The sequence below is a fragment of the Cololabis saira genome, chromosome 5 (assembly GCF_033807715.1).
Source record: "Cololabis saira isolate AMF1-May2022 chromosome 5, fColSai1.1, whole genome shotgun sequence".
Classification (NCBI taxonomy): Eukaryota; Metazoa; Chordata; class Actinopteri; order Beloniformes; family Belonidae; genus Cololabis; species Cololabis saira.
In genome coordinates, this window is record NC_084591.1 from 333,330 (window position 1) to 405,418 (window position 72,089).

Genomic DNA, 72,089 nt, shown 5'->3' on the forward strand with positions numbered 1-72,089 from the left:
CCCAAGTCTGGAATGATCCGGTACGGGTTCTTATGATTCGTTTGTTTAGTTTGGTCTTGATTTATCCAAGCTGGAGCCCGACTCTAACACACCCCGACTGATGACCTCGTGACTTTAAAGAAAGTGATAAAAATACTTTAAGAAATTGTCTCACTCATTATTCTGGCATTTAGCAAATAGAAATAATTCTGGGGATCCTTACTGATGCAACACAGGAAGATTTAATAAGATTTAAAGTCAGAAAAAGTGAGAAATGAAGCTTATGTTTCTTTATAGTGTGTGTAAACTGTGTTTAACATGTCACCTGACTCAGGATTGGAGTGTAACCTGGTGCCCAGGATGTTGGAGTGACCCTTTAAAGAGACTCTTGGATACTAAATGTAGTCCAGACAAACAGAAATGGGTTTGACAAAGAAAATGACTGATACATAGAGTAAAAGCACAACCGAATTCATCAACTAGAGTAGGGACACCTGTTTATTGTTTGTTTATTGGATGGATCCCATTAGCTGCCGCCTTGGCGACCACCAATCTTCATGGGGTCCATAAAGTACATAAAATATTACATAAATGATAACATCTAAGACATAAATACATACACGGGCCCCTGGCGGGCCCGTTCTGTCACAGAGGGATTGGAGTAGAACTCAAATGCAGGGAAGACAGAGGCAGGGTTCCTAAAAATGTGATTTATTAACTAAAAAGAAACCAAAAGCGCAGGGAACAAAGGAAAGATATACACAGGAGGCTTGACAGATGGGAACAAGCTAAGTCAAGACAGAACTGAAACACAAAGACAAGGGGTTTCTACGTAAAACAGGAACCTAAATACCAGAACTGTGACAGGTGGGAACAAATTCTCACACACACATTAATAATCTTCATTTCTGTTAATTTTTTTTGAACATCCGTCCAAAAATACAATCGGTCAGGACTTTATTACTTTATAACAATCCTTTACCACTCTAAAAAAGACACTAAAGTTTGGTTTTAAAGGTGGAGGTGGTGTCAGCCTCCTTAACCCAAAGTGGTACCAGTACAAGCCCCCTGCTGGTACCAGTTCTGTTAGTGGTACCAGTACCGGCCCCCTGCTGGTACCAGTTCTGTTAGTGGTAGTGTACCGGCCCCCTGCTGGTACCAGTTCTGTTAGTGGTAGTGTACCGGCCCCCTGCTGGTACCAGTTCTGTTAGTGGTAGTGTACCGGCCCCCTGCTGGTACCAGTTCTGTTAGTGGTAGTGTACCGGCCCCCTGCTGGTACCAGTTCTGTTAGTGATAGTGTACCGGCCCCCTGCTGGTACCAGTTCTGTTAGTGGTACCAGTACCTGCTGGTACCAGTTCTGTTAGTGGTACCAGTACCGGCCCCCTGCTGGTACCAGTTCTGTTAGTGGTACCATTACCTGCTGGTACCAGTTCTATTAGTGGTACCAGTACCGGCCTCCTGCTGGTACCAGTTCTATTAGTGGTACCAGTACCAGCCACCTGCTGGTACCAGTTCTGTTAGTGGTAGTGTACCGGCCCCCTGCTGGTACCAGTTCTGTTAGTGGTACCAGTACCGGCCCCTGCTGGTACCAGTTCTGTTAGTGGTACCAGTACCGGCCCCCTGCTGGTACCAGTTCTGTTAGTGGTAGTGTACCAGCCCCCTGCTGGTACCAGTTCTGTTAGTGGTAGTGTACCGGCCCCCTGCTGGTACCAGTTCTGTTAGTGGTAGTATACCGGCCCCTGCTGGTACCAGTTCTGTTAGTGGGAGTGTACCGGCCCCCTGCTGGTACCAGTTCTGTTAGTGGTACCAGTACCGGCCCCCTGCTGGTACCAGTTCTGTTAGTGGAAGTGTACCGGCCCCCTGCTGGTACCAGTTCTGTTAGTGGGAGTGTACCGGCCCCTGCTGGTACCAGTTCTGTTAGTGGTAGTGTACCGGCCCCCTGCTGGTACCAGTTCTGTTAGTGGGAGTGTACCGGCCCCCTGCTGGTACCAGTTCTGTTAGTGGGAGTGTACCGGCCCCCTGCTGGTACCAGTTCTGTTAGTGGGAGTGTACCGGCCCCCTGCTGGTACCAGTTCTGTTAGTGGGAGTGTACCGGCCCCCTGCTGGTGCTGAGTTTTTGTCTGAATTTTTATATTTCCTATCTGGTTTATTAATAAGTACACATAAATGAATCACAGTGGATGACTTTAACATTCATATGGTCGTTGAAATCAATAATCTTAAATTAGCTTTTAATTCTCTTCTAGAATGAATGGGTATCTCACAAAAAGTGAACGAACAAATGCAATGTTTTAATCAGACCCTGGATCTCGTCCTCACCTACGGTGTTGAACCTGATAATCTTTTGGTGTCGCCTGTAAACTTCCTCGTATCTGACCACTATTTAATAACGTTTGAATGTAACATTTTCCACGTTCAAGTGCAAAATTGGAGGTATTATTTTAGCAGATGTTTCTCAGTCATTGTTAACCCAAGTCTGGAATGATCCGGTACGGGTTCTTATGATTCGTTTGTTTAGTTTGGTCTTGATTTATCCAAGCTGGAGCCCGACTCTAACACACCCCGACTGATGACCTCGTGACTTTAAAGAAAGTGATAAAAATACTTTAAGAAATTGTCTCACTCATTATTCTGGCATTTAGCAAATAGAAATAATTCTGGGGATCCTTACTGATGCAACACAGGAAGATTTAATAAGATTTAAAGTCAGAAAAAGTGAGAAATGAAGCTTATGTTTCTTTATAGTGTGTGTAAACTGTGTTTAACATGTCACCTGACTCAGGATTGGAGTGTAACCTGGTGCCCAGGATGTTGGAGTGACCCTTTAAAGAGACTCTTGGATACTAAATGTAGTCCAGACAAACAGAAATGGGTTTGACAAAGAAAATGACTGATACATAGAGTAAAAGCACAACCGAATTCATCAACTAGAACAGGAAGTAGGGACACCTGTTTATTGTTTATTTATTGGATGGATCCCATTAGCTGCCGCCTTGGCGACCACTAATCTTCCTGGGGTCCATAAAGTACATAAAATATTACATAAATGATAACATCTAAGACATAAATACATACACGGGCCCCTGGCGGGCCCGTTCTGTCACAGAGGGATTGGAGTAGAACTCAAATGCAGGGAAGACAGAGGCAGGGTTCCTAAAAATGTGATTTATTAACTAAAAAGAAACCAAAAGCGCAGGGAACAAAGGAAAGATATACACAGGAGGCTTGACAGATGGGAACAAGGGAAGTCAAGACAGAACTGAAACACAAAGACAAGGGGTTTCTACGTAAAACAGGAACCTAAATACCAGAACTGTGACAGGTGGGAACAAATTCTCACACACACATTAATAATCTTCATTTCTGTTAATTTTTTTTGAACATCCGTCCAAAAATACAATCGGTCAGGACTGTATAACTTTATAACAATCCTTTACCACTCTAAAAAAGACACTAAAGTTTGGTTTTAAAGGTGGAGGTGGTGTCAGCCTCCTTAACCCAAAGTGGTACCAGTACAAGCCCCCTGCTGGTACCAGTTCTGTTAGTGGTACCAGTACCGGCCCCCTGCTGGTACCAGTTCTGTTAGTGGTAGTGTACCGGCCACCTGCTGGTACCAGTTCTGTTAGTGGTAGTGTACCGGCCCCCTGCTTGTACCAGTTCTGTTAGTGGTAGTGTACCGGCCCCCTGCTGGTACCAGTTCTGTTAGTGGTACCAGTACCGGCCCCCTGCTGGTACCAGTTCTGTTAGTGGTAGTGTACCGGCCCCCTGCTGGTACCAGTTCTGTTAGTGGTACCAGTACCGGCCCCCTGCTGGTACCAGTTCTGTTAGTGGTACCAGTACCAGCCCCCTGCTGGTACCAGTTCTGTTAGTGGTACCAGTACCGGCCCCCTGCTGGTACCAGTTCTGTTAGTGGTAGTGTACCGGCCCCCTGCTGGTACCAGTTCTGTTAGTGGTAGTGTACCGGCCCCCTGCTGGTACCAGTTCTGTTAGTGGTACCAGTACCGGCCCCCTGCTGGTACCAGTTCTGTTAGTGGTACCGGTACCGGCCCCCTGCTGGTACCAGTTCTGTTAGTGGTACCAGTACCGGCCCCCTACTGGTACCAGTTCTGTTAGTGGTACCAGTACCGGCCCCCTGCTGGTACCAGTTCTGTTATCAGTAGTGTACCGGCCCCCTGCTGGTACCAGTTCTGTTAGAGGTACCAGTACCGGCCCCCTGCTGGTACCAGTTCTGTTAGTGGTAGTGTACCGGCCCCCTGCTGGTACCAGTTCTGTTAGTGGTAGTGTACCGGCCCCCTGCTGGTACCAGTTCTGTTAGTGGTACCAGTACCGGCCCCCTGCTGGTACCAGTTCTGTTAGAGGTACCAGTACCGGCCCCCTGCTGGTACCAGTTTTGTTAGTGGTAGTGTACCGGCCCCCTGCTGGTACCAGTTCTGTTAGTGGGAGTGTACCGGCCCCCTGCTGGTACCAGTTCTGTTAGTGGTACCAGTACCGGCCCCCTGCTGGTACCAGTTCTGTTAGTGGTAGTGTACCGGCCCCCTGCTGGTACCAGTTCTGTTAGTGGTACCAGTACCGGCCCCCTGCTGGTACCAGTTCTGTTAGTGGTACCAGTACCGGCCCCCTGCTGGTACCAGTTCTGTTAGTGGTACCAGTACCAGCCCCCTGCTGGTACCAGTTCTGTTAGTGGTACCAGTACCGGCCCCCTGCTGGTACCAGTTCTGTTAGTGGTAGTGTACCGGCCCCCTGCTGGTACCAGTTCTGTTAGTGGTAGTGTACCGGCCCCCTGCTGGTACCAGTTCTGTTAGTGGTACCAGTACCGGCCCCCTGCTGGTACCAGTTCTGTTAGTGGTAGTGTACCGGCCCCCTGCTGGTACCAGTTCTGTTAGTGGTACCAGTACCGGCCCCCCTGCTGGTACCAGTTCTGTTAGTGGTACCAGTACCGGCCCCCTACTGGTACCAGTTCTGTTAGTGGTACCAGTACCGGCCCCCTGCTGGTACCAGTTCTGTTATCAGTAGTGTACCGGCCCCCTGCTGGTACCAGTTCTGTTATCAGTAGTGTACCGGCCCCCTGCTGGTACCAGTTCTGTTAGTGGTACCAGTACCGGCCCCCTGCTGGTACCAGTTCTGTTATCAGTAGTGTACCGGCCCCCTGCTGGTACCAGTTCTGTTAGTGGTACCAGTACCGGCCCCCTGCTGGTACCAGTTCTGTTAGTGGTAGTGTACCGGCCCCCTGCTGGTACCAGTTCTGTTAGTGGTAGTGTACCGGCCCCCTGCTGGTACCAGTTCTGTTAGTGGTAGTGTACCGGCCCCCTGCTGGTACCAGTTCTGTTAGTGGTACCAGTACCGGCCCCCTGCTGGTACCAGTTCTGTTAAGGCCCTTTCGCACTAGTCCCGCCTCAGCTCGGTTCTACCCGCCACGGCCCCGTCTTGTGCTTTTGCACTAGGGGCTGAGACGGGTAGAGCCGCTCCAAGCCGATACATTTTCTGTAACCATTCTGTCGAGGTTCTATCCGGGCTGAGCCGGGACCATTTCTGACGTCACCACCCTCCGCGCCACTGATTGGTCGGGGGGCAGGGCCGTCACCACCCTCCACGCCTCTGATTGGTCGAGAGGCCGGCAGACGTTTGAATCAGGAAGCGGGAGTCAGCACGAGGGCGACTGGCGGCTCGTGGCGAGTACGTCACAGCCGCTTCACCCAAACCCCCCCACTTCTCACCTGGCTCTTGAAAAACTAATGGGGACAAAACGGGTGGAGCCGCGACGAGCCGCGACGAGCCGCGCCGAGCTAAGGCGGTACTAGTGCGAAAGGGCCATTAGTGGTAGTGTAACAGCCCCCTGCTGGTACCAGTTCTGTTAGTGGTACCAGTACCAGCCCCCTGCTGGTACCAGTTCTGTTAGTGGTACCAGTACCGGCCCCCTGCTGGTACCAGTTCTGTTAGTGGTAGTGTACCGGCCCCCTGCTGGTACCAGTTCTGTTAGTGGTAGTGTACCGGCCCCCAGCCAGTGCTGAGTTTTTTCTGGTACCAGCAGACTAACAAAACTGGCTTCTCTGATTTCCAGCTCCAGAGTTTAAGCAAAAGGAACCGTTACCATGGAACCAACTTCCAGTTTGGGTTAAGGAGGCTGACACCAGCCCCACCTTTAAAACCAAACTTTAGTGTCTTTTTAAATGTAAATGTACTTTATTTATATAGCAGTTACATCAACCTACAGGTGAACCAAAGTGCTTTACATAACAGAATCATCAAAATAAAACAAGAATAAAACATATGAACATATAAAACATCAAGTATAAAAAGTGTCACCACACTACTGGGTATTAAACACGGACCCCAAACCTAGTGCTAAAGGATTGTTATAAAGTAATAAAGTGCTGATGGATGTATTTTCGGACGGATGTTCAAAAAAATTTAACAGAAATGATGATTATTAATGTATGTGTGAGAATGTGTTCCCACCTGTCACAGTTCTGGTATTTAGGTTCCTGTTTTACGTAGAAACCCCTTGTCTTGTGTTTCAGTTCTGTCTTGGCTTCCCTTGTTCCCATCTGTCAAGCCTCCTGTGTATATCTTTCCCTTGTTCCCTGCGCTTTTGGTTTCTTTTTAGTTAATAAATCACATTTTTGGAACCCTGCCTCTGTCTTCCCTGCATTTCAGACAGAACGGGCCCGCCAGGGGCAAATGGCATTGGACACTTTTAAAAAGAGTTTATAGGGAAGAGCATCAGATGGACAAAAAGAAGACTTAATTCTGGTTACCGAAGCTCAGATATCAGCTAGTGTTACTAGATTAAAAGAAGACCAATTATGGGCACACAATCAGAGAATGATTCACTTCAGATGTGCTTAGTTATGAAACCCAGCTCCAGTCAGATAAACTCAGCCACGTGGAGGAACGCCATGGACAGTCGCTGAACCTGAACACTAAACATGAACAGTCGCTAGACCAGTACTCCCCTTTGTTGCACAACACACATCATGGGATACCTGAGCATGTGCGTTCGGATAACGGACCACAGTTTGCATCGGAGCAATTCTGAAGGTTTGCCCGATTGGAGTTTCAGTCACGTTACCTCCGGGTTTCCCAACCTAGTCAGGGCACCTTCACCGTACCTGAAAGACTTTGATTGCTCGTAAGAGTTGGGTTCTGAGTGAGCAATAAGGCAGAATAATAATAATAATAATAATAATAATAATAATAATAATAATAATAATAATAATAATAATACATTATATTTATTGGCGCCTTTCAGGACACTCAAGGTCACCTTACAAAAGGACATTAAAAACAATCAATCAATTAAAAATGATAGCAATGTACAATACATAAAACAACAGTAAAGTGCAATAGTGGGGTCATTCCAGTCCCAAGATTATTTCGAGTATGCATGTCTGGTGGACAGGTAGAGCTGGGTGTCATCCGCATAGCAAATGGATGTTATATTTACAGAAAAATACTGCCAAGGGGGAGGAGGTAGATGATGAAAAGGAGGGGCTGCTTTTACTTACTGAAGTCTGTGATGTCATCTGACTTCCACATAAAAACACACACACATCCACGCTGCAGCGAGTTGTAGGACTTCCCTCCGATCTGCACCTCCAACCGTCAGCTGAGCTGAGCACTCACTGGGGAACTACAGACCTCCACGCAGCTGCACTGGTGAGTCCACCTCTGATCCACATCACACTGCTTTCAAACGGGCCCAGCCTCCTCCTGCTTCCTTTTTTTATATAAACTTCATTCAACATTTCAAAAGTACAAAATTCCTTCGAGGAAACATTAGTTTGCAACTGAAACATAACAAGTTCACAACACACAAGCGAATATATATACCCATACATTCTTTCCAAGATAATCTTCTAAGATTAAATAAAAAAATAAAAAATAAAATAAAATAAAATAATCACAAAATAAAATAATCACAGGGGTTGACATTTCAACAAAGGTGTTTAAGCGTAGCAAGATTGTAACTTAAAGAGCAAGAGACTTTAACATGGTTTCAAATAAATCATTTATAGACTTATTTTCTTTTGATAGTACCTTTATAGATGTTATATCATTTTTTATTTAATTTTTAAAACAGACTATGGAGGGTTTGCTTTTTTTTCCATTTATTTTTATGTATATGATATTTACCCAAAATGAGAATTATGTTCACCCACTTGGATTCCTTCTTTGGCAGACCATCCATATAAATTATGACCTGAAACTTGCTAAACAGTTGTTGATCCCAATATTTAACCAGCGATAAACGTCTTTAAAAAAGCTTTTTGACCGAACAAGAAAGGAATAAGTGTTCAATTATTTCGTGTTTTGTTTTACAAAATAGGCAAGGATCTACATCAAAACTGAACCTTCTCCTTAGGGTTTCAGCAGCAGGATAAATATTGTTTATTATTTTAAACTGAATTTCTTTTGCTTTGGGTGAAATTGGCCATTTAAGGGATCTGCTGTATGTCTTTGTTCCTCCTCCTGCTTCCTACACCCTGAAACCTAATTTCTGGTTACAAATCTTCAAAATCACGTATTGATATTATCACAGGCAGATGGACTAATGTGTTGGCTGATTATTAGCAGTTCTCTAACAATCCGGATGTCATTATATAATTCCATTCAGATCAGTTTTATTTATACAGCATCTACTGTATTACAACACAAGTTGTCTCCAGGATCTTTTCAATGACCAAAAACTGACCCCCGATCAATTATTACTGCTTTTGCTTTCAGGAAATGTTCAACCTAACCCTGGTCCAGATTTTAGGTGTCTGAGTACCCCTTGTGATTTCAAAGCCAGATCTGGGCTTGGCATTATTCACCTAAATGTTAGAAGTCTACTTCCTAAACTAGATCTAGTGAAAATCTGGTGTAAATCTACTGATACTGACATTCTTGTCCTGTCTGAAACATGGCTTAAAAAATCCATCACAGATAAAGATATTGCAATTAAGGGCTACAATGTTTTTCGTTGTGATCGTCCTAGAAAAGGTTGGTGGAATAGCAATATATGCAAAAACTAAATTTCATGCTGCCATCCTATCCTCTGTATCTTGCAGCAAACAATTTGAATTCCTTGTCCTAAAATTGGAGCTTCTTAAGGACCACTTTATCACAGTTGTAGGTTGTTACAGACCCCCCTCAGCGAGCAGTGAGGCTTTATTGTCACTGAACAACCAGCTTTCAACCTTAAAGTTCAATGAGATTATTCTTATTGGAGATTTGAACTGGGACTGGTTGTCCTCTGCCTCTGACAATTTTAAATCAACCTGTGATTCTTTTAATCTCACACAGCTTATTAGTAGCCCAACCCGTCCGAATCTTAAGTGTCCAGAGAAATCTTCTCTTCTTGATCTGCTTTTAACAAACACTCCTCATAAATACTCTGATATTGGTATTTTTGCAAATGATTTGAGTGACCATTGTGTTATAGCCACTGTCAGACAAGCTAAGCTACCAAAAGCAAGACCACACATTGTCCTTAAACGTGATTTTAAGCATTTCTGTGAGCAAGCTTTTCATCATGATTTATGGCTCTTTGAGTGGTCCAGGATCACTCATTTAAATTACGTCGAGCTGGCTTGGAAATATTTTCATGATGCTTTCTATTAATATTATAAATAAACATGCCCCTTTCCGTAAATTCAGAGTGAAAGGTAGAAACAATCCATGGTTTTCTCCTGAGCTGTCCAGTCTACTAAAAGAGAGGGATGCTGCTTGGGCTAAGGCCAGAAATACCAAATCCCAGGCTGACTGGCTGCTTTTTAGACAACTTAGAAATCGTTTTACCTCTTTGGTCAAGAAGGCCAAGTCTGAGTTTTATCTTGCTAAAACCACTAGTAACTTAAATGATCCTAAGAAGTTCTGGAAAGTAATGAAAACGTCTTATGGGAGTGAAGCTCCAAATGAGCTACCAACATGTATTGTAAAAGACTTGAGTAGTCTAACTGATAAATCAGCCATTCTTAATTGTTTTAATGAACATTTTATTTCTTCAGGCTCGTTATTTGACTCCTTAGCTCCACATCCAAACACGCTGAAAGTGCAGAAGGCTTGCACCTCACCACCCCTTAACAACTCTGTGGCTCAAACATTCAGTTTTACTCCACTTGATGTAGTGGAGGTTCACAGGGCCTTAAAACAAGTGGATCCTGGTAAATCTGCAGGTCCTGACAAACTTGACCCCTTCTTTTTGAGGTCAGCTGTTGATTTTATTGCAGAACCTCTCACCTATATTTTTAATCTTTCCTTGTCCAGCAATGCGATTCCTAACATATGGAAATCTGCCTATGTTCTACCTATGTTGAAAGGAGGTGATCCTACAGCTGTTGATAATTATAGGCCCATTTCTAAATTATGTGTTATAGCTAAAGTTCTTGAAAAGTTTGTAAGCGAACAACTTAAAGAATTTTTAGACACAAATGGTCTTCTTTCTCAACATCAATCTGGTTTTAGAAAACAACATAGCACAATAACTGCTGCTATTAAAGTTGTGAACGATATTGTTGAGGCACTGGATTGCAAGAAATACTGTGCAGCTCTATTTATTGACCTGTCAAAGGCGTTTGATACAGTCGACCATACCATTTTGGCGGATAGACTACACAGGATTGGTTTATCTCGGCATGTCATTCATTGGTTCTCTAACTATCTGTCTGACAGATCCCAATGCGTCCAGTTTGCTGGCTCCTCTTCTTCGTTCCTCCCTGTATTAAAGGGGGTGCCTCAGGGTTCCATATTAGGACCGCTGCTGTTCACCATTTATGTAAACAATATATGTGACAATGTATCAGATGCTGCTTTCCATTTTTATGCAGATGAAACGGTATTATACTGTTCATCCCCTTCTGTAGTGCAAAGTCTTGAACTCTTGCAGTCTGCTTTTGATGTTGTTCAGTCCCATCTGACTCAGCTTAAACTAGTCCTAAATGCAAGTAATTCGAAGGTGATGTTATTTTCAAATGGCAAACGGCTACCATTAAGTATTCCAAAAATATTAACTGCTCATGGAGTTGAACTTGAAACAGTCAAAACATATAAGTATTTGGGAATTATCATTGACGAGAACTTGTCTTTTAAACCACACATAGAAAAGCTGGTCTGTAATCTTAAGATGAAATTGGGTTTCTTCTTTAGAAACAAATCTTATTTTTCCCTACACGTTAGGAAATATTTAATTTCAACCACGTTTGTTCCTTTACTGGATTATGGAGACTTGCTGTTCATGAACGCACCTGTCACTTATTTGAGAAAGCTGGACACTGTATATCATTTATATCACTGTGCCCTACGTTTTATTACAGGATGTGGAAATCTTGTCCACCACTGCACTTTGTATGCAACTGCAAATTGTCCGTCTCTATCTGCCCGCAGACTTTCTCCATGGTTAGCGTTCATTTATAAATCTCTTCTTGGGCTGGTTCCCTCCTATTTATGTTCTTACATGTGTAGAGTCTCTAATCCTTACAGCTTACGCTCACAGGACGTTCTGCGCATGTTGGTTCCTAGAGCCAACACTGAACTTGGGAAAAAAGCCTTCAGTTACGCTGCTCCCCGGTCATGGAATGACATACAGAACGATCTGAGATTACCTGAACTGATCACTCTGGGGGAATTTCGATCAATTTTAAAGGATCGAGAAACTAGTTCTCTCGGGCAACGTGCTTGTTTTTAATTAAAATGGTGCCAAAAAGTTTTCAAATTATATGGACCCGTTTATGTTATGTTATATGTAATTTGTGTTCCTCACTACAGTGTGTGATTGCTGTTTGTTGTTTTTTGTTGTGTTTTCTGTTGTAACTTATGCTGCCCTCTTGGCCAGGTCCCTCTTGGAAAAGAGATTTTTAATCTCAATGAGTCTTACCTGGTTAAATAAAGGTTATTATTATTATTATTATTATTATTATTATTATTATTATTATTATTATTATTATTATTATTATTATTATTATTATTATTATTATTATTATTATATTACATGAACAATAACAGCTGAAAACTCCACTTTAAGAGGGAGGTTTACTAGAGGTTTACTAACACTAACTAGAGGTTTACTAACACTAACTAGAGGTTTACTAACACTAACTAGAGGTTTACTAACACTAACCAGAGGTTTACTAAACACTAACTAGAGGTTTACTAACACTAACTACAGGTTTACTAACACTAACCAGAGGTTTACTAAACACTAACTAGAGGTTTACTAACACTAACTACAGGTTTACTAACACTAACCAGAGGTTTACTAAACACTAACTAGAGGTTTACTAACACTAACTACAGGTTTACTAACACTAACTAGAGGTTTACTAACACTAACCAGAGGTTTACTAAACACTAACTAGAGGTTTACTAACACTAACTACAGGTTTACTAACACTAAACAGAGGTTTACTAACACTAACCAGAGGTTTACTAAACAGGAACAGTTGAAGTGTGGTTCAATACGGAACACAACTTTTAATTCCCAATTACGTAACACTTCTGTATTTAAGGGATGGGTCACCCTAACCCTAACCCTAACCCCTAACCCTAACCCTAACCCTAACCCTAACCCTAACCCCGCCCCCCTTCTTCTCCCCTTCCAAAACTCACAACTGTCCTCTCATAGTGCATCCACTAGCCACATACGAAGACACCGGATCCTCCATAATCCGACTGCACGCATAAGGGGTACCCAGTGACCTTGATACACCATACAGCACATCTCACATCAAAACTCTGAAACTATTCAGAGGTCTCGCACCATACGCCACTGCCAAAGTACTTTAGTGCATACGGATCTCAACTGGATGTACGATGTGAGAGTGCAACATTACCTTCAGCAATCTCTGGAACCGCTTACGAGCGTAGGAGGCAGAAGCGTATTGGTTCCCCGCAGGGGGCCGTATCCACAAACCTAACCCTAAACCCTAACCCTAAGCCTAAGCCTAACCCTAACCCTAACCCTAACCCCTAACCCTAACCCTAACATAACCCTAACCCTACGCCGGCCACATAAAATGACATGGCGGGCCAAATCTGGCCCGCGGGCCTTGAGTTTGAAACGTGTTGTAGGGCCTAAAATATGATAGGTGACGTCTCAGCCCATAAAAAAATGAATGTCGTCTCTTTCAATTTCTCTTGGCCCTCTCTCAACCTGATGGCTCATCAAAATCACCTTTTTTATCACAATAAATATGCCAAAAAAGGATGGGGAGATATTTATTTTCGTTTACTATAAAGTTGTTTACTATAATGTTGTAAACTCTGTAGACATTTGAGTTTGATGGATCAAAATGGATCATATTTAACCCCCATTCATGCTTCTCCAAGTGAAATCTAACTTGTCTTATTCATTTCATCAGATATATGCAATGAAAAAGCTGGATAAACATCAGCGTTAACCACGGTATTTATGATGTTATTCATTCCATTAAACAAGCTGAGATAAACTCCATTTTAGTGGGAAGAATACATCCAAATATAGATAAATCTCTGAAGCTAGCTGTTGAAAACAACTTTACTTTTTGGGATTTTACTTTATGTACATATATAAAAACTCACACATTCCTATGTTTTTTCTTTACACTGAGCTCCTCATTTGATGTTTTTATAGCAGTATTGATTTTTCAAATAAAACAATGATATAATCAGTATATGTTTCTGTCACCTATGACCTTATTGATGTCAAATTAACTCTTAAAATTGTTGAACTTAAACCTACTTTAATTTTTTTCTTCAAATGATTGATATTGTAAATGTATTTGCCAAATATCAGTTTTTGTGATCCTAAACCCAAGCAAGCAACGAGAACCTTAATATAAGACACCAGTTGGGATTTCCTGGGTTTTCTCATCACACAAAATGTATGGTCACATTTTATGTAATTTTGTTCAATGTTTTATTTTTGGAGTGTCTTTTCTCTGAAAGGGATGTTTTAATATCAGCTATATTTAACTCGTTGCTGCTCTGACGGCTCGCTCGCGTCCAGTCCATAATTTACAAAACTAGGTCATTTAGACAGCTCATATGTTACATGAGGTACTCATGCAACATATGTTTGGAAAGCTAAGATTCTTGTGATTCCACCGATATAAACCATTTCAGGATATAATCATAGCAGCTGGTATATATCAACACCACAAACAAACAATATGCGCAAATGACGCAACTTACCGAAGAAGCCTCATAGAACACATCCGGTCAAAAATATTCCCAGAAAAATCATCTGGTTACATTCAGAAAGGTCCAGTCGATCCAATACAGTAAAGTATTTAGTCCAAAATACATTATTATACCAGGTCCTGGTCCTGGTCTGGTACCAGCTGGTATCAGACCAGGACCAGCTGGTCCTGGTCCTGGTCTGATACCGGCTGGTACCAGGACCAGCTGGTATCAGACCGGGACCAGCGCCATTCGCGGCCAGAGCCAGAACTGCAGGTCGCTACGCGTTCAGTGTCTTTTTGAAAACATGCCTGTCGAGTATTTCTGGGCTCTTACGCCTGCAATAGCAGCATGATGCTAAAGAAAAGACTGTTTAGTCTATTGCTCAATTTTTAGTTTAACATGTTGTGAAATCAAAGTAATATTTAGTTAAAAAAGTCAAACATTTTAGGCATAAACATCTCCCCTAGGCTGTCAGAGTTAATAAAATTAAATCATGTTCAGCTTATAAAGAAAATAGAAGATGATCTTTCCAGATGGAGCTCTCTCCCCATTTCGCTCATGGGTAGAATAGCCACCATTAAAATGATGGTTTTACCAAAAGTACATTATTTTTTCTCAATGATACCATGCAAACCCCCTCTTTCCTGGTTTAAATCGTTGGACTCATATGTATCAAAATTTCTGTGGAAAAATAAAACTCCACGTATTAGTTTAAAGACATTGCAAAAATCCAAAGAATATGGAGGTTTAGAGTTACCTAATTTTCAGTATTACTTCATAGCCAATAAATTACAATATATTGTAAAATGGTCAAAAGATCATCCTTTAGATAGTCAATGGCTGCACTCAGAGCAAGTGTTTTGTAATGAACTAGAAATCTCAGAGTTACCATTCATTAGTCAAAGTATCAAACATCATCAATGTTTCAAAAGCATTAATATTAGCACAACTTTATCAGCTTGGTGGGAATTTCTTAAAATAGCTAAAATTTCACTTTTTCCATGTGACCGTACACCCATATGGAACAACCCAGACATCGTGAAAAATGATAAAAAGATGGTTAACTTCGTTCAATGGAGAGATCAAGGAATACGGTACTTACAGCACGTAATTGTAGGAGGACAGTTTGTACCTTTCAATACACTTATTGTTCAATACGGAGTTAGCAGGAATACATTTTTAGAGGATCAACAACTTAAGGCCATAATAAATAAAACATACAAAATTAGCCAATTAGATTTACAACTTCCCGCTAAGATAATAGATTTATTGAATCTAAGCACTTTAAAGTTGTTATCAAAACTCTACAGGTTAGTGTCTAAACTGGACGATTCAGTCTCTCTCCCGATCTCCAAGTGGGAGGCGGATCTCTCTCTGAATACTGACCAGTTTTCTTGGTCACAAATATGCTTAAATACTTTTACTATGACTAAAAACCCAAACCTACAACTTATACAGTACAAAGTTCTTCATAGAATACATTATACTGGACAAAGGATGTTCCAGATGGGCTTTGTCACCTCTAATATCTGTTCACAGTGCACAGAGAACACCCCAGATAATTATATTATATTACATTATATTATATTATATATATTACCCTTTGGAAAACAGGCGCATAATTCCATCATTGCCGCCGCCGGTGTATCCGAAGTCAATAACAGTTTTCTAAACTGACTCAATAAAGCTGATTCTGATTCTGATTCTGATTCTGATATGCATGCTTTATGGTTCTGTACACCGGTACAGAGGTTCTGGAAGGAGATTTGTGAGGATTTATCCACATGGATCAACCACAGAATCCCAGTGTGCCCCACGGTATGTATATTAGGTCACCTGGGAGACACTCAAATAGATCCTAATTGGACACACCGGGTTCTCACTGCCTTATGTATCGCAAAGAAAACCATTCTAGTAAATTGGAAACAAAAATCCAGTTTATGTATCAACCATTTTAGGAATCTTTTATCAGATCATATTAGTAGTGAGATAATGTCTGCCTCCACTGAACAACATTCGGCTGAATTGCACTCTCTGTGGTCCCCGATTATTGGCTTCGTTACCTAGTGGAGGCGGGGGGGTGGTGATCTCGTAGCCCTTGGGGTTGGGGGTCGGCTTGGGGGGTCTGGGGCGCGGGCCTCTGGTGGCCCCTGGGGGGCGGTGGGGGGGGCCGCGGGGCCCTGTCCCTAGCCGGTGGGGGCCTTGGGGGCCTATGGGGGGGGTTGCCTCATGGCGGTGGGGGGGGGGTGGCTGGGGAGGGCTCGGGCGGGGGGCTGTGGCTTGGGCGTCTCCGGGCCTCCCGGGGGGGGCTGGGCCATGGACGTGGGGGTCCCACCCGGAGGGCCCGACCCTGCCTGGGTGGGGGGTGGCTGTCTGCGCTGGGGGGGCATTGCTGCCTTGGTCCTCTGTCGCTGGGCGGGGGCCAAGTGCCCCTGCGGATGTGGGGACTCCGTGACCCTTGGGGTGTCCGCCGGGGTGGCCTCGGGGGGGGGGGTGGGGCCGGGTCCGGGGATCGGGCCTCCCCTGACCGGGGGGTGCACGGGCGGGCGCGACGGCGGGGTGGCACCATTCCCAGGTATCTGTGTCTTATGTTGTCAGTATGAATGGGAGGATGTTGGACCGTTTCCCTCTCCGTCTGGGGTCTCCGGCGGCGCCGGGGGCGCCTTTGGAGGTACGGTGGGGCCCTTGCCCGGCTCGGGGGGCCGGCCCCCGTCTACTGGATGGCCGGTGGGGGGACGCGGGTGTCTTATCAGGGCCGGCTTTGCTGGTCCTGCTTCCTGGCTTCGGCCTCCGCTCCCCCTCTTTCCCCCCCCTACACGATTCATACGTACATAGGCGAAGGGCGGGGGGTCCGGGTCGTGGGGGGCACCGTCCCGCTTGGCCCGGCACTCCCCGCCTCACGGTTTTAACAGCAAAATAGACACTGCACATTCAACACTTAATAAATACATTTGACAAGGACACGTAGTTCGGGAGGGGGGGGGTCGGTGTCAATCGATACTTGGTCCTCCCCCCTCCCTGTTTTTATGGCATTAATCACACGCACTCAACACCAGGGGCGGGAGGGGGTCCCACATCACCCGCGTTCCCTCACCGGCCTGGGACGGGTGGGTCGGGTTACCCGGGCCTGGCGGGGCTCGCCGTGCAGCCTGGGGTGCCTTCTGGCGGTGCTGGACCCCCCCGGGGAGGGGGAAACGGTGCGTGATTGTGTGTCTGTGTCGGTGAGAATGCGGTATGGAAGGGTCCTGCCATGGAGGATCTGAGCCTCCATTGGCAGGACATCAAAACTTAATAATTTATGAATATTATATTATACAAAGATGGTTATTATTATTATTATTATTATTATTATTATTATTAGTATTATTATTATTATTATTATTATTATTATTAGTATTATTATTATGTATAGTATATTATATTATTATTAGTATAGGTATCGGATAGGTGAATGGATGAATGAATGGGATGCCTGGGTCTGGGGCCCTCCGTTGTCGGGCCTGCACGGGTGTCGCCTTGTTGGGGGGTTCCCTCTCTCCGGGCCCGTCTCCGGTCCCCCCCGCTGCCTCTGCGGCGGGGCGCCCCTCTGGTCTTGGAGGGCCACTTTCGTGGGGGACGGGTGCGCCTGCCTGCGTCGGCGGCCGGGGCGGCTCTGTCTCTCCGGGCGGGCTGGCCCCCTGCCGGGTGGGGGTCGTTGGCCTGAAGGGTGAGGGCCTCCTGGCCGCGTGTCCGGCCCGGACCGGGTGGCCGGGGATTGCCTGGGTCGCGGTCCGCCGCCGCGGGATCCCTGGCTGCTTCTTCCCGCGCCGTGGGGGCCCCGCCCGCGGGCCCCCTCGGCCGCCGCCGGGGGGGGGGGGGGGCCTCGCAGGCGGTGGGTTGCCTCCCTCCTACTTCTCCCCTCTGTGGGGTTCCGGGCTCTTCCGTGTCGGCCTCTGGTCTCGCGGGTGGCGGGGTTGCTCCCCCCCCTCCCCCACTATAGATACACTTCAGGTGGAGCTTTGTTTGGTTTATTACACACACACACACACACACACACACACACACACACACACACACACACACACACACACACACACACACACACACACACATATAGTCACTTAGTCACATGCATATACACACACACACACACACACGCATGATCATATACATACACACACACACACATAGACATACACACTGTCTTGTTCACCTGCATGCTGGCTCTCTAGTTTTTGGGTTTAGGTAGCGGTAGCGATAGCTTAGCTCAGACTGCGATCAGATCTCAAGATTTAGGTCGATTGCTGTTATTGTTTTGGTTGGCTCCGTGCCGGTTTCGTGCTTTGTTTGTGGTTTTTTTGTTGTTGCAGATTTCCAGTGCTTGACGTGTGTCTCCGTGTGTTCCTGCTTCCTGGATTGGCAGTGGATGTCGTCACCCCCCCCAACCCCCCCCCAAAAAAAAAAAAAAAAAAAAAAGGGGTTTGTATGTGTATATTTATGTATGTGTACGCATATGTGTGCGTATATATATGTATATATATATTAAATATAGTAATAATGCACATATATACACTTTTGGTTTCTACCGTCATGGTATCAATCAATAATATGTGTGCAGACAAGGTTAAAAAAAAAAAAAAAGTCAAACATTTTAGTTGCTTAGAAATTCTTAACTTACATTCAAACACAGGACATTTTTATTTTATTTAAAAAAAGATATATTTTTTTGTTTTTCTTTCATTTGTTTGATATGAACATAAAGCTGTACAGTGACCTTGAGTGTCAGAAAGGCACCTATAAATAAAAATCATTTTGGTCACAACCAGAGGTGATTTTTTTTACTTTTTAATACATTTTTTTAAATGTTTTCACGTGAAGCACTTTGAATTGTCTTGTACATGAAAGTTGCTATACAAATACAGTACATTTGCCTTGCCTTTAGTATGTAACTATATTGAGTTATATATTCAATTATCAATTAATTAATTGTTTTTATAAGGATTTATAAAAACCCAGTGCAAAAATGTAGATCATGTAGATACTGTACATACATTATGTGTAGTTCTGTGGTTATTGTTTGCCCATTTTTTTTTATCTTCATGGGTTTTCTTTTTTTTACTATTTAGGGCCCGAGCACTTAAAGTGCTAGGGCCCTATTGTATCTGTAGGAATTTTTATTCTTCTGACGAAAGGAGGGTCTTTTTCCCCCTAAACGTGCCCCAAGAGTCACAGAATTTTGCACCAAGCCAGTCCTGGTGATAAATTTGATATTTCATGGTTTGCATTAATGGGCGTGGCCTAATGGCTCAACAGCGCCCCCTAGAAAACTTTTCTCTGCCATAACTTATGAACGGGTTGTGATAAAGACATGTGGGTGGTGTCATCGGACTCGGTATTGAGTCCTTGACCTTCACTGGTGCAAATTAGCCCCGCCCATTCTTCTGATTGGTCGATATTTCATAGTTCCTATTTTCTGCCATAACTTTTGAATGGTTTGACATAAAGACTCGTGAGTGGTGTCATTGGACTTAGTTTTGAGTCTTTGACCTTCATTGGTGCAAATTGCACCCGCGAGGGCCTGTTCATCGCTGCTTGCAGCTTTAATTATGCTTTTTATTGCTACTGAAAGGTTTACACTAAAAATGTCATTGTACAAAGTAAAATGAAACTAAAGCTCTTTTCTATTCTATTCTAAATTTTAGAATTCCTGCTTTGAAGGATATCCAGACGGATGTGATGATTGTGTCTCCATTCACTCAGAGAAACAGTTTCCTTCCTACACCACAACTGAGGTAAACACTGCATTTATCTTCGTTTCAATAATTTTAGAATGAAAGCTTTTCTAAATTCTCTCCAAAGCAATCAGGAGATATGAAAGAAATATGTATAGCATTTTAGTTATATCAGTGTAGGATTAATGGGATACTATCAGCTAAAATTGAAATTGGTTAGGGATCAATGTCCTTGATACAGTTTTTGTCAAAGTTGGTCAGTCAGAATATCTAAATAATTTCATAATCAAAAACTAAATCAAAAGTTTATCTCTTATCTTATCTTTAAAGCACACTGTCATTTGTCACATGTGAGTCGCAGCATACTTAATATCTTGGAATACTTTGGTGATTCTTTACCGAGACTCCCATATTCTGTCTGCTCGTCTCATTTTACTCACTTCCACGGTATATTATATTTACTGGTTAAATTAAAATATGCAAGACTTAAAACAAAGATGCCGGGTCTTTGTAAAAAAATGTTCCACTAAATGTATATAATTTAGTTTGAGTATTAAAATCATCCATTCAATTTTATTGAAAGAAAACAATTGCAGATGAAATCGCAATATTAGGAAAAAGAAATCGTAATTAGATTATTTTCCAATGTCATTCAGCCCTAACACAAACACACTAAATATTGATACACATATATAAATATTGATAGCATATTTTTCTGTTATGTCAAGGAAATGTAATGAAAGTGTGAAAGTTGATGTAGTGACCGGAGTCAAGTACCTAGGCATTATTCTGGACAAGAATTTAAAATTCCAGGTTAAGCAAATTTCCAAGAAGGTCAAACCAAATCTAAATTTATTTTGTTATATTCGAAGGAATTTGTCATGTCAAACTGCTCGATTAAACATGCATGCAATGATCTTTTCACATTTGTCATGTTGCATCTCATAATGGCAATTTGCCTCTCCAACAACTCTAAAACCTATAATATCATTATACAAGCAGGCAATAAAAATTACGGATCAGAAACCTATGAGATGGCACCACTGTGAAATTTGAATAAAACACAACCACTTTTGAAAACTAAATGTTTACATAATCATGATTCCCCCCTGTTCTCTGGAGCTGCTATTAGTTAATAGTTAGTAGTTATTAGTTATTATTAGTAAGTTATTATTAGTTAGTAGTTATTAGGTAGAGTAACCACACGGGCCTGCACCAATGGTGATTGTCTTATCCCAATGTAGAAGACTCTTTTGGTGAGTCTGTTTTTTTCTGTGAAGGTGCAAAACTCACAAAAAAAGAGGACTCAAACTATGGCTCAAGTCTGAACAACAGTGCCTACATGAACAGGTTAGGTCTGGTGCTGGGCCAGGTCTGGACCAGGTCTGGTTCTGCTCTTGAATGTTGTCTTTGCTTGATATCTTATGTCATCCTCTAATTTTATTGTATTTTTTATTGTCTGTACCTTTTTAAAAGCCTCCTGTGGACATGTGTTGCAAATTAGCATGTATGCTAAAACACTCAAACAGTGAATTTGGTTTGTCCTATGTAATTGTGATGTCCATACCAAATAAAGAAATAATAATAATAATGTAGATTTTGATATATTCATCTTTCAGGAAGAAACGGCCTCGATTTGAAAAACTTCCCCTTACTGAGGAATAAATCAGCCAAAATGGGGAACGCACCATCAGAAAGCAACATGGGTGACAGCCTGAGATGTTGCATTTGTTCTAGAGTTCTAGCTCCATGCCACAGCTTCAATAATTATTACCAAACGACTGTTCATGATCAGGACGTTTACGTGTTCAATGGAGGTGAATACTACAGACAAGTTGGCCACCATAACATGCACAAGTGTGAATACTGCTTTCACAAGGAAGCCAGGGATCGACAGGAAATGAGAAGAGAAGAGGAGAGGAGAAGAGAAGAGGAGCGAAGGAGGAGAGAAGAGGAAATGAGAAGAGAAGAGGAGAGGAGAAGAGAAGAGGAGAGGAGAAGAGAAGAGGAGAGAAGGAGGAGAGAAGAGGAAATGAGAAGAGAAGAAGAGAGGAGAAGAGAAGAGGAGCGAAGGAGGAGAGAAGAGGAAATGAGAAGAGAAGAGGAGAGGAGAAGAGAAGAGCTTAATCAAAGATTACAAAAATCAAAGAACCAAGCTGAAAAGCAGCACGAAAAACAAATTACGGACACCATTTTACAGAAGTCGAAGAAAAAAGTTCTGAAAGGACATTTGGATGAATTTGAGGCTGAGTCAGACAAGAGCAGTGATGGTTTTCTAGCAATCCTCTCTTTGAAATGTGACATTGAGGTTTCAGATCTGAGTCTCACTGAACTGACAGCTGATCAGCTGGGGAAGATCCTCCCAGCTCTGGACAAACTGCTCTTCACTGAATGGATTATTGATCCACCGTCTCTCAGCACTCTGCAGCACACCCAGGTCTACGTCACCGAGCTGAGCGCTCTGTCTCTGAAAACTTCTCAGGGAGTTTTCCTACAAGCCATCTCTGACCACATGCACTTCCTGGTGGGGTCTATTGACAAATCAGCATTTAATTATTTCGAAAGTTTGACACTGACTCAAGCCCTATATCTCACCTTGATACACTTCTTGGATGAGACTGGGGAGTGTAATGCTGATGCCGTCCTCATCGCTAAACAATGGATGGGAGATGAGCTCTCCACTGAGAAGATCTTTGTTGTTGAGTTCCTGAGCGTCCTCACATCGTCACTGCAGACGGCAGTTGAACGGAGCTCTGTGTTTATAACAAAGATGGAAGTAGAATGCTTGAAACTTCTTTTATCAGAGCTCACAGATTCAATCCAAACCCACTCTGAAACCACAAAAATGATCCTAACACTTGTAGAAAAAAACCAATGGTCTCCAACTGAAGCACTTAATCTGCTCAAAGAACTGTCACAGAAATGTGCACAAGACGATTCAGTGGTTAAAGTCTTGACCTTGATACAAGTGAATGACGTATCTCCAGACTGGACAGATGAACGCGGGCAGTCTCTCACACAGGTCCTTGGTAATATGGACATCCAGGATTTCCAAAAGATTCTCAGAAGGAAAGATGAGCACAGTCTACTTTCAGCTGTGGCAGAGTTAAAAATGTCACAGAATTTGGATGATAATGAAATTAGTTTCATTAAGAACATCACCACTGGTGTCATGCAAAGCTTAGAAAATGTACCAACAAATTCTCCATCTTCAAGATATTCCTTACAAGATGGAGCCTTGAATGAAGATAACATACAGAACTGTCTCTCTCTTCTCTGTAAAGCAGTTTTTGACACAAAAGGCTGGTGGCCTACAGTGAAGCAGATGGTGCACTGGTGCGTATTGGTGATAAAAAAGAAGACTGGAGCACCACAACTGGTTGGAATAGAAGAAGACCCATGTGTCATAGCAATGTTTGCAGCCACATGTGTCTACATGGGAAACAAACTGGACATTGTTCTGAGCTCTGTTGATCACTCAAAAGAGCAATCTGAAGAGTGGTCTGCCTTCTACAACAACCTTGGAATTTCTCTAAACACAAACATGAAGACAGACGCATCACTCAGAGATGTCTATGGAGCAGACATTGTGTATGGTATACTGGATGACTTTGTTTCTGATTACTTTCAGCATGGCAAAGACGTGATGGAAAATAGAAAACCTCAGTTGTTTCAAGGTTTCATCATCGATGCAAAAAGCCTAAGTTCTTTGGAAAAACTGGATCTGTCAAAGCTCAAACAGAATGAATCTCTGGTGTTTGCTGCAGAAGTAATGGAGACTCTCATACACAAGTTCCAAAGTGAAGAAATGGGATTGAAATGCAGATTTATCAAGGGTCTCTTTCAGGGTCTCCACACAAGTCTAATTGACACAAACACCAAGAGTGAATTCCTCCAAGTCTTTAATAAAATTACTGGAAAGCCATTGCTTTCCAATCAGATCTTTGTTTTGACCATTGTTGAAAATCTCCTCAAAGTGCTTACAAATGAATCAGTAGATGGGAAAATCATGACATCTGCTGCAAATCGATGGTGTTTGGATGTCTTGTTCACCTGTGCAGAGCAATTCCAAGGCTCAAAGGAAGAAGCAAAAGAAGTCTTTCAAATGGCTTCCACTCTTGGTGTTCCATCCCTTTGGCCACCAACAGAGATCTTGAGCCTCCTCGGAGCATTAACTCACCACCATCATGATGAAGACTGCATTTCCATCATGAAAGTTTTACATCTGATGACAACATACCAGGTTTCATCCGAGTGGAAAGATGAGAGAAACCGATCTCTCCTTGAGCTCATAGATTCACATACAACTGAGGATCTCATTCAACATTTAGAAAAGAGCTTTGCAGATGAAAAATGCAAAAGTGTTGACATGCTCTTTAATGAAATACGTCAGATGAAAGACATAGATGAACAGACCCTGAGTAAATCTTACACTGTAGTAACTTATGTAACAAACCTCATCAAAAGTGGTGATATGGACAAACACAAAGATGTACAGCAAGCAAAGAATCTGGGTCACAGTTTGGAAACAGAAGCCCTTCAAGAAGTCCTGGCAGTTTTATGCAATGCTGTTCACCTACACATAGCTAAAGGGAAGTGGTTTCCTAGGGCTACCCAGATGATGAGCTGGTGCCTCTTGGCCTTATCTGATAATGGGAAACTCTTGGAAATGGGAACTGGAGAAGGAAAGTCTTGTGTCATAGCCATGTTTGCAGTGCTGCGTGTGCTGAGAGGTGAAAAAGTAGATGTGGTATCCAGCTCTTCAGTCTTATGTCAAAGAGATGCAGAAGAATGGAGTGAGTTCTACAAGTACTTTAACATTACAGTTGACACAAACACAGACAAGACAGAAGATGAGGATCGAAAAAAATGCTACCAGCAGGATGTGGTCTATGGAACCATTGATTCATTTGCTGCAGATCACCTTCGCCAGATATTTGAGATGAAGGATGTGAGACCTGATCGCAGCTATCAGTGCGTTATAATTGATGAAGTGGATTCCCTTCTGCTGGATCAAGGAGTGCAGCTGACCTACCTGTCCAGCCCCATGGTCTCCATGGAGCACCTGAACACCATCCTCGCCATGATCTGGGGCCACGTTTCTCAGTACGGCTTTCTGTCCTCAGGACATAGGACATTTGTCCAGGGTCCTCCAGCTTCCTTCTTCAAGGCCATCTTTGACTCAATCAACACAGAAGAAACTGGAATTGATGACCCAATGGACATTTTAAATATTGCTGAACAAACCAAAACTGTGCCAATGGGGTTTACAGAGGCGATCTTCAAAAGTGAGGAGAACTTTCCTGACCAACTCAAAACTGTGAGTCAGGATGCCGTGGTTGAATTTTTTGAAGAATTGGAGGACTATGTCCCTTATGGGTTTACCATTTACACTTCAGACGATAAGGGATTGCTCTGTCTCAGAAAGGTTAGCCCGTACAACAAACACCAAATCCCAGAGCTGACGTTTCTTGTCTTGGAGGAAGGCTTGTGTTGTCCTCTCTATGACTCAGAAGAAAGTCTTATCAGGCCAATTGCAGACTTTATCACAGAGAAGATTCAGTACACCCCGTGTACAAACAACAAATACAAAATCAGCATCCCCGGATTCTTGAAAAGTCTGATTGAAAGCAAAGTGTCAACGTGGGTTCAGAATGGCTTTCTGGCGATGCAGCTGAGGGAAGGACGGGACTATGTTGTTGAAAACAACAATGTCTGTCCTGTGGACTTCAGATCCACTGGTATTGTAGAACTGAATAAGAAATGGGGCGATGGCCTCCAACAGTTTGTTGAGATTAAACACCAAATCAAATTGAGCACAATTTCAACAGTTACAAACTATATTTCTAACATCTCCCTTTTTAAGAAGTACCAGGGAAAGATATATGGAACAACAGGAACACTTGGCGGCAAAACAGATATTCTGTTTTTGCAGGACTTATATCCAAACCTGTCTGCCTGCAAAATGCCAACTTTCAACAGGAAGTTGTTGTTTGAGGTCAAAGGTACACTGAAGAAATCTGAAGAGTGGAAATCTGAAATAAAACGTACAGTCATGGCTCAGATCTCGCCAAATTCATACAAGGGTGGAAGAGCAGCCCTGGTAATCTGTGAAACCATCAACAAAGCCAAAGAGATCTACGAAGACCTGAAAAGCAATGTCCCAGGTGAAATAATTCTCTACTGCCGCAATGACAAAGACAGTTTGAGCAAGATGGAAAAGGAACTTTTTCCTGGAGACGTCATTGTTGCCACAAACCTGGCTGGGCGTGGCACAGACATTAAAGTGTCCAAACAGGTGAACAATAATGGGGGACTCTTTGTGATTCTCTCCTTCCTTTCAGAGAACCAAAGAGTGGAACTTCAGGCTTTTGGTCGAACAGCACGGAAAGGCAAACCTGGATCTGCACAGATTATCACGTTCACTGAAAATCTTCAGCAAGATTTCAGTATGGTGACATCTCTAGAAGAAGTGAAGAGAAACAGGGACAAATGTGCAGTGGAAAAGATAAATAGCATGATGGATGATGTCACAGAGATGAATCTGAGAGAGGAACTGTTTTCAGAGTACTGTGAAACACTTCAACAGATTTACAGAGACACAGCTGGAGATGAAAAAAGAGCTGTTGTGGCCGTCATGAATGAGTTCTGGGGGATCTGGCTGCAAATTCATTCAGAAGACATTGATCAGTTGAAGAGAGATGAACTGCAACTGAGACTGAAAGATGATTTGTCAAAGGCAAAAAGTCAGTCTGAAAATCAGACTTCACCTTCTTCTAGCATTTATCACTACATCAAGTTTGGAAATATAGCACTAGATAAAAAACAATGGGACGTCAGCAACAAGCTCTTTGAAAAAGCCATGAATCAAGATGAAAGCTGGGCATCCATTGCTTTTTACAATCATGCATACTGCACAATAATGCAGAAGAAGCAAGATTATCTCACTAATGCAATAACAGATTTGAGAAAAGCTAAAGATTCTCTAGAATATCTCATTGAAGAAAGCTTGATCTGTTTGCAGTTTGTGAAAATGGCTACTGCAACCTCAACCAACAATGACCCAACCAGCCTTGAAAAGCAATTCACAACCAAGTGCAACATGTACAAGTCATTTGATAAGAACATCAATGAGGCCATCAAAAAGCTGGAGGAAATTCGTGACAAGGAAAAGGTTGCATTGGCCAAAAAATCACCAGTCTTCTCCCTGGTTTCAAGTGCTGATGAAGAACTCCAAGCTGAAGCTTACAACCTCTACAATAAAGGTATGAAATATATATTTGCTCTCGAAGAAGAGCCCACATTCTGGGGTGCTCTGGTGGTGCTCTTTCTTGGAATTCTTCAGATTCTTGCTGGAGTATTGCTCACAGTGTTTACAGTTGGTACACTGGCTCAGGTTGGCATGGGACTCGTCTTTGAAGGCATATCAGACTGCATGAGTGGTATAGAGGGCCTTGTGACAGGAGAGTTCAGCTGGAAGTCATGGGCTATAGGGAAAGCCATTTCAATCGGTATATCACTTATTTCCTTTGGAGTTGGTAAGTTGATAAAGTTGGTAAAACAGGGCTTCAAAGCTTGCCAAATGGCACTAAAAGATTTAGGGAAAAAGCTGAAGGCTTTGCCAAAGTTGTTCTCCAAGCAGGCTAAAGCAAGCTTCAGTCAGGTCACAAAAACAAGCATGAAGAATGCAATAAAAAGCAGTTCGGAAAAAATTGTGAAGGAAGTCATTTTTAAAGGACTTGAGAAGGCACAAGAAGAACTACTGAAGGAAATACTTGAAAGAATCAAAACCGATTTGTCAAAGAGAATTGTTGAAGAAGTGAAAACTAACATAGACAACAACCCCTTGACCACATTGGTAGACTCTATTATCCTCTCACACCTCGAAGATAAGGAACAACTCAACGATCTATTGAAGGACAAGAACAGAAGGAGTGACCTGCTGTTTATTTTCAAACGGTACAGCAAAACTGCTCTACAACCGTTTAAGGCTGACCTGGACTGGCAGAACAAGCTCAACTCATCCATAATCAAAATAATGGACTCAGCTAGAGCTCATACTACAGGAAAAGCACATACAATTCTAACCCTCATCAAAACTGCCCACTACGGGATCCTGGCAGCAGATGCCACCGATGCAGTACTCACTCTGTCCGACAAGTTTTTCTTAAAACTTAAGGAGGAGCTGAATTCTTTTAAAAAAGAAAGCACTATGACAGAGAATGTTGAGATAAATGACCTGTCATCTTCAGAACTTGAGATGCTGAAAGAATTCAAGCAGGAGTTGGCCAGCACCATCAGTGAATTACTGGCTGACACTTTAGTGGAAGTGTCCAATCAGAAGTTCTTCAGTCACATTGTTTCTTCTGTTCAAGGTAAAGTGAATGACGCCATAAGGGAAAAAGCAGAATCTGGCTTTAACAAAGTAATGGATAAATTCAGAGATCACCAGAACAACAGGGACACTGCAAACATGCTGGGAAATCCAACTTCTACACTTGCAGCAAAAGCAAGTAAACTATCAAGATCACATGCAGAGAAAGTCAAGAATCCTAAAACAAGCGGGACAATTCTTGATGTCCGAGTCCTGTCTGAGGTCACTGGAACTAAAGCTGTCATACTAACAAAGGACAGATATGGCACACTTACTAAAATGCAAGTGGTGAACCCGACCAATAAACCTGCCAGTCAAACTGTCACACTGATCTACACACCAAAGAGTGCCCAATATCCTGATGGCCATTATGATGTGTTAATCAATAACACGGCCATATACATAGATGGCAAGAACTCACTGTTTCATGCTTTGGCACAAAGCATTAAACCAAATGCTGGTCAACATGAGGTCACATTGGAAGCGAACCGTCTCAGGTCCATGGAGGCTGCTGCTCTGCTCAGAAACCCCGGCCAATGGGAGGTTTTAATCAAGCGCTTAGAGTGGACTCAAAGAGTCAGAGGTGGAAACTGGTACATGGCAGAGGGAGCTGAACCAAACAGGGTCATCAAAGAAAGCAAAACAGTAATCATACCAGGGGTTTGGAAAGTGAAACAATACAAGGAATGGCAAAAACATGCAACTCAAAATCCAGAAATTGGAAAAATCATGAATACCGAACATCAGCCACCAGTTGGTAGTATACTGGAAGCTAAAAACATGAACCTGAGTGGCAAACTAGCACCAGCTATGCTTAAAGAGGGAGCAAAGTCTTCTCCTCTGGATCCCAACCTGATAACGGATGTGCAGAAATATCGTGGCCATGAATTTCCAGCTGTTTATGGGCCTAAAAAGGCACACGGTCAGTTTCCAGATTCAAAATATGAAGACTTTAGATCGTACTTGGCTATGACCATGAGTAAAGATGATGTTGAGGGAACGTTCAAACTGACGATCCTCGGTGCGATGATGAGACAGCTGGACGGCGGCAGCAGCTCCAACACCCTGCAGATGAAGAGGAAGAATACGAGCAGGCTCGCCATGTTTGATCTCAGTTTTCAGGAACAAAGTCTGAAGTTGGTGGACCGATGGTTCAGCCGGCTTCAGGGGTCAGGGGTCATGACGGTCGACCATCACGTCACCATGACGACCTGGATCAACAGAAAGGGCTACAGGGACCAAAATGATCCACACACCGTCCAAGTCACCAACTTCCTGCAGTGAAAAGGTAACGTTTAACTTTTAATAGGTTACTGCAATTAAGCACTGACAAGTAATTCTTTTTCCGTTTCATTGTTTTGTTTTGTTTTTATGTTTTGAAAGTAAAACACAGTTACACTGTATAATTTTGCAAATGATGACCAGCTAACCAGTGGTTTTGTGTTCTTTCTGCAGTTGTGACCATGTGAGGAGAAACAACCGCAGGGTCGTGGACCGTCCTGGCGCTCGTAACAAGGCCTCTCTGGATTGGTGTCGAAAAAACTTCATTTTCTTTCTGTTTTCGATTCAAATTCATTTTAAGGTTTACTTACTGTTGATGGGCTCATTGCAGTAAACTAAAGTCAAAAGTTAAAGACCAGCAGCAAGTACTTTTTCCAAAACAGAAGTTTTTAGAAACCACTTTGCCCTGTGTGTCGCATTAATAATCACACACATGTGGAAATAGAAACCTTACTGTAGATAATGTTACCACATCGTCAGTAAAGTACATCATCATCATTCATTATGATGAAATAAATCTTACCACATGTTGATTTTATGGAAGCTTTGAATTAAAACTTGTTTTTTATGCTTGTACATGAATCCTGACCAGACGCTCACAAGGAAAAACTGGTGTTTTTTTAATGATGATCTAAATGACATAGTTAGTTATCCAGTACCAGTTTTCTAGTTTGTGTGAATAAGACATGCCATTATTTTTAGTAACTTCATTTTAAAGTCACTGTATTTGAATATTGAATCATATAAGAGAATGTTTCAGTTCAGTGTTGGACTCTGATATGAGCTCCTACTCATACTGGCACCGAAAAATTATTGTAATTGGGGTTGCGTTCTCTCAGCTTTTTTTTGTTATAGTAACAAATTGCTATAGCGCGGTAGAAAATCAATCGTTTCAAGAACTTCTCTGCGCATTCAAAATAGACATTTTACTTACCTGTAATGTTTAAAACCATATTATGTAGAAATAACATACTGACATCATGTAAGTTTATGTCAGCTGCATCACCAACAACAAAGTTGATTAATAACTAATTAGTTAAGTTAATAATTAACTTATTGTGGGACAAAGTGATATTACAAGACGTGGCGGATCGGCCTCACTCATTATCATTATCATTATTATTATTAATATCATTAGCTCCGTATCGTTGGTTGGTCTTTCTTCAACAACGCAGACCTTTGGCTCCCCATGTGGTCAGGAGTGGTATTACTACATGAAGCTTAAACAAATAAATATACATAATGTGCAAGCAACATCTTTTCTTAATACTTTGTTTTGCAAACGGGTTTATCAGCTTGTTAGTCATTTGCTGTAATCATATTATGTTAATTGTCTTCTGGAATTAAAGGGGATTTTCATCCATTTAATGGAAACGTATCAATATATGATAAGTTTGTCAGATTTTTTTTCGTCTGGTTTATATATTTTCTTTAATTATTATCCTACAACAATTAAATCCCTTCTACATTGTACTACATTTCATAAACGGTTGTACATGCTGATTTTGCATAGTTATAAGACATAACTGAATTTAGATAAAATGTAATAGTTTTAAGGTTTCTCTTGGGGAACAGAAAGGAGGGGGATCATCGACTCAGTTAATCATTGTTTTCTATGTAACAACTGCAAAGCATTTGTTTGGTGATGGGTCATTTTCCAATGAATAAATATAATCACTTTCACCAAGTTGTCGTTTTTTGTTTTTTTCTTTAGGTGAGAGAAATCAATTAAATGCTTCAAGTCCAGTTTTCAACTTCTAATTAATTCTGTGTCAACAAATTAGTTTCCTCTCTTTAGTTAAATTCGTTTTTTTTTTCCTGAAAAATAGTGACATAAACTAAGCTATTCAATACAAACTTTATCAATATTAAAATTAAAAGGGATCAATCATGGCCCAACCTGTAGTTTGGAGAGCCAAGAAGAAATCCAGGGGGTATTAATCCAAGAAGGAGGTTTAACAAACACTGAGTTAAAGTCTCATCTTGAGGTTAATTGAACCCATGACGACTAAACCCGCTCAGTTGGTTCAACACACCGGTTATGAATGAACTCAACTAACCCAAAGTTGATTAACCCAGAGTTGGTTCATCCAGAGTTGGTTAACCCAGAGTTGGTTCATCCAGAGTTGGTTAACCCAGAGTTGGTTAGAGTTGGTTAACCCAGAGTTGATTAACCCAGAGTTGGTTCATCCAGAGTTGATTAACCCAGAGTTGATTAACCCAGAGTTGATTAACCCAGAGTTGGTTAACCCAGAGTTGATTAACCCAGAGTTGGTTAACCCAGAGTTGGTTAACCCAGAGTTGGTTAGAGTTGGTTAACCCAGAGTTGATTAACCCAGAGTTGGTTAGAGTTGGTTAACCCAGAGTTGATTAACCCAGAGCTGGTTAACCCAGAGCTGGTTAACCCAGAGTTGGTTAACCCAGAGTTGGTTAACCCAGAGTTGGTTCATCCAGAGTTGATTAACCCAGAGTTGATTAACCCAGAGTTGGTTAACCCAGAGTTGGTTCATCCAGAGATGATTAACCCAGAGTTGGTTCATCCAGAGTTGATTAACCCAGAGTTGGTTAACCCAGAGTTGATTAATCCAGAGTTGGTTAACCCAGAGTTGATTAACCCAGAGTTGGTTAACCCAGAGTTGATTAATCCAGAGTTGGTTAACCCAGAGTTGATTAATCCAGAGTTGATTAATCCAGAGTTGATGAACCCAGAGTTGGTTAACCCAGACCTGCTGGTAGTGACCCGGAAATTAACCTTTTTCTGACAGGAAGTGTGAAAGTGTGGAACAGTTGATTGAACGGTAAAATAAAGCCAGAAAGCCATATGCTGGCATATACAAATCAGGTTGTCTCCATGTCGGGGAATTAAACCCCGGTCTTCTGCGTGACAGGCAGAGATACTGTCCACTATACTTACGAGGGCATCTGATAATCTATGATCAATAGTTCACACTGAAATTGGTCCAGGCAGGTTAGCTGTGAGATTAGTACGGGAACAAACCTCAGACTAATGTTTCTGATTCAAACAAACACACATTTATTTCAGTTTTGTTAGAGAAAGTACTCAGTTGCACATGTACAAAGGAAATGCTGGATTGCTCCAAATGCTACAAGATGAGCGATTTTCAACTTCAGAGCGTAGAGTCCACCTTCGGGATTGTGATATATTCAGAGAAAACTATTGAAATCATGGAAATGACACAAATTAAAAAAGCTAATTAATGGTTACATTAGTTTAACCTGCTTGTTCAAACACTTGGTACATTTAACAATCACACTAAGTACCATGGCAGGATTAACTGGTTTTTGATTAACTGGATTAAATTGTTTCTAAATGCCTGTGTTGACATGTGAGCAGGCCACATTAACAATGTCAGGAGTGGGATTTGAACCCACGCCTCCAACCTGAACGCAGCGCCTTAGACCACTCAGCCATCCTGACTTGTTCCAGCTCTTAGAGACGGATGAAAATGCAGGATGAGAAGAATTAATTTCCAGGCAGGTTCAGAACTGTATCTCCCATTGTCTGAGCTCATATTATAGCACGTTACGTAGAGTGACACTTTCCAGGTGACCACAATAACAGCAGAAGGGGTTTCATGGTGTAATGGTCATCACTCTGGACTTTGACTCCAGTAATCTGAGTTCAAATCTCAATGGAACCTGTCAGTCCTCCAAACAACCAAGTACAAGTACATGCCCACATCTCTGATGATTGGGTATTCATGACTTCCATTACATGTCTGTGTCTCCAGGTTGCTATTAAACCCAATGGTTGTTGAATTGTGCAACAAGTGGGAGCCACCAGAGAGTCTGCTGGCTAACTGGTTTCACCACAGTTGAAAGTGGAGCTGTGCTACAGGTGACAGGAGAGCAGCAGCTTGAGAGGACACTGGTGTCAACGGCTTTATGTTGTGTAGGCGTCTCCACTGGTGTGAACCGTCCATGGGATCCCAGGAATAAACCTCAATCTAATCCTTCTGATTCAGTCAAACACACATGTATTTCAACTTTACTGAAAGGATAGCTGATGTACTTTAAACGTTATGGTCACTTCTTGAATATGGTCAGCAAAAGTACTCAAAGGTACATGTACGAAGGAAAGAGGAGGAATTCTGACAGAAGATCTTGAAGCCAGCTTCACTTTCTGTCTCACTATGAGGAAAGAAATAATCTAGAAACATCTAAACCTGCAGGTCAGTGAGCGCTGGAGAACAGGGAGGAGAAACACTGATCTAAGCAACATCGTCACTTCCTGTTATTGCAGTCTGTTGTCGTTGTACAGTGTTGCAGGCTCTTACTCCTCCAGACCTTTTCTGTCTAAACTTATATTGTTTTCTGGTAAAACTATCCTATATCTGGTAAACTTCTGTCTTTAATTAAACACTCGCACATTTTTCTCTTCCGTAACTTTCATTGTCACCAATCACTCGTACACTTTCTGTCTGTTAGCTTCTTAGCATGGCCTCCTCTTCTCCCAAGTAGGTGTCTGAACTGTAGTTTATTCATTCAATTCAAATCAATTCAATTCATTTCAATTTCATTTTATTTATATAGCGTCTATTACAGAAGTTAGGGTTAGGGTTAGGGTTAGGGTTAGACAGAAGTGTCTCTAGGTGTTTCCAGAGACCCAGAATATGAACCCCCGAGCAATTATTACATAAACATAAAATCCGAACAAGTTCTAATCAGTTCTGAACACATTCCTAACGAGATCACAGAGTTTCAAGCAAGGTTCGAACACGGGTCCTAATAACTCCGAACAAGCACGCAGATCACGTGATGTTGGAGGCGGCCTGGCTATCGCTTGAAAGTCTCGGCCATTTTTCACCCGGTATAACACTTGAGGTTTGGAAACTTGAGTAAAAGTCAAGAATAAGTCAAATGTTCAAGCATGTGACAAGTTGTTGTGGCCGTACCTTGCAGTTTCTGGACTGCCTCCGAGGTCCTAACACATCCTAACAGGTCCGAACAAGATCAAAGAGTTTCCACTGAGGTCCGAACAAGGTCCGAACAGATCCGAACGAGCTCCGAACCAATCCGAACGACGTGCCTGGTCACGTGATGCAGGAGGGGGCGTGGCTATCACTTTAGAATGTCGGCCATGTTTTTCTCTGCATTACCAGACAACACCAAAAACGGAAAAAGGTTTGAAAACTTGATTAATGCTCATAAAGGCACCGGCAGGTAGAAGCCGAATTTCAAAGCGTGTGATAAAACGATGATAAAAGTATTTTTCCGTACCGCCAGCCCGTTATTTAACTTGTACCTTCAACTTTATCGTTAAATAGGCGATTTGCTAATGGAGCTTCTGCCTGTGTGTGACGGTGGGTTATGATGCTGATGTGACTGAATCAGAACAACAATAGTAACGTATTCCTTTGTTTATTTACTGAATGACCTATGCCGATTTCTCGGGAAAAGCCTTAAGATGTGAAAAAATATTGCCAAATTTCATTGCCCATCAGTGGAATAGTAATTTATCTGCTATCTGTGGCGTTTTATCTCCTCCGGTAATGGAGCCTGGTTATACAGTTTGAGCAGAGCAGACAGATGTGTACTGATGTGTAGATCTGTCCAGATGTATTAAGCATGCTTAATTGGGCCAAGTTTAATTTTTCGTCAGTGGAATAGTATTTTTACATCTGTCTGTGTCATAATATATATAGCACCTTTCAAACCATACAGTTACAAAGTGCTTCACAACAATAATAAAACATAATTAAAGCTGCAAGCAGCGATGAACGGGCCCTCGCACTCACGGCCACCGCCCCCATAAGCATATCAGAAATGACACCACCCACGACTTCCTATGTCAAACCATTCAAAATTTATAGCAGAAAAAAGGGACAACCAATCGGAAGAAGGGGTGGGGCTAATTCAGGCCAATGAAGGTCAAGGACTCCATACAGAGTCTGATGACACCACCCACGAGTCTTTACGTCAAACCATTTAAAAGTTCACTCACTCACTCATCTTCTCCCGCTTTATCCGTTACCGGGTCGCGGGTGCAGCAGCCTCAGCAGGGATGCCCAGACTTCCTTCACCCCAGACACTTCCTCCAGCTCTTCCGGGGGGAGTCCGAGGCGTTCCCAGGCCAGCCGAGAGACATAGTCTCTCCAGCGTGTCCTGGGTCTTCCCCGGGGTCTCCTCCCGGTGGGACATGCCTGGAACACCTCCCTAGGGAGGCGTCCAGGAGGCATCCGGTACAGATGCCCAAGCCACCTCAGCTGACTCCTCTCAATGTGGAGGAGTAGCGGCTCGACTCCGAGCTCCTCCCGGGTGACCGAACTCCTCACCCTATCTCTAAGGGAGGAAACTCATCTCTAAGGGAGGAAACTCATCTCTAAGGGAGGAAACTCATCTCTAAGGGAGGAAACTCATCTCTAAGGGAGGAGACTCATCTCTAAGGGAGGAAACTCATCTCTAAGGGAGGAAACTCATCTCTAAGGGAGCGTCCAGCCACCCTGCGGAGGAAACTCATCTCTAAGGGAGCGTCCAGCCACCCTGCGGAGGAAACTCATCTCTAAAGGAGTGTCCAGCCGCCCTGCGGAGGAAACTCATCTCGGCCGCTTGTATCCTCGATCTCGTCCTTTCGGTCACTACCCAAAGTTCATGACCATAGGTGAGGGTAGGGGCGTAGATTGACCGGTAAATCGAGAGCTTTGCCTTTCGACTCAGCTCCCTCTTCACCACGACGGTCCAGTACATCGACCGCATAACTGCGGACGCTGCACCGATCCGTCTGTCAATCTCCCGCTCCATCGTTCCCTCACTCGTGAACAAGATCCCGAGATACTTGAACTCCTCCACCTGAGGCAGGACTTCTCCACCCACCCGGAGAAGGCACGCCACCCTTTTCCGGTCGAGAACCATGGCCTCGGTCTTGGAGGTGCTGATTCTCATCCCTGCCGCGTCGCACTCGGCCGCAAACCGCCCCAGCACATGCTGGAGGTCCCGGTCTGATGAAGCCAACAGGACAACATCATCTGCAAAAAGCAGAGATGAAATCCTGAGGTTCCCAAACCGGATCCCCTCCGGCCCCTGGCTGCGCCTAGAAATCCTGTCCATAAAAATTATGACCAGTGCCGGTGACAAAGGGCAGCCCTGCCGGAGTCCAACATGCACTGGGAACAAGTCTGACTTACTGCCGGCAATGCGAACCAGACTCCTGCTTCGATCATACAGAGACCGGACAGCCCTTAGTAGAGGGCCCCGGACTCCATACTCACTCAGCACCCCCCACAGAATGGCACGAGTGACACGGTCAAATGCCTTCTCCAGATCCACAAAACACATGTAGACTGGTTGGGCAAATTCCCATGAACCCTCGAGCACCCTGCGGAGGGTGTAGAGCTGGTCCAGTGTTCCACGACCGGGACGAAAACCGCATTGTTCCTCCTGAATCCGAGGTTCAACTATTGGCCGTAATCTCCTCTCCAGTACCCTGGCGTAGACTTTCCACGGGAGGCGGAGAAGTGTGATCCCCCTGTAGTTGGAACACACTCTCCGGTCCCCCTTTTTAAACAGAGGGACCACCACCCCGGTTTGCCACCCCAGCGGTACTGTCCCCTTCCTCCATGCAATGTCGCAGAGGCGTGTCAACCAAGACAGCCCTACGACATCCAGAGACTTGAGGCAAGGCAAGGCAAGGCAAATTTATTTGTATAGCACAATTCAACACAAGGTAATTCAAAGTGCTTTACATTGACATTAAAAGCGGCAAGACATAATTAGACAGTAAATAATTCGACATAACTTGAGGTACTCAGGGCGAATCTCATCCACCCCCGGTGCCCGGCCACCGAGGAGCTTACGAACCACCTCAGTGACCTCGGCTTGGGTGATGGATGAGCACGCCTCCGAGCCCCAACCCTCTGCTTCCTCAGTGGAAGGCATGTCAGTCGGGTTGAGGAGATCCTCGAAGTATTCCTTCCACCGTCCGACGATGTCCTCAGTCGAGGTCAACAGCTCCCCACCCGCACCAAAAACGGTGCCGGCAGAGTACTGCTTCCCCCTTCTGAGGCGCCGAACGGTCCTCCAGAATTTCCTCGAGGCCGACCGAAAGTCCTCCTCCATGGCCTCCCCGAACTCCTCCCAGACCCGAGTTTTTGCCTCCAGGACCGCCCGAGCCGCGGCTCGCTTGGCCTGCCGGTACCTATCTACTGTGTCAGGAGTCCCACCGGCCAACATAGCCCGGTAGGACTCCTTCTTCAGTCTGACGGCATCCTGTACTTCCGGTGTCCACCACCGGGTTCTAGGATTGCCGCCACGACAGGCACCGGAGACCTTGCGTCCACAGCTTCGAGCCGCCGCGTTGACAATGGAGGCAGAGAACATGGTCCACTCGGACTCAATGTCCCCTGCCTCCCCCGGCATCCGAGAGAAGCTCTCCCGGAGGTGGGAGTTGAAGATGTCCCTGACAGAGGGCTCGGCCAGACGTTCCCAACAGACCCTCACAATCCGTTTGGGTCTGCCCGGTCTGTCCAACCTCCTCCTCCGCCAGCGCATCCAACTCACCACCAGGTGGTGATCAGTTGACAGCTCAGCCCCTCTCTTCACCCGAGTGTCCAAGACATGCGGCCGAAGGTCAGATGAAATGACAACAAAGTCGATCATTGACCTCCGGCCTAGGGTGTCCTGGTGCCACGTGCACTGATGGACACCCTTATGCTTGAACATGGTGTTCGTTATGGACAAACCGTGACTAGCACAAAAGTCCAACAACAAAACACTGCTCGGGTTCAGATCGGGGAGGCCGTTCCTCCCAATCACGCCTCTCCAGGTATCACTGTCATTGCCCACGTGAGCGTTGAAGTCCCCCAGTAGAACCATGGAGTCCCCAGTTGGAGCACTATCCAGTACTCCTCCCAGTAGAACCATGGAGTCTCCAGTTGGAGCACTATCCAGTACTCCTCCCAGTTGGAGCACTATCCAGTAGTCCTCCCAGTAGAACCATGGAGTCTCCAGTTGGAGCACTATCCAGTACTCCTCCCAGTAGAACCATGGAGTCCCCAGTTGGAGCACTATCCAGTACTCCTCCCAGTAGAACCATGGAGTCTCCAGTTGGAGCACTATCCAGTACTCCTCCCAGGGCCTCCAAGAAGGCCGGGTACTCCCCACTGCTGTTCGGCCCGTAGGCACAAACAACAGTGAGAGACCTTTTCCCGACCCGAAGGCGCAGGGAAGCGACCCTCTCGTTCACCGGGGTGAACTCCAACACATGGCGGCTGAGCTGGGGGGCTATAACCAAGCCCACACCAGCCCGCCGCCTCTCACCCTGGGCAACTCCAGAGTAGTGGAGGGTCCAGCCCCCTTCAAGGAGCTGGGTTCCAGAGCCCAAGCTATGTGTGGAGGTGAGCCCGACTATCTCTAGCCGGTATCTCTCAACCTCACGCACAAGCTCCGGCTCCTTCCCCCCCAGCGAGGTGATATTCCATGTCCCCACTGTGAGGGTTTTGGTCCAGGGATTGGGTCGTCAAGGCCCCACCACGATTGCTACCCAGTCCACAATGCACCGGCCTCTCACGGACCTTCCTGCGGGTGGTGGGCCTACAGGAAGGCGGGCCCACGTCGCCGTTTCGGGCTGAGCCCGGCCGGGTCCCACGGGCAAAGACCCGGCCACCAGGCGCTCGCCTACGAGCCCCAACCCCAGGCCTAGCTCCAGGGCGGGGCCCCGGTGACGCCGATCCGGGCAACGTAACGGTCCTCTGATTTCTCCTCTTCATGGTAGGCTTTGTGAACCGCTCTTGGTCTGGCCCGTCACCCAGGACCTGTTTGCCATGGGAGTCCCTACCAGGGGCGAAAGTGCCCCCGACAACATAGCTCCTAGGATCACTCGGGCACACAAACCCCTCCACCACAGTAAGGTGGCGGTTCAAGGAGGGGTATATATATATATATATATATATATATATATATATATATATATATATATATATATATATATATATATATATATATATATATTTATATATGTGTGGGTCAAAGACGAGACGTGTAAATTTGGTGTCCGAGGGCCATTCATTTAACATAAAAAGATAAATATATATATATATATAATATTAAATCACTCAACTCTTATCCTTCTTTTGACCCAGAAATATTTGTGTTGCTAACTATTAAATTAAGTAAGTTATTGAGCTCTAAAGTCTCAAAATGTCCTTCAGTGTAACTGTCCGGGTTTAAATTCTAATGACAAAAGTGTTTTTAAAATGTAGAAATTCATCCTAAAAATATAAATGAACATTCATGGCATAATTGTGTTAGTGTTTGCAACAATATATAGAATAATGGCCATCATACTGTATCTAAAAAATATTTAAAAACTTGAATAACTTTTGTCCGGACTTTTGCCTTTCATCAATGTCATTCAGTATAACAATGGTAAAAAGGTATTTTAAGGCATATCACATGATGGTAATCATGTGACAGTGTGTGACATCACAAAGAAGACCCCTTGAAGACCCTCTATCAATGTGATGAGGTGAGTAAATCTCTCTGAAATATTTGATGATTTCACCTTTTCTCCCTCTTGTAACCTTTGGAACAAAAAAGTATGTCCTTCAGTACAACACAGAAAACATACTTTTAATGTTATTGTTTTATAAATACCTACATTAAACATGAAAAGTAAGGATAATCTTTACAGGTTAAGAGCATTACATTATATAGGTGGCCAAGGAACTGCCTGTTAAATATGTTTATGTATGAAATCTGTCCTTCAGTGTCGCGCTTTTGTCCTTCAGCACAACAAAAGTTTCATGTTATACCACAATGTCACCCGTTATGCTGAATGACAGTAGCTTTATTATCCCATGTTTTCACAACATAGTATCATGCAATTCATATTTTATTGTTGTATTGATACTGAATAGTATTGTTTTAAACTATTTTTATGGCATTTTAAGGTATTTCAAGTCATTATCTTTATACTGTAGATGCCATTGTCTAATAAGGAGAGGGCTGCACGGCACAGACAAAAGATCAATGCAGATCCAGTTGCTAGGGAGGAAAGACTAGCCAGAAGAAGAGCAAGGTATTGTTTATAAAGCTGGGTGGATAACACTTAAAATTAAGTTGCACTATTACACTGTAGTTAATATTTTATTGCACTGCATTTAAGGTATGACTGATGGATTACATCAGTTAATATAATATTACACACACACACACACACACACACACACACACACACACACACACACACACACACACACACACACACACACACACACACACACACACACACACACACACACAATGCTTTGGGTTAGGTTAATTATCAATTATAGATTGCATTTGTGTAATTGCATTGGATAGAAATTGACCAGTAACATTTTACGTTAATTACAACGTTAACTATCGTGCAATAATTGTGTAATAATGCAACTTAATGCAACATAAAGTGTTGCCATAGACCAAATCCTAGTAAAGTGATTATTATTGACATTAGCAATGAAATATTAACAAAAAATGTTTAAGAGAGAATGGAAGAGGGAGTTGATTTAACTTTTAAACTTTTTATCATTTTATAGCCTACTATTAATAGACTACTAATAACATTTAATGGATGTGAATCCTTTTCTGTGCCAGTCATAACTATTACATTTTTGTTTTTTAGCTATCAGAGAAGAAAGAGGGGGAAGGATGGCAATCCTGATCATCCACCGATCTATATAATGACACAATCAGATGCTGAAGGAAAACAACAGTTTTTACACTATGTTAATGTAATGTTTTTTAATTAATGCTTTGTCCTATGAAATCCTGTGAATGAAATTGTTCCTCATGTGTCTGTTAAAATATATTGCATAGTAAAACCCATATCCTTTATGTGTGTGGCGTATGGGTCATTTCTCTCTCTCTCTCTTTCTCTCTCTCTCTGCCTGCACATTTTAAACATCTCATCCTATGTTTTACAAAATGTTATAAAACAAAAAGTAGCTAAAAGAAAAAATAATAATGCTGCTACTAATAATAGTTCATAGGATAATTATTGTTATTGCTGAAGAAATCACATTTAATCAATATTTGTGGGCCGGAGTGAGATGTGTCATTCAGGGTAACAAAATATTGTCATTCAGTATCACACCAGTATTTTATATTAAAATACAATAACAAGGCAGGACAAGTCAGTTGTCCTCTTTCTAGAAAAAGTGGAACAGGCAAATCGTCTGGTGGAGAGCGGGATCACTGTGAACGGCTTGTTTGAGTCAGTGCTGCCGCTCACGCAGCCAACAAGCCGGATCACCTTATCCAATGTACCGCCTTTCATCAGCGACGCCTTTCTAGTTAATGAGCTCTCTCGTCACGGTAAAGTTGTGTCTCCGATGAGGAAGATGCTGGCCGGGTGTAAATCACCGTTGTTAAAACATGTGGTGTCGCATCGGAGACAGGTGATGATGATTCTGAATAACAAGACGGAAGAGTTCAACTGTGTGTTCAAAGTGCCGGTGGACGGGTTTGATTACGTCCTGTACGCCACTTCCTCGCTGCTGAAGTGCTTTGGCTGCGGGGAAGAGGGACACCAAGCCCGGGCCTGCCCCAAACGGGCCGGCTCGGCCGAGGCGGGCCCCGCCCCGCAGAGCGCGGGGGACAGGCGGGGCGGCCCCGTACCTGCGGCCCCGAGCCGGACTCCCGACGCTGCACAGCGGGAGGGGGACGGGGGAAAGAGAGGCGGGAGGAGCAGAGCAGACACACGGAGGGGAGTGAGGAGGGGAGGCGTGAGGCTGAGGAGAGAGGCGGCACGGGTGAGGTGGTGGGAGAGACAGCTGACGTGAGGGATGAGACAGGTAAGGTGGAAGGTGAGAAAGATGAAGAGAGTGGTGGGAAAAAGGGGGATGAGGTGGAGGCAAGAGAGGTGGAGGGTAAAAATAGCGAGGAGAGGAGTACAAAAAATGAGGTGGAGGGAGAGAAAGGCGTGGTGGAAGGTGAAACAGCGGCAGGTCAGATTTTAGATTTAGAAACCAAAAAGAATGTGACAGATGAAGCAGAAAGGTTGGAGGAAGAGATGGAGATAGGTGAGCTGATGGGAGAGAAGAGGGAAACTGTGGTGATGATAGGCGAGATAGGTGGTGAAGGGAGTGGGAGGGAGAAAGTGTTGGACAAACAAGAAAAAGCTGATTTTTCTGGGGACAGAATGGGCGAGTCCAACAACGACGGTGCGTCAGGAAGTGTGTGTGAGAGTGCACGCTTTCCTGCGCAGAGACGCAGCAAGAGGCAGAGCTCGCTGTCTGAGGAGGGAGGCTGTAAGGCCGGGCGGATGGACCCCCCAGCAGCCACCACAGCAGACAGCGACAGTGATGCCGAGGCATACCTGTCTGACTGCAGTGGCGTTTCTAGCGTCACTGCAAGTCAAGAAAAAAGATTGTATCCAGAAAAAATGCTGAAAAGTTATCTGGAGCAAATAAAAGGTATAAGAGGAATAAATATTGAAAAACATTTCCCAGATAAGCTGCTATTTTTGAAGTCAGCAAAACATGTTATTAAGAATAAAGCATCCTCTGATTTAACAAATCAGGAGGTTTTTAGACTGAAAAAACTCATGGTTAAAGTGAAAAAAGAGCTTGATTTTTAGTAACATGTCTGCTTTAATACTTTCTTTTTATCTTTTTTACAGTTGTTTTTTTAGCCTCTCCAGAATGGATTCTTTTAAAGTGGGGACGCTGAACGTAAACGGCGCCAGGGTGGCAGAGAAGCGGGCTTTGGTCTTTGACACAGCAAGGAGGAAGAAGGTGGATGTATTGTTCCTGCAAGAGACACACAGCGATGTAGGCAATGCACCTGACTGGGAGAGGGAATGGGAGGGACAGGTGGTTCTGAGCCACCATAGGTCTGCAAGTGGGGGGGTAGGACTCCTACTGTCCCGGTCCTTCACTCCTTCTTCACTTGAAGTGGAGCACGTGGAACCAGGGAGATGTCTCGTAGTTAAGGCACTTTTTGAAGATAGAACACTGGTTTTTATCAATATTTATGCCCCGAATAATGGAGCAGAGAGGAAGAGCTTCTTAGAAAAAGTAAGTGAAAAACTGAACAGCTGTTCATTGGAGGATTTTTTAATTTTGGGTGGGGATTTTAACTGTACAGAAAATGGTTTGGTGGACAGAAACCACACAGAGCCCCATCTGGGATCCCAATATGCACTGAGGCAGCTGGTCCACTCTCATGGTCTCGTGGATGTGTGGAGGCGGACGCACACAGACTGCCGTCAGTATACATGGTCTCACCTAGGGGAGGGGATCATTTCTATGGCGAGACTTGATCGGTTTTATGTTTTTAAGAATCATTTTAACGCATGTAAAGGTTGTCGCATTGTGCCAGCCGGTTTTACAGATCATGCTCTAGTTTTATGTAATGTTTTTATCAAAAATATTTTACCTAAAAGTGCTTATTGGCATTTTAACTCGGTTTTAACATTTGATAAGGGTTTTAGAGAGGCTTTTATTTTTTTCTGGAAAGGTTTTAGACTTAGGAAAAATGATTTTAAATGTCTTAGACAATGGTGGGACCATGGCAAGACTTTAATCAAACTTCTATGCCAACAGTATACGCTCAATGTCACACGCGATGCATGCAGATCTATTAGAGAGCTGGAGAATGAGATTGTGGACTTGGAAACATTAAGTGTGTCCACCGAAAATCGAGGATATGTTGAAATCCTCAAATCCAAAAAAATGGCCCAGAATCCAGAACATAACGGAGATGGATGCCCCCTCCAGAAGGATCACGTTATTCCGGCCGGATCCTTCCCACCCCATCTGGTGCCCCGGTTGGCCAGAGGCCACATGTTTTTGTGAGGGTAGCTTCCATTAGCTACCCAAGGGAACACGGGGAGAACATGCAAACTCCACACAGAAAGATCCTTTCACCAACCCCACCCAGGGTGTGGGCACTGAAGTCATGGGGGAACTAACACGCACTCCAGCGCCCACAGCGTCCCCGACGGGAATCGAACCCAGGACCTTCTAGCTGTGAGACGGCTGCACTACCTGCTGCAACACCGTGCCCCCCTTGTAATTGTGATAATAAGAACTCAAAAGGATGTTGACATTTTAAATATTCTTATTGATTCTTTTCATGTTTTATCAGCGGCAAAAGTCAACTGGCACAAAAGCGAAGCCCTCGCTGTCGGCCAGTGGAGTGGGAGCCTCCCAGTACTACCCCAGAACCTTTCATGGAAAAAATCGGGTATAAAATATTTAGGGGTATATCTGGGAGAGCACAGCACAGTCCAGAAGAACTGGGAGGACGTACCATCAAAAATTGAAAACAAGATAAAAAAGTGGAAATGGTTACGTCCTCAAATGTCTTTCAGAGGTCGTGTCCTGGTGGCAAACAACGTAGTAGCTTCTACCCTATGGCACAGGTTAATGTGCCTGGAGCCGCCACCAGGACTACTGGACAAGATCCAGAGTGCACTGGTAGAGTTCTTCTGGGACAACAAACACTGGGTGTCTAAGGGGGTTTTATCTTTGACAAGAGAGGAGGGGGGACAGGGCCTCATCCACTTGACCAGTAGAACTGCCACCTTTAGAATTCAGTTTGTTCAAAGGTTTTTAACAGGTGCGACAGATCTTATGTGGAGAGACGTGGCCAGCTGCATGTTTAGACGAGTGGGTGATTTGGGCCTGGATGCTGCTCTGTTTTTTTTTAATTCAAGATCTTTTTATTAAAATTTTCACAAAGTAAAAAAGGTGAAGTGCTGCATGTCAATTACAAACATTTTGATTAGGCATGGGCATGTTAATCATAGCATACACCAGTGTACAGAATATAAAAAACAATTAAACAGTATGAAAAAATATAAAATAGTAACAAAAACAAACTACAGACCAAACTAATCCCTCCCCTGTCACTGCCAGATTACTAATCACAATATGAGGTCACTCTATCATCAAAAGCCCGCACTAGGAATACAAAAGAAATATGAAGTATAGTTCACAGGGTCTGGAATGCTTCTAGAAAAGGTCCCCACACTTTCTGGAACTTATTTGATTGCTGAAGCGAGTATCTAATTTTCTCCAGTTTTAAGCAGGACATGATGTCTTCCAGCCATTGCGCACGAGTAGGAGGGAAGGGATCCTTCCACCTGAACAGAATTGCCCGACGAGCCAAAAGGGAGGCAAAAGACAAAGTGTGCCCCTGTGCAGTGGTTAACTTCCTTCCTCCCTCCATGACCCCAAACAGGGCAGTCAGTGGGTTTGGTTCTAATCTGATTTTAAGCACCAGAGAGAGAGTATGAAAGACTTCCATCCAGTATTTGTTTAGACATGGGCAGGACCAGTACATGTGGATGAGAGAGGCTTAATAATATTTGCAAAAGGGCAGTCAAACTAACAACAGAGAAAATACTGGTTGTCGCGGGGTTACTCACCCTCCCCTCAGGAATAATGTGGCTCACGTAGAAAAAAAAAAAAAAAAAGAGAGAGAAAAAAAAGTCAGTCCGTGAGCGTCAGTGAGCCGCACCGGGCTGCAGGCGGAGCCGTGACAGCCTCCAACAGTCCCGTTACGGCGGGTTTGAAGCTTTGCTGCGACTCGTGATGAATTTGCGCGCCTCATCCACGGAGCCGATCCACTTCCTGGCCCCCCCGGACAGCGTGAGCCGGAGCCGGGCGGGGAAGAGCAGAGCCGGCCTCAGACCCAGCTGGTAGAGCTCCGACATGACTCCGCTGTATTCCGCTCGTTGGCTGGCAACTTCGGGGCTGTAATCCTCCACTATCCGGATGGGGTGGCCGCGATATTCCACCTTTCCTCTACGGCGCGCCTCCCTGATGAGGAGATCTTTCGTCTGGTACCGGTGAAGGCGGAGGATGACCGGACGCGGTCTCTGTCCCGGGGCCGGCTTGGCGGCGAGCGAGCGGTGCGCTCTGTCTATCTCTGGCGGTGACGGCAGCGTATCATTCCCGAACACCTCACACAGCAGCTTGGAGAAGAAAGCCGCCGGAGAACCGCTCTCGGTCGACTCCGGTAAGCCCAGGATACGGATGTTCTGCCTTCTGCTTCGGCTTTCCAAATCCACCACCTTAGCCTTCAGCCGAGCATTATCATCCCGTAAAGTCGAGCAGATGCCTTCAAGGTCCGTAACTCGCTGGCTGAGGTCTTCTGTGGCGAGTTCAAGGGACGAAACCCGTTGGCCATGGTCCTCGACCGCGAGCCGCGTTTGGCCGAGTTTGGAGTCGAGCTGACTGAAAGTATTTTTGAACTCGGCGGCCAGGGCAGCGCGGTGTTCCTCCAGCAACGTGGTAATGGCCGCCAGGGTTAAGACAGCGCCAGCGTCGTCCTTCTTGCCCGACTTGCCGCTCTTCGAAGCCATCTCGGAGGTAAGTGGGCTCGTTCGAGACAAAAAAAAAGAAAAACAGCAACAGGGAATCCCTTTTAAAGGAAAAAGTTTGAAAGTTTGAGGGCTTGGTGGTTTAAAAAGTTTGGCATTTACGGGAGCACTCACGAAACACGTCTACTCCATCTGCTCACCAACCGGAAGCCCTGCTGCTCTGTTTTTAACTGATCTTAAATTGATAACGTTTAATGGGGTTCCTCGATTTTATAAAAGTGTTTTTAAAGCATGGGGCCTTTTTAAAAGCTGTTCAGGTGGAAGCTCTAACTCTCTGTTCTGGCTTTTACAACAACCGGTGATTCATGGTGCCAGACTGGACATCTCCTTGGAGGCCATGCCGGGCCTGACGGCAGCCCTGCTCCGCTCCAGGACGCTGCAGCTGAGGCACCTGGTGGATGCAGCTGGACCCGATCTACAGGGAGCAGAGGCCTTGGCCGCACATCTGGGGGTCCGGTCTACCAGGCTCATCCAGAAGGCCCTTAAACTCTGGAAAGAGAGACTGGACAACAAAGAGAAAGTCCTCCTCCAGAAATACAGCGGAGGGACAGAGCCCGTACAAAGAGACCCTTTTCCGGACCTCCAACTGACCCCCCAGCTGGGAGAAACATCTGGCCCGTTGCTGGAGAGGGCGACAACAGTGTCTCTGCATAACAACATCAAGAAGACGTTGTATAATAACTGTGTAAAAGTGTTGTGCAGGAAGGAGTTGGAGAAAAGGACTGTGTGCGCATGGAGCAGGAGGATTGGAGATGGAGAAACTCCATGTTGGGAGATCCTTTATACCCCCCCAATCAAGAAGCAGACTGCAGACCTACAATGGAGGGTGTTACATGGTGCCATTGCCTGCAACGCTGTGGTCTCTGTTATAAATCCAGCTGTGTCAAATGCCTGCCCGTTTTGTGGTCACCCTGAAACGATTTTTCATTTTTTTATTGAGTGTGAGAGACTTTTGAACTTCCACACTCTTTTAACTCAAGTTTTTAGCTCTTTTAATGTACAGTTTTCAGAAAAAAGTTTTTATTTATGGACACAGAGAGAGAAAGACGAACAAAAAGAAGTGGCAGCTCCTCAACTTTGTTTCTGGCACAGCAAAGCTGGCCATTTACGTGTCCAGGGGGAACAGGGTTGAGGGGCGGCCAGGTCAGGATGCAGTCTCTTTGTGGAGCTGCAACCTCCGCTGCAGACTGAGGCTGGAGTTCGAGTTTTACAAAATGTCCAGTGATGTGCAAGCTTTTAAAAATGTTTGGTGTCACGATAATATTTTATGCACTGTTGAAGACAACCACATTTTAAATTTCACTCGGTTCTTAAAAAGTTAATTTATTGAATAGTTGTGTGAAAATAAGTGTATTTAAATGTGTTGTTCTTAATAGTGCTTTTAACTGAAAACTGTACATGTGTAAAATAAAGTTGATTTAAAAATCAAAAATCTTCTTCTTCTTCTTCTTCTTCTTCTTCTTCTTCTTTTTATTGGTGGATCGCAAACAACTTTAAGGTGTATACCGCCACCTAGTGAACAAGAGTTCAAGAGTGTGTAATCATCATTTCATTTAGCCTTTTTTAAATTCTATTTATCAGCCTAGTGTCTTTTAAGAAATGAATCAGTGCCTTTCTGGTGATTTCAACCCCCTCTTTCTCCCTCTGTTCCCAGGATTCCCCTCTCATTCCACTCGTCCTGCCTCTCTCACTTTCTCCTGTAGCCTTTCTCATTCATATCTGTATGGAGCTAGAACAGTCTCATAATTCACAAATGCACAGGACAAGTTTTACAAATGCACAGACCGATTTGCAAATGCACACACCGTTTCACACATGCACAGAACAATTCACACGTGCGTAGGACAAGATACACAAATGTATTTTTGATGCACACACAAATATAACCTCATTTACAAACGTTTTTTTGTCTGTGAGCTGCGCTGGATTTGCGTGTGACTTTTGAGACTCCTCTGACGTGAATCGATCCACAAATGCGTTTTTTTTAACACAGAAGGATCTGCAACCAATGAGATGTCTTTCTTTGTTCCAGCTAATCATAAGAGCGCACCCCACGTGGGGGACGCAGAGCAGTGGATAAAACACGACTTACTCGTAAACCAATCAGATTAAAGGGGCGGATACACCTGCTGTTTGAACTGCGTTAGCGCCGTTCGCTTAGAAAAGTGATTAATATTTCGAGTTGGTGGAGTAAAGATAAATAAACCAGACAGCAACACGGGATGGAGAGGAGATCACTGCTCTGCTTTTCTTGAGATCTCGGTAAAGAAAACAGCGCGATCGGAGATGGTTTGTCGGGCCGTTCAACCAGAGCCGTCAGCACCGCGAGTGGCGCTGGTCCCGGTCAGACACCAGCTGACCACAGTGACCAGACGTGGAGGTCAGAAACAAGCAGAGTTATCATCACATTTATGATGTGACATCGCCACCACACAGAGACAAACATGTGTCAAAACAGTGGTGGCAGATCAACACATTCCTGGTGCAGAGTCATGCATGGGAAGATGCAGCCGTGATGATGCTGTTCGGGGTTTAGTCCACCGATCATCAAACATCTGAGCTGGATACAGAGGTTCTTCGGTTATCAGTCGACTGATACCAACTTTACTCCAGATATTTCGGTAAATTAATCTCCTGACATGTGCGTGCTGCTCCACCTGGCCGCTACTCGTCCCCGTCAGGCAGCGCAGCAGCTCTCTGTCTGTCTGGTTCTGAATCAGCGGGACAATCCCAAGTAACAGGACTGAGCTCTCCCGACGGCTCTTTGAACGCCTGACAAACCATCTCCGATCGCGCTGTTTTCTTTACCGGAATCACAAGAAAAGCAGATCTCCATCCCGTGTTGCTGTCTTGTTTATTTATCTTTACTCCACCAACTCCAAATATCACTTTTCTTTTTTTTTATTGTATTTTTATATTTTCAACCACAAAAAGAGGGGTATACCTTAGGTACATAACACAAAACCCCCACAATTCAACTTCCCCAAAAAAAAAAAAAAGTCAAAGTCCATACATACATAAACATATTTCATAGTGCTATAATCATGCCAAATATACTAACCGAAAATTCTACTCACTGCACTAATTGAGAATACCAGATATATTACTAGCATATTTGTTCTATCAATGACTCTGAAATAATAATTAAATAGTTAAATAATATTCCTACCCTACTTCTTGATGAAGGGGACTTATAAAAAAAAAAAAAAAAAGTAGGAGACACAATGTCATTACTTTCTTATTCTAAGTTGGGGCTGGTCCGTTAAAGAACCAAAATGATATCCAAATATATACCCTCAAAACACAACGAAAACAAAACCAAAAAAACGAACAAAACAAACAGACATAAACGGTGGGAAAACCCCACTTAAAACAAACACGACAACAAAACAATACAAACCATTACACTCAGGTCTTATCATTGTCACTATGCCTTACATTGACCTACCTTATTCTTAAAATCAAATTCTGTATGAGATTGCCATATTTTAAAAAAATCTGAGGATTTGCCTTTACTCTTGTAGTAAATATCATCAAGTGTGAGGAGCTTGAGAGTTCGTTCCACCAATGGGCTAATACTGGGGATTTAGATTCTTTCCAATTTAAGGTTATACATTTCCTGGCTGCCAACATAGCAAGATCTATATATTTGAATTGATATTTGTTCCACTTGTCTGACATACTAGTTCCCAAAAGACATAAACGAGGTGACAAAGAGACAAATACACGTAAACATTGAGATATCAACTTGGTAACAGAATTCCAAAAAAAGGAAAGTGCATCACATGACCAAAACATATGAAAAAAAGTTCCTTTTTGTTTCTTACAACGCCAGCATAGAAATTACATCTCACTGTTCATTTTATGCAATCTTAGACTCTCTCACTTTTCTAAGCGAACTGGGCTAACGCAGTTCAAACAGCAGGTGTATCCGCCCCTTTAATCTGATTGGTTTACGAGTAAGTCGTGTTTTATCCACTGCTCTGCGTCCCCCACGTGGGGTGCGCTCTTATGATTGGCTGGAACAAAGGAAGACATCTGATTGGTTGCAGATACTTCCGTGTTAAAAAAAACCTATTTGTGGATCGATTCACGTCAGAGGAGTCTCAAAAGTCACACGCAAATCCAGCGCAGCTCACAGACAAAAAAACGTTTGTAAATCAGGTTATATTTGTGTGTGCATCGAAAATACATTTGTGTATCTTGTCATACGCAGGTGTGAATTGTTCTGTGCATTTGTAAATCAGGTTATATTTGTGTGCGCATCAAAAATAAATTTGTGTATCTTGTCCTACGCACGTGTGAATTGTTCTGTGCATGTGTGAAACGGTGTGTGCATTTGCAAATCGGTCTGTGCATTTGTAAAACTTGTCCTGTGCATTTGTGAATTATGAGACTGTTCTAGCTCCATATATCTGTTACAATACATTAGAATATGTTCACTGTTTTATTTAACTCCACAGTTCTCACAATTATCAATGTCCCTTTTTCCCACAACATACAAGGTACCATTTAATCCAGTGTGATCTAGTCTGAGTTTTGTTACGACTGTTTCCTCCTTTCTGTTCTTTTCTGTATAATTCTTTGTTATTATAGACTTTTGTATTTTGTGATATCCCTGTCTGATCTTCTGATCTTCCTCCCACCTTTTTCTGCAATATTTCCATTCCTTTCTTCTTTATTACTGATTTACCTTCTCCTTTTATTAGTGGAACTGGTATTGTTATTTCCTTTTGCAATGCCATTTTTGCTAATTTATCAGCACCCTCATTCCCTGTTCCTCCCTCATGTGCTGGTACCCAACAGAACTGTACGTCTATGCCACATCTGTGTATTCTTAGTAAACTATGATTAATATCGATGAGTAAGTCTTCTCTGCAAGTTGTTGTTGATTGTATACTTTCCAGTACAGCTATTGAATCTGTGCAACCACCACCTTATCAGGACTAACCTCTTCCACCCACTGTAACACAATATAGACTGCCAACATTTCTGCAGTAAATACTGATAGTTGATTAGATAATCTTTTGGAGATATTCACATCGAACTAGGTTCCAGGTTCTCCTCTGTGGGGTTGCTGGTGGCCTGGGTTCCAGGTTCTTCTCCTCTGTGGGGTTGCTGGTGGTCTGGGTTCCAGGTTCTCCTCTGTGGGGTTGCTGGTGGCCTGGGTTCCAGGTTCTTCTCCTCTGTGGGGTTGCTGGTGGTCTGGGTTCCAGGTTCTCCTCTGTGGGGTTGCTGGTGGTCTGGGTTCCAGGTTCTACTCCTCTGTGGGGTTGCTGGTGGTCTGGGTTCCAGGTTCTCCTCTGTGGGGTTGCTGGTGGCCTGGGTTCCAGGTTCTTCTCCTCTGTGGGGTTGCTGGTGGTCTGGGTTCCAGGTTCTTCTCCTCTGTGGGGTTGCTGGTGGCCTGGGTTCGAGGTTCTCCTCTGTGGGGTTGCTGGTGGCCTGGGTTCCAAGTTCTCCTCTGTGGGGTTGCTGGTGGCCTGGGTTCCAGGTTCTTCTCCTCTGTGGGGTTGCTGGTGGCCTGGGTTCCAGGTTCTTCTCCTCTGTGGGGTTGCTGGTGGTCTGGGTTCCAGGTTCTTCTCCTCTGTGGGGTTGCTGGTGGCCTGGGTTCCAGGTTCTTCTCCTCTGTGGGGTTGCTGGTGGCCTGGGTTCCAGGTTCTTCTCCTCTGTGGGGTTGCTGGTGGCCTGGGTTCCAGGTTCTCCTCTGTGGGGTTGCTGGTGGCCTGGGTTCCAGGTTCTCCTCTGTGGGGTTGCTGGTGGTCTGGGTTCCAGGTTCTTCTCATCTGTGGGGTTGCTGGTGGCCTAGGTTCCAGGTTCTTCTCCTCTGTGGGGTTGCTGGTGGTCTGGGTTCCAGGTTCTTCTCTGTGGGGTTGCTGGTGGTCTGGGTTCCAGGTTCTTCTCTCTTCTGTGGGGTTGCTGGTGGTCTGGGTTCCAGGTTCTCCTCTGTGGGGTTGCTGGTGGCCTGGGTTCCAGGTTCTTCTCCTCTGTGGGGTTGCTGGTGGCCTGGGTTCCAGGTTCTTCTCTGTGGGGTTGCTGGTGGTCTGGGTTCCAGGTTCTTCTCCTCTGTGGGGTTGCTGGTGGTCTGGGTTCCAGGTTCTTCTCCCCTCTGTGGGGTTGCTGGTGGCCTGGGTTCCAGGTTCTTCTCCTCTGTGGGGTTGCTGGTGGTCTGGGTTCCAGGTTCTTCTTCTCTGTGGGGTTGCTGGTGGTCTGGGTTCCAGGTTCTTCTCCTCTGTGGGGTTGCTGGTGGCCTGGGTTCCAGGTTCTCCTTTGTGGGGTTGCTGGTGGTCTGGGTTCCAGGTTCTTCTCCTCTGTGGGGTTGCTGGTGGCCTGGGTTCCAGGTTCTACTCCTCTGTGGGGTTGCTGGTGGCCTGGGTTCCAGGTTCTCCTCTGTGGGGTTGCTGTTGGCCTGGGTTCCAGGTTCTCCTCTGTGGGGTTGCTGGTGGCCTGGGTTCCAGGTTCTTCTCCTCTGTGGGGTTGCTGTTGGCCTGGGTTCCAGGTTCTCCTCTGTGGGGTTGCTGGTGGCCTGGGTTCCAGGTTCTTCTCCTCTGTGGGGTTGCTGGTGGCCTGGGTTCCAGGTTCTCCTCTGTGGGGTTGCTGTTGGCCTGGGTTCCAGGTTCTCCTCTGTGGGGTTGCTGGTGGCCTGGGTTCCAGGTTCTTCTCCTCTGTGGGGTTGCTGTTGGCCTGGGTTCCAGGTTCTCCTCTGTGGGGTTGCTGGTGGCCTGGGTTCCAGGTTCTTCTCCTCTGTGGGGTTGCTGGTGGCCTGGGTTCCAGGTTCTCCTTTGTGGGGTTGCTGGTGGTCTGGGTTCCAGGTTCTTCTCCTCTGTGGGGTTGCTGGTGGCCTGGGTTCCAGGTTCTACTCCTCTGTGGGGTTGCTGGTGGCCTGGGTTCCAGGTTCTCCTCTGTGGGGTTGCTGTTGGCCTGGGTTCCAGGTTCTCCTCTGTGGGGTTGCTGGTGGCCTGGGTTCCAGGTTCTTCTCCTCTGTGGGGTTGCTGTTGGCCTGGGTTCCAGGTTCTCCTCTGTGGGGTTGCTGGTGGCCTGGGTTCCAGGTTCTTCTCCTCTGTGGGGTTGCTGGTGGTCTGGGTTCCAGGTTCTCCTCTGTGGGGTTGCTGGTGGCCTGGGTTCCAGGTTCTTCTCTGTGGGGTTGCTGGTGGTCTGGGTTCCAGGTTCTTCTCCTCTGTGGGGTTGCTGGTGGCCTGGGTTCCAGGTTCTCCTCTGTGGGGTTGCTGGTGGCCTGGGTTCCAGGTTCTTCTCCTCTGTGGGGTTGCTGGTGGCCTGGGTTCCAGGTTCTTCTCATCTGTGGGGTTGCTGGTGGCCTGGGTTCCAGGTTCTTCTCCTCTGTGGGGTTGCTGGTGGCCTGGGTTCCAGGTTCTACTCCTCTGTGGGGTTGCTGGTGGCCTGGGTTCCAGGTTCTCCTCTGTGGGGTTGCTGTTGGCCTGGGTTCCAGGTTCTCCTCTGTGGGGTTGCTGGTGGCCTGGGTTCCAGGTTCTTCTCCTCTGTGGGGTTGCTGTTGGCCTGGGTTCCAGGTTCTCCTCTGTGGGGTTGCTGGTGGCCTGGGTTCCAGGTTCTTCTCCTCTGTGGGGTTGCTGGTGGCCTGGGTTCCAGGTTCTTCTCCTCTGTGGGGTTGCTGGTGGCCTGGGTTCCAGGTTCTTCTCATCTGTGGGGTTGCTGGTGGCCTGGGTTCCAGGTTCTTCTCCTCTGTGGGGTTGCTGGTGGCCTGGGTTCCAGGTTCTTCTCTGTGGGGTTGCTGGTGGCCTGGGTTCCAGGTTCTCCTCTGTGGGGTTGCTGGTGGCCTGGGTTCCAGGTTCTTCTCCTCTGTGGGGTTGCTGGTGGCCTGGGTTCCAGGTTCTCCTCTGTGGGGTTGCTGGTGGCCTGGGTTCCAGGTTCTTCTCTGTGGGGTTGCTGGTGGCCTGGGTTCCAGGTTCTTCTTCTCTGTGGGGTTGCTGGTGGCCTGGGTTCCAGGTTCTTCTCCTCTGTGGGGTTGCTGGTGGCCTGGGTTCCAGGTTCTTCTTCTCTGTGGGGTTGCTGGTGGTCTGGGTTCCAGGTTCTTCTCCTCTGTGGGGTTGCTGGTGGTCTGGGTTCCAGGTTCTCCTCTGTGGGGTTGCTGGTGGCCTGGGTTCCAGGTTCTTCTCCTCTGTGGGGTTGCTGGTGGTCTGGGTTCCAGGTTCTTCTTCTCTGTGGGGTTGCTGGTGGTCTGGGTTCCAGGTTCTTCTCCTCTGTGGGGTTGCTGGTGGCCTGGGTTCCAGGTTCTCCTCTGTGGGGTTGCTGGTGGTCTGGGTTCCAGGTTCTTCTCCTCTGTGGGGTTGCTGGTGGCCTGGGTTCCAAGTTCTCCTCTGTGGGGTTGCTGGTGGCCTGGGTTCCAGGTTCTTCTCCTCTGTGGGGTTGCTGGTGGCCTGGGTTACTGGTTCTTCTCCTCTGTGGGGTTGCTGGTGGCCTGGGTTCCAGGTTCTCCTCTGTGGGGTTGCTGGTGGCCTGGGTTCCAGGTTCTTCTCCTCTGTGGGGTTGCTGGTGGTCTGGGTTCCAGGTTCTTCTCTGTGGGGTTGCTGGTGGCCTGGGTTCCAGGTTCTTCTCCTCTGTGGGGTTGCTGGTGGTCTGGGTTCCAGGTTCTTCTCCCCTCTGTGGGGTTGCTGGTGGCCTGGGTTCCAGGTTCTTCTCCTCTGTGGGGTTGCTGGTGGCCTGGGTTCCAGGTTCTTCTCCTCTGTGGGGTTGCTGGTGGCCTGGGTTCCAGGTTCTTCTCCTCTGTGGGGTTGCTGGTGGCCTGGGTTCCAGGTTCTCCTCTGTGGGGTTGCTGGTGGCCTGGGTTCCAGGTTCTACTCCTCTGTGGGGTTGCTGGTGGTCTGGGTTCCAGGTTCTTCTCCTCTGTGGGGTTGCTGGTGGCCTGGGTTCCAGGTTCTCCTCTGTGGGGTTGCTGGTGGCCTGGGTTCCAGGTTCTTCTCCTCTGTGGGGTTGCTGGTGGCCTGGGTTCCAGGTTCTCCTCTGTGGGGTTGCTGGTGGCCTGGGTTCCAGGTTCTCCTCTGTGGGGTTGCTGGTGGCCTGGGTTCCAGGTTCTTCTCCTCTGTGGGGTTGCTGGTGGTCTGGGTTCCAGGTTATTCTCCTCTGTGGGGTTGCTGGTGGCCTGGGTTCCAGGTTCTTCTCCTCTGTGGGGTTGCTGGTGGCCTGGGTTCCAGGTTCTCCTCTGTGGGGATGCTGGTGGCCTGGGTTCCAGGTTCTTCTCCTCTGTGGGGTTGCTGGTGGCCTGGGTTCCAGGTTCTTCTTCTCTGTGGGGTTGCTGGTGGCCTGGGTTCCAGGTTCTTCTCCTCTGTGGGGTTGCTGGTGGTCTGGGTTCCAGGTTCTTCTCCTCTGTGGGGTTGCTGGTGGCCTGGGTTCCAGGTTCTTCTCCTCTGTGGGGTTGCTGGTGGCCTGGGTTCCAGGTTCTTCTCCTCTGTGGGGTTGCTGGTGGCCTGGGTTCCAGGTTCTTCTCCTCTGTGGGGTGGCTGGTGGCCTGGGTTCCAGGTTCTTCTCCTCTGTGGGGTTGCTGGTGGCCTGGGTTCCAGGTTCTTCTCTTCTGTGGGGTTGCTGGTGGTCTGGGTTCCAGGTTCTTCTCCTCTGTGGGGTTGCTGGTGGCCTGGGTTCCAGGTTCTTCTCCTCTGTGGGGTTGCTGGTGGCCTGGGTTCCAGGTTCTTCTCCTCTGTGGGGTTGCTGGTGGCCTGGGTTCCAGGTTCTTCTTCTCTGTGGGGTTGCTGGTGGCCTGGGTTCCAGGTTCTCCTCTGTGGGGTTGCTGGTGGCCTGGGTTCCAGGTTCTTCTTCTCTGTGGGGTTGCTGGTGGCCTGGGTTCCAGGTTCTTCTCCTCTGTGGGGTTGATGGTGGCCTAGGTTCCAGGTTCTCCTCTGTGGGGATGCTGGTGGCCTGGGTTCCAGGTTCTTCTTCTCTGTGGGGTTGCTGGTGGCCTGGGTTCCAGGTTCTTCTCCTCTGTGGGGTTGCTGGTGGCCTGGGTTCCAGGTTCTCCTCTGTGGGGTTGCTGGTGGCCTGGGTTCCAGGTTCTCCTCTGTGGGGTTGCTGGTGGCCTGGGTTCCAGGTTCTCCTCTGTGGGGTTGCTGGTGGCCTGGGTTCCAGGTTCTTCTCCTCTGTGGGGTTGCTGGTGGCCTGGGTTCCAGGTTCTTCTCCTCTGTGGGGTTGCTGGTGGCCTGGGTTCCAGGTTCTTCTCTGTGGGGTTGCTGGTGGCCTGGGTTCCAGGTTCTTCTCCTCTGTGGGGTTGATGGTGGCCTAGGTTCCAGGTTCTCCTCTGTGGGGATGCTGGTGGCCTGGGTTCCAGGTTCTTCTTCTCTGTGGGGTTGCTGGTGGCCTGGGTTCCAGGTTCTCCTCTGTGGGGTTGCTGGTGGCCTGGGTTCCAGGTTCTTCTCCTCTGTGGGGTTGCTGGTGGCCTGGGTTCCAGGTTATTCTCCTCTGTGGGTTCCAGGTTCTTCCTTGTCGGCCTCTGGTCCCACGGGTGGCGGGGTTGCTCCCCCTCCCTCACTATACATACACTTCAGGTGGAGCTTTGTTTGGATTGTTACACGCACACAAACAAACACACACACGCACGCACGCACGCACGCACGCACGCACGCACGCACGCACGCACGCACGCACGCACGCACGCACGCACGCACGCACGCACGCACGCACGCACGCACGCACGCACGCACACACACACACACACACACACACACATAAACATATACACTGGATTGTTCACCAGCATGCTTGCTCTGTAGTTTCGGGGTTAGTTAGCGGTAGCGGTAGCTTAGCTCAGACCGTATTCGGATCTCCAGATTTGGGTTGATTGCTGCTCGTGTTTTGGTCGGCTCCGTGTTGGTTTTGTGTTTCGTTTGTGGTTTCTGTGGCAGATTTCCAGTGCTTGACGTGAGGCCTTCGCGTGTTTCTGCTTCCTGGGTTAGCATTGGATGTCGGCCCCCTCCTTCCCCTCCCCCAAGAAAAAAAAAAGAAACTCACTGGGTTTGCATGTATATATATATATATATATATATATATATATATATATATATATATATATATATATATACAATACAATATACTATATACAATATAGTAATAGTGCACATATATATGCCTTAGGTTTTTGCCGGCATGGTATCAACCATTAATAAGTGTGCAGACAAGGTAAAAAAAAAAGAAAAAGATTAGGAAAATCCTTTCGCAGAGTGATGCAGAAAAACTAGTTCATGCGTTTGTATCTTCTAGACTAGATTACTGTAATGTGTTGTTAGCAGGATGTTCAAGTAATTTGCTGAATCGGCTCCAGCTGATCCAGAATGCAGCAGCACGAGTACTGACAGGAATCAGCAGGAGAAACCACGTCTCTCCTGCTGATTCCTGCTGATTCCTGCTGATTTCTGCTGATTCCTGCTGATTCCTGCTGACAGGAATCAGAAGGAGAGACCACGTCTCCCCAACGTTAGCATCGCTCCATTGGTTACCCGAAAAAATCAGAATCCAATTAAAAATTGTATTACTTGCATATAAAGCCCAAAACGGCTCAGCTCCGCAGTATTTACAAGACCTGATAGTGCCTTATGTTCCTGGCAGAGCTCTCCGCTCCCAGAGTGCAGGTTTACTCGTAGTTCCTAGAGTATCTAAATGTAGATTTGGAGGGCGGGCGTTCTTCTATCAGGCACCATTACTATGGAACCAACTTCCAATCTGGGTTAAGGAGGCTGACACCACCTCCACCTTTAAAACTAAACTTAAAACCTTTCTGTTTAGTAAAGCCTATAGTTAGTGTTTAGTAAACCTCTAGCTGGTGTTGGTAAATCTCTAGGTAGTGTAAACTCTAGTGTGTTAGAGTCAGTAGTCATAGTTGCAGCTATAGAACAAGACTATAATAGTTAGTCTCAAATATAGCTTGGTGGTAGATATGCTGCTATAGGCCTATGCTGCAGGGGGGACCGACATGATCCACTGGGCGGTGCCTCTCATCCTCTTGTCATCCGGCTGCTGCTTCCACCTGCCTGCGGTCGCCCCCCCCACCTCTGGTCATCACCCTTTCTACCCCCCTTATGGTCCAGGACCAGGTCCATGTCGTGGTCCTGGTCCAGGTTTCTTCCTCCTAAAGGGGAGTTTTTCTTGCCACTGTTTGTCCTAAGGTTTTTCTCCCACTATGGGAATTTTTACCTCCATTGTTTATGTAATAATTGCTCGGGGGTTTATGTTCATGTTCTGGATCTGGAAATATCCTGGAGACAACTATGTTGTATTAGACGCTATAGAAATAAAATAGAATAGAAATGAATTGAATTGAATGAAACTTAACACAATTAAGTTGACTGTACTTGCAAAATGTATTATTTACATACAATTCAATTCAATTCAATTCAATTCAATTCAATTCAATTTTATTTATATAGCGTCAAATACAACAGATGTTGTCTCTAGATGCTTTCCAAACACAATTAAGTTGACTCTACTTGCAATAGGTATTATTTACATACAAAAAATAAAGTAGTTAATAGAAAGACTAGTTCTTGATCTACATAATAATCTCATGCAAAATGTTGACTTATTTTTTTTAAGTAGATCAAGGACAATATTTGTATCAGTGTGTTTGGGACAATGTGACGATGTTCTGGTTTCCTACTGTGTGCTTGTCCAGTGAATGCAGCATACGTGCAAGTGAATTGGGGAAGTGTTTTGTGTGTGTGTGTGTGTTTGTGTAGGTGTGAGAACAAGTGAGAGAGAGAGCAAAAAGGTGTGAGAGAAGAGCAGCTTTGGATGTATGAGTGTCGGAAAACAGAAGCGGTGATTAAAATAATGTATATAGGTGTTGTTTTGTACACCAAAAAAGGACGAGTGAGAGAGAGAGCAGGAAGCGGCGGACACTTCTGGGAAACTGTACCCAAGCAAGCAGTCACACCGAGAAAAACATTCATGCTTGAAACTCTGCAAGCAGGAAGTGGAGCTGGAGGAAGAGCTTTGCCTCGCTGCAGCTGCAGCTCTGAACACCTCTATCTGTGTACATTTACTCCAATAAATGAACAAAGCACAACAGTCATCATTGTATTTTGTTAGTTTAGTTTGGTTTCGTTTATTTTTTTAATTTGGTTTTATTTCTATATATTTAAAGAGGAACTGCCTCTTGTTAGTGAGAGAACACTGTGGGAGCTGCTGTTAAGCCGGAAGCTCATAAAATATAGGTTTAAATAGGTGAGCCCCCCTGGACAAATGTAATGCCCCCCCCCCACCCTCCATTTGTTCCTGCAGCCGGTCTGAAGGCACTGGTGCTGAAATACATACATATGATGCGCAGCTGCGACGAGCACAGGTCCCGGAACACAAATAAAACAATGCTCAAAACAGCACAGCCTGCCACTTCCAATACAGGGGGATTATCTAGGCCGCACTGCAGCGACAGTATCAGTCTTTGTGTCAGTGAATAATAAAGTAGCATCTTGAGCAAAGGCGACTTCTGTGTCCAGCAGAGAAATTAACAAAGAACACACACATTTTTAAATTGAAGGAAAATCTTTTACACAAACGCTGCGCTGTGAGGTTTTGGGAGCTGCTACTAAGGAACTACAGCCTCACCAGGAACTACAGCCTCACCAGGAACTACAGCCTCACCAGGAACTACAGCCTCACCAGGAACTACAGCCTCACCAGGAACTACAGCCTCACCAGGAACTACAGCCTCACCAGGAACTACAGCCTCACCAGGAACTACAGCCTCACCAGGAACTACAGCCTCACCAGGAACTACAGCCTCACCAGGAACTACAGCCTCACCAGGAACTACAGTCTCACCAGGAACTACAGCCTCACCAGCCTCACCAGGAACTGCAACCTCACCAGGAACTGCAGCCTCACCAGGAACTACAGCCTCACCAGGAACTACAGTCTCACCAGGAACTACAGCCTCACCAGCCTCACCAGGAACTACAACCTCACCTCAGTGGGGGTTCTGGTTCTGTAGGATCCGTCCGGGTCTTCATGCCGGTCCGATGACATCTGGACCTCACGTGGTCCAGAACCGCCGCTACAAACCCGGTTTGGTTTTGTGTCAGATGGTCCGGCTGGTACCGGGTCTGGACCTAAATAGACTTGTTTGGACCTGATCCCGGTCTGGTCCGGTTTTCACAACAAAGATGCTAAAGCTGTTAAACCGTCTACATCAGGGGTCTCAAGCTAGCGGCCCGTGGGCCAGCTGTGGCCCGCGGGCTGGTATCTTGTGGCCCCGACCTTAACATGAACGCTAATGTTAGCTTCATATTGGAGCAACCCCGCTGTTAGCAGCTGCACTGAAAAAAATAAATCCAAGTGCATGTAAATATAACATATTTAAATCTGTGATATTAACAGTTAAAAATGAAGTTTTTCGCTTTACATGAAAACATCTAGTTTTGAACTTAATCTGCATTTGTTCAAAAAACAAGACATTGTGCATTTTTTCCTGAACCAGCAGTTTTTCTGTAATTAATCCCAGTAATCTTTACATTTACACACAAACTACATATTAACTTTTCCTTTTACAGTTTTAATGTATTGGGCAGATTGACCAATGTTTAGATGAAACATGATTTATTAGTTTAAGTAAAAACCACAGTAAAAAAGACTTTTTCGCATGAGATTTTTATGTAGATCAAGAAAGACTAGTCTTTGTATAAAGTACTTAATTTTTAGTATGTACAAAATTAATTTGCAAGTAAAGTAAACTTAATTTTGATAAATAAATAAATAAATAAAGTAAACTTAACACAATTAAGTTGACTGTACTTGCAAAATGTATTATTTACATACAAAAAATTAAGGAGTTTATACAAAGACTAGTCTTTCTTGATCTACATAATAATCTCATGTTGACTTATTTTTTTTAAGTAGATCCAGCACAATATTTGAGGTTGATCTGAATGCGGCATATGTGCAAGTGAATTAGGGGAGTGTGTGTGTGTGTGTGTGTGTGTGTGTGTGTGTGTGTGTGTGTGTGTGTGTGTGTGTGTGTGTTTGTGTGTGTGTTTGTGTAGGTGTGAGAACAAGTGAGAGAGAGAGCAAAAAGGTGTGAAAGAAGAGCAGCTTTGGATGTATGAGTGTCGGAAAACAGAAGTGGTGATTAAAATAATGTATACATGTTGTTTTGTACACCAAAAAAAGGACGAGTGAGAGAGAGAGCAGGAAGCGGTGGCAGCGACAGCCACTTCTGGGAAACTGCACCCAAGCAAGCAGTCACACCGAGAAAAACATTCATGCTTGAAACTCTGCAAGCATGAAGTGGAGCTGGAAGAAGAGCTTTGCCTCGCTGCAGCTGCAGCTCTGAATACCTCTATCTGTGAACATTTACTCCAATAAATGAACAAAGCACAACAGTCATCACTGTATTTTGTTGGTTTAGTTTAGTTTAGTTTATTTTCACATAAAACAGAACAGTAAAAACAATGGTCAAATGAGGCATTGTGCAGGAGAGGACATTGTGCAAGCCAAAAAGGCTTATGAAAATGCCTCCCCTTTATAAAACAAATATAAACAACAATAACAACAGCAGTAACAGCAGTAGTAGTAGCAGCTGACTTCAAATCAAAAACACAATGTGGAAATGCATAATATAAAAAAAGACAAATTTAAATTTAAAAAGCCAATTTAGCATAAAAATGAAAAACAATACTGAATTAAAGCTGCAAGCAGTGGAGTCCGGTTATGGTGTCTGCCTGAGCAGCAGCAGGTTTCCAAGCTCCGGTCCCGTGTGCCCACTTTGCACCTCCATTTTGCCAAGTCGACCCTCAACTAACCCACTCAGTTCTACAAAGGCTTCTTGTTAACATTCTGAACAAAAATGCCAAGAAGGAAGCAACATAACCAGACTAAATCGGCAACGGACGGCGACAAAGACGATGAAGCTAGCATGGACCACGCATTGGTGGATGACGAGGTGGACTTGGAAGATGCTAATGAGGCTCACTAAGACCAAGGTGCTAATATTTTAGCTGCCGACGCGTTTCCGAGTCCCGTTGTTATTGAACGTGCTCACCGGCTGCCCGGCCGACAAGACCCGAGCGGACCCCCGCGTACTCTCATCATGAAGTTCCTCAACTATCAAGACAAAGTCCGGGTAATGAGAGCAGCTCGTAAAAAAGGAAAAGTGATGTACCGGGACCACCACATTATGTTCTTTCCAGACCTGTCTGTGGAGGTTCAGAAACAACGCCGTCAATACAGCGATGTGAAGCTGAAGCTCCGGGAGCTGCACCTGGACTTCGGGCTCGTATTTCCCGCAAAGATGAAGATCTTTCATAAAGGCAGCCGGCACCAATTCAACACACCAGAAGAAGTGGAAGCATTCATTCAACGGATCCGTCAGCAACGAGAGGGGTAAACAACTGTCAACATTATGTCAAAATAGAACACTTCACGTCTTATGAGTGACAGTTAAGAACATTGCCACATTGATCCTGCACATTACAGTTGAATATGCTTGGATGCTTTCACTTGTGCATCTTTCATGGGGGTGACGGAAAACATGATTACTATTCACTGGGATCGGAGCGCTTTCTGTTGTTTTATTGTCTTTTATTATCTTGCTCCTTTTGAAGGATCAGCACCAGCCTGCAGCTGGTGCAGAATGCTGCTGCACGACTCCTGACTGGAACTAGAAAGCGTGACCACATTACCCCGGTTCTGGCCTCCCTGCACTGGCTTCCTGTTCATTACAGAATTGATTTTAAGATTCTGCTGCTTGTTTTTAAATCACTGAATGGCTTGGCTCCCCAATACCTTACTGAACTTCTCCACTCTCACACACCAGCCAGAGCTCTGAGGTCGTCAAATCAGTTGCTTTTAGACGTCCCGAAATCTAGGCTCAAAACTAGAGGTGACCAAGCTTTTGCGGTGGCCGGCCCTAAGCTGTGGAATAGTTTGCCACTAAATGTTAGATCTGCCCAGACCCTAGTGGTTTTTAAGTCTTCTTTGAAAACTTATTTATTTTCTTTGGCTTTTAGTGTGTGACAACTTAGTTCCCCACATCTGTGTGAAGTGTTTTTTATTGTATTTTATTACTATTTTATTGATCATTTTAGTATGTTAGTGATTTTATTGTTTCTACACTGGGTACTGTGTTTTTCTTTTGGTATTGTTTTATTCTCTTGTATGCTGTACAGCACTTTGGTCGACCTCGGTCGTTTTTAAATGTGCTTTATAAATAAAGTTGACATTGACATTGACATTGACATTGACATCAGTGAACAAAGCCGGGTCGCTTCAAGTGGGGAGGGTTTTTCTGTGTATTTGATCACAGGGGGCGGGAAGGGTTAAGAGTTCTGTGTTGTGTCATAATGTTCGTGTATTTGAAATGTAAGGTGCTTTTTTTTCACAGTAATGGCAAAACAGTATCATCATTCTTAAAAGAAACACATTTGCTTTCTTTTTAAAGAAAGCAAATGTTCCCCTCCTGTTCCAAGGAGGGCCCTACACTGAGCTCAGGTCTCCTCCTTAACCTGAGAAGTGACGGACCGCTTCTTTTCACCAGACAGGATGAGGATTCTCCGGCCGAACGTAGCGCGTGGAAGGATCACGTTATTCCGGCCGGATCCTCCCCACCCCATCTGGCGCCCCGGTTGGCCAGAGCATGTATAGCCCAGGACTGTTGCATGTTTTTGTGAGGCTGCCATTAGCTACCCAGGGGAACACGGGGAGAACATGCAAACTCCACACAGAAAGATCCTTTCGCCAACCCCACCCAGGGTGTGGGCACTGAAGTCATGGGAGAACTAACACGCACTTCAGCGCCCACAGCGTCCCCGACGGGAATCGAACCCAGGACCTTCTTGCTGTGAGACGGCCGCACTACCTGCTGCGCCACCGTGCACCCTTCACATTTGCTTTCTAATGTAACAGGTTGCTTAAAGAAAAGGTGGCCAGGTCAAGTAGTCACATGTTCTTTTTCATCATATGCCAGAGGAATTGCAGTACTTGTCCATAAGTCTGTTCCTCTTCGTATTCAAAAGACAGTTCTAGATCCAGCGGGCAGATATATTATTATACAAGCTTCATTAATAAACCAAGACTTGATTCTTGTGAACTTATACGGTCCTAATAATGAAGACCCAAACTTTTATAATAATGTATTTTTGCAAATTTCTTCTTTTCGGGGAATCATAATAATCAGGGGTGATTTTAACTGCGCCCTTGACCCAAAATTTGACCGCTCTTCAGGCATATATCTAACCCATGTAAAAAGCAGGAAGATAATTCACCAATTTATGGAGGAGCTTAACCTAATTGATATTTGGAGGGTTAAAAACCCAACAAAGAAGTAGTATTCTTGTCATTCAGCTACACATAATACATACAGACGCATAGATTACTTTCTCGTGTCCAACTTGCTTGCTCCAGATGTCAATAATTGTGAATATAAGAGTATTCTCATTTCCAATCATGCTTTACCTATGCTTAACTATTCAACTACAACTGTTGTCAAAGGGAAAAGACTCTGGTGCCTTAGGCCACAATGGTTACAAAATCCCAAATTCCTCGACTATGCTGGTCAGAATATTGATGACTATTTTGAGTTAAATACAACAGAGACTTCCGCCTCAGTAAGATGGGAGGCCTTTAAAGCTTTTATTCGGGGTCAGATGATGGGATATACAAGAAATAAATCAAATAAACAATATCTAGAAATACTGGAGTTGGAAAGAGATATAAAGGAACTTGAAGTGGAAGTAACTGAAAACTTTAGTCAAGAAAAACAACAGAAATTAGCGATTTTAAAAGCTAAGTACAATAAGTTATCCACTAATAAAGCCCTGGCAGGATTAATTAGACTGAAGCAGACCTATTATGACCAGGGAGAGAAGGAAGGGAAATTACTTGCTTGGCGCTTAAAAACAGAGCAAAATGAAATAACTATTACAGAGATTGTCACTGACAATGGAGATAAAACATCAGACCCTCAAACAATTAATACGTTATTTATTTGAAGCATATTACACACAGTTATACTCATCGGAATGTTCAGTGACTAATTAATCATTTCAAGATTTTTTTGATCAGTTAACGCTCCCCTCACTTACCGAGGAGGCTAAAGCTGATTTAGATTCTCCTATTACTCTAGCTGAAATATCTGAAGCAATTGACAAACTTAAAGGGGGAAAGGCGCCTGGCCCAGATGGGCTACCTACCGACATCTACAAAATTTTCAAGAATAAGTTATTATCTCCACTGTTAGATATGTTTGTAGAAAGCTTCAACTGCGGCAAACTCCCACCGTCCATGTGTAATGCACTTATAACTCTAATACTGAAGCCTGGAAAACCAGCAACAAAATGCGATTCTTATCGGCCGATTTCGTTGATTAACTCTGATGCTAAAATAATTGCCAAAGTACTGGCACGAAGGCTTGAGAAGTACCTGCCTTTTCCCTCTGACCCAGACCAAAATGGATTTGTTAAGGGGCGGCAAGCTTTCCACTCCATTTGTAGGGTTCTCAATATTGTTTATGCAAAGACAGAACATCTAGATACAGCAGTGCTCTCGTTAGAGGCAGAAAAAGCGTTTGATCGAGTCGAGCATCAATATCTCCACAAAGTACTCGAACATTTTGGCTTCGGTCATTATTTCTCTAATTGGATTAAAGTCCTATATAACAACTCAGTAGCATCTGTATTAACGAATGACATTATATCCAATTCTTTTAATATCACTATAGGCACACGCCAAGGTTGCCCTCTTTCACCCCTTTTGTTTGTGTTGGCAATTGAGCCCTTGGCTATTGCTATTAGGAGCAATCAAAATATTATAATAATAAAAATAAATGAGAATGTTAACAAAATAGGTTTATTTGCAGATGATATTGTATTTTTTTTATCTCATTTAGAACAATCACTGCATCACATGTTTAATGTCATTAGCTCTTTAAGTAAGCTGTCCGGCTACAAAATTAATGAGTCTAAATCTGCTATACTTTTCCTTAAACATTCAGAAAGAATAAAACCCCCTGTTCAAACCCCATTCAAGGTGATTAGGGATAGCTTCACATACCTTGGAATTAGAATCACTCCTAAAATTGTAGATTTAGTAGAGACAAATTACAATCCAGTGATAGAGTCAGTCTCAGAATCAATTAATAGATGGTCATTGCTACCAATTTCCATGATAGGGCGGATCAGTATACTCAAAATGAATGTTCTTCCGAAATTCCTTTACCTCTTTCATTCCATTCCTCTTAGTCCTCCTATTCATTTTTTTTCAAAGATGAAAAGCATGTTTTGTAATTTTATATGGAACAACAGACGGGCTAGACTTCGCTTATCTTTGCTTTATCTCCCCTACGATAGAGGAGACTTGAAACTCCCAAACCTCCAATGGTATTATTGGGCTGACCAAATCACTACTGCCTCCTGTTGGTTCTTGCAAAAAACGGCACAGTCCTGGATGAGTATGGAAAGAAGTATGTCTTCCCCTCTACCGCTCAATTTATACTTATATTCAGCTAAATTAAAATAATTAAAAGCGTCAACACTTAACCCCTTTGTTAAGAATGCAATCTTAGTATGGTATGAGGTTCATAAACACAAAGGTGAGATACCTGTGATATCATTTTTTTATTTACACCAATCTGGGGAAATAGTGATTTTAAACCTGGCCATAAAGATATGGGCTTCAAAATTTGGGCAAACAAAGGTCTTAGTAAAATTGGAGATTTATTTGACAACAACACTCTCTTGTCGTTTGTTGATCTGAAACAAAAATATGACATCCAACAAAACCATTTTTTCAAATACCTGCAGATAAGAAGCTATATATTTAAGTTACAGAAGTCTTTATCTATACCTACTCTTAGCCCTATAGAAGAAATAGCTACAAATCAACACCCTAAGAAGGGACTGACTTCAAGCTTCTATGCATCAATCATGGAAGGATCAAAGGTTTCCTCAGATAGGAAAAGATTGGCATGGTGTGAGGATTTAAATTCAGTAATTTCCATTGAGGATTGGCAAAAGACTTGCTTAAAATCCCAAACACAAACGATAAATACCCATTTTAAACTACTTCAGTATAAGTGGATAATGAGAATATATGTAACACCAACTCAACTAAATAAATTCAACCCCAACAACCCTGACACGTGCTACAAGTGTGGTAGAGAAGGCACACTATATCGTTGCCTATGGGATTGCCCACTGACTCAGACCTTTTGGAGTGAAGTGATAGATATGATTTTGAAGGTTACAGGTGTAAAACTAATATTAGACCCCAAACTTTGTATTCTGGGTATTTTTCCAGTTAACCCTAACCTCAACAAGGTAATTAAATCTATGATTATTTTTTGCATGTTACATGCCAAATACACTATAGCAAAGTCATGGAAATCCACTACTAAACCAAGTATTAGTGTCTGGCTTGCAGGACTATCAGATTTGCTGGCACTGGAAAAACTCACCTTCACGTTAAATATTTAATCTTTGACAGTATGTGGAGATCTTTTATGGTGTTCTTGGAGGGGAGGAAAGCATTGGAGGCAGTTTCCCCCTGTATGTAAGCCATCAACAAGCAAAATTACTATATATTTATTATACGTCTGATTGTTTATTTCTTTTCCACTTCTTTTATTTTTTATTTGAAATGCTTTTCTCCAAGAGAGATTATTGTTTATCTATATTCTTGGACTGTAAATAACACATGCTACTGCCCTATGATGTTTGTATCATTCAAGAAGAGCCTTATTGTGACAGTTTTGTTCTGCACCTGAATTTTATTTGTTGTATGTGAATATTTACTCTGAATAATTAATAAACACACTTGTTTAAAAAAAAAAGCTGCAAGCAGTGATGAACGGGCCTTCATGCGTGCAATTTTCACCAATAAAGGTCAATTACTCAAAACTAAGTCCGATGACACCACCCACGACTCTTTTTGTCAAACCATTCAAGAGTTATGACAGAGAATAGGAACTATCAAATATTGACCAATCAGCCACTAGTATCACTTCCTTTTTAACGTTGAAGTTTGACGCGGCGCCACAGCCACGTCATTTCACGAAAACTCACGATTTTGTTAGCTTTTCATGGTTAACGTCTTTTGTGTCTCCTGAGCGAGTTTTATGTGGAACGGAGGATCCTGCTAGGAGGAGTTTGTTAAAGTACGACACTTGAAAATGGCATAAATTGCGCCAAAATTACACGATTAATTCAAAATGGCCGACTTCCTGTTGGGTTTCGGCCATGGCACCAAGAGACTTTTCTTTAAATTGCGACATGATACAGGTGTGTACCGATATTCGTGCATGTACATCAAACCGTATTGTGGGGCTTGAGGTATGAAGTTTTCTAGGGGGCGCTGTTGAGCCATTAGGCTACGGCCCTTTTTGACACTATTAGAATACGTAATTTTTCACCAGGCCTGGCTTGTGTGCAAAATTTGGGGACTTTTGGGGCACGTTTAGGGGGGCAAAAAGGCCCTCATTTTGTCGGCCTAATAAACAAAAAGCTAAAAAGTAGCAGAGAGCGACGGGTGTCGGGGTTTCCGTTGGTTTTACTGCTGGTGTCTGGGTTTCCGTTGGTTTTACTGCTGGTGTCGGGGTTTCCGTTGGTTTTACTGCTGGTGTCTGGGTTTCCGTTGGTTTTACTGCTGGTGTCCGGGTTTCCGTTGGTTTTACTGGTGGTATCGGGGTTTCCATTGGTTTTACTGCTGGTGTCGGGGTTTCCATTGGTTTTACTGCTGGTGTCGGGGTTTCCGTTGGTTTTACTGCTGGTGTCGGGGTTTCCATTGGTTTTACTGCTGGTGTCGGGGTTTCCGTTGGTTTTACTGGTGGTGTCGGGGTTTCCGTTGGTTTTACTGCTGGTGTCGGGGTTTCCGTTGGTTTTACTGGGTTCTGTTGGGACCTGGGATGGCTTGTGCCGTTTCTCCCCCAGAGGGCGTAATGGAGCAGCAGCTCCACAGGAACTAAACTAAAACAGAACCGGTCCTGGTTCTCTGCTCATAGCTGACCCGAGGCGAGCTGGTTTTAAGGAGTCTCTTTCTAAAATGTGAATGATTGTGCTGATCTGGGTGGTGGGCTCAGGAGTTCTGGAGTGAGGAATGCTGGGAGTTCTGGAGATGATGAACCAGACAAGCCGGGACCGCCAGCTGAGCCAAGTTTTATCCTAATACTACTTTATACTTCTTTTCCTTTTGTATTAAAAATGCTCCAAATGAAAATATCGATACTTTTGATACCTCAGTCAGTTGTGGTAAGGTTTATCATTAACAGGTGGAAAGAACCTAAACTATTCAGATTTAGTCTAAACTACACGCTGCTGGTAGGAACTACTCTTTCACTTTTATAGTAGTTCTTACTTTTGTTTATTATTCTCTTATTTATTTTAATGGTTTTATTATTTTTATTAAGGATCTCTTTTTAGTGATGGAAACACATTTTTCAAACACTGTTTTTTCGGTTGTGATATGTCATCTATATTGTGAATGAGGCCGCTACCTTTTAAAATAAATAGCTAAATAAGTGACTCTCATGTCTTTCATTCTAAAGCTATCTATAATAGATTTATTTATTATCGGGGACATTTCACTCAATATTGGATCAGAAAGGAAATCTGTGTTAACAAACATCACTACTTGTACGGAAGAGAATCAGGGCCGTGGAGGAGAAAAAATATTTGAGGGGGAAGATTTTTTTTATTGTGCACTTCGATAAAAAAGGTTGAAACGTTGAGAAAAAAGTTGAAATGTCAAGATTAATGTTGAAATACAACTTCGAGAAAAAAGTTGAAATGTCAAGATTAATGTTGAAATACAATTTCAAGAATAAAGTCGAAATTTTGTGAATAATATAGTCAACATTTTGAGAATAAAGTTGAAATACAATTTGGTGAATAAAGCGGAAATGTCTCCTCTTGCCCATCAGATCCAGTTAGGAGAGACTGACAGCTAACTAACTTACTAAATTACATCCTTGGAGTGGAACGTTAACGGTACGTTTCTAAAGTTATGCAACTGCATATATGTGATACGTTTCAAATCAATATGGTAAAGCCAATTCTTGTATTCTGAACCTTGTTGTTCAACTTTATTCACGAAATGTCGACATTTTTCTCAACATTTCGACTTTTTTCTCAACATTTCAACTTTTTTCTCGAAATTGTACTTCAACATTATTCTCAACATTTCGACTTTTTTATCAACATTTCAACTTTTTTCTCAACATTTCAACTTTTTTCTCAACATTTCAACTTTTTTCTCAAAGTGAATAAAGGGTAAAAAAATCTTCCCCCTGTAAATTATTTTTATTTTTCTCCTAGTGGCCCTGATTCCGTCCTACTTGAGTGTGTGGATTCAGACGTGAACGGATCGTCCTGACTTTAGGTACCTCCTTCATGCAGTTTTCTTCTACCCTGTAGATAGACTCATGTGATTTCCTGTAAACGTAGCTTTGTGCTGTCTCTCACCCCGGATTAACCCCTTCACAGCTTCACGGTTTATGACCCCGGGTGGTTTCCAGGGTCAGGTAAAAACAGGATGAAGTGAAGGGAGGAGCTTATGTGCAAAACAGATCTAGATAGTGTCCTCTGCGTTCAAGGCTCAGATGGAGAGTTTCCTTCAGGAAACTCAGGTCGGTTTATTTTACACTGTTTAATCAGGGCAGGAAACGGGTCTGTCCCGGGTCTCAAGAGGATTCTGTCTACCAAGTGAAGGTAAGGTGTTTATCCTCCTCTATAGCAGCTGAGCAGCTGTTTCCAGCTGTTTCCACCTGTTTCCTTTCCAGCTGTTTCCAGCTTTTTCCTTTCCAGCGGTTTCCAGCTGTTGGATAAATTAAGGAGCTCCAGAGGGGGTAAACACCTTCAATGCACCGAGAAAAACCCACCTGAAGTCGGAAGTGTCATGCAGAGAGTTTCAGGCTCCATTTCCATGTAGCAAAAACGGTGGCGTTTTCATGCATTTTGTTCGTTCGTTTACACGAAAACGAAGCTCAAAGTCTCCAAAAACCATAATTCCTGAAAACTCCGTCCAAAGTGGAGATTTTTAAAACCTCCGTCTTCACGTTTTCTTATAAAAGGAGAGAAACGGACATTTAGGCTCCAGAACGTCACATTATGAGACAGAAACGTCACCAGCGTCATGAGTGACACCTGTGGTTACAATTAGTTTGTAACCGTCAATATTTTCTTGTATTTTACCTGTTTTATATTCTAAAGTCACACTTAAAAGTAACTCCACTTCTCTGTCACTCCAAACCAAAGACTCATTAAAGGAATAAAGTGCAGCAAACGTTAAAAAGAGCAGTAAAAAAAATGGCGTTTTGTTGTAGTTAACAAGTTTTAACAA

At 44.4% G+C, this 72,089-nt stretch overlaps 1 protein-coding gene, 2 long non-coding RNA genes and 2 other non-coding genes across 5 annotated transcripts; 4 read left to right on the forward strand and 1 right to left on the reverse strand.

The window, feature by feature from the left end:
- Positions 1 to 7,568: 7,568 nt before the first annotated feature.
- Positions 7,569 to 21,576, forward strand: LOC133444550 (uncharacterized). Its single transcript, XR_009782721.1, has 3 exons — positions 7,569 to 7,636; positions 19,801 to 19,890; positions 21,450 to 21,576. It is a non-coding gene; the product is annotated as an uncharacterized LOC133444550 (long non-coding RNA).
- Positions 21,577 to 28,673: 7,097 nt separating this feature from the next.
- Positions 28,674 to 31,146, forward strand: LOC133444551 (uncharacterized). The gene is made up of 2 exons (XM_061722390.1): positions 28,674 to 29,492; positions 29,660 to 31,146. Exon 1 carries the CDS (start codon positions 28,706 to 28,708, stop codon positions 29,486 to 29,488), a length of 783 nt encoding a protein of 260 aa, XP_061578374.1. The 5' UTR covers positions 28,674 to 28,705; the 3' UTR covers positions 29,489 to 29,492; positions 29,660 to 31,146.
- A 1,707-nt stretch (positions 31,147 to 32,853) lies between these two features.
- trnal-cag (transfer RNA leucine (anticodon CAG)) lies at positions 32,854 to 32,924 on the reverse strand. Its single transcript has one exon. It is a non-coding gene; the product is annotated as a tRNA-Leu (tRNA).
- A 151-nt stretch (positions 32,925 to 33,075) lies between these two features.
- Positions 33,076 to 33,147, forward strand: trnaq-uug (transfer RNA glutamine (anticodon UUG)). Its single transcript has one exon. It is a non-coding gene; the product is annotated as a tRNA-Gln (tRNA).
- Positions 33,148 to 39,902: 6,755 nt separating this feature from the next.
- Positions 39,903 to 41,122, forward strand: LOC133444552 (uncharacterized). Its single transcript, XR_009782722.1, has 3 exons — positions 39,903 to 39,968; positions 40,423 to 40,520; positions 41,106 to 41,122. It is a non-coding gene; the product is annotated as an uncharacterized LOC133444552 (long non-coding RNA).
- The last annotated feature ends 30,967 nt before the right edge of the window (positions 41,123 to 72,089 follow it).

What these genes read in the sequence shown, in the direction of transcription:
- LOC133444551 (XM_061722390.1), top strand. Translation starts at nt 28,706, where the DNA reads ATGGAGGCTGCTGCTCTGCTCAGAAACCCCGGCCAATGGGAGGTTTTA.